Source organism: Hordeum vulgare, chromosome 7H (assembly GCF_904849725.1).
Source record: "Hordeum vulgare subsp. vulgare chromosome 7H, MorexV3_pseudomolecules_assembly, whole genome shotgun sequence".
Taxonomy (NCBI): domain Eukaryota; kingdom Viridiplantae; phylum Streptophyta; class Magnoliopsida; order Poales; family Poaceae; genus Hordeum; species Hordeum vulgare.
Window position 1 is genome coordinate 28,313,282 of NC_058524.1, and position 72,089 is coordinate 28,385,370.

General features: G+C 46.0%; 3 protein-coding genes across 7 annotated transcripts; 2 read left to right on the forward strand and 1 right to left on the reverse strand.

The window, feature by feature from the left end:
* The first annotated feature begins 908 nt into the window (after positions 1 to 908).
* LOC123412182 (early nodulin-93-like) lies at positions 909 to 55,748 on the forward strand. 5 transcript variants are annotated; one of them, XM_045105123.1, is made up of 3 exons: positions 909 to 1,084; positions 39,119 to 39,180; positions 55,466 to 55,748. In XM_045105123.1, exons 1-3 carry the CDS (start codon positions 1,021 to 1,023, stop codon positions 55,685 to 55,687), a joined length of 348 nt encoding a protein of 115 aa, XP_044961058.1. In that variant the 5' UTR covers positions 909 to 1,020; the 3' UTR covers positions 55,688 to 55,748. The 5 variants fall into 5 exon arrangements, with proteins under 5 accessions (XP_044961058.1, XP_044961055.1, XP_044961056.1 ...); XM_045105120.1 differs by lacking the exon at positions 55,466 to 55,748 and adding an exon at positions 39,261 to 39,653; XM_045105121.1 differs by lacking the exons at positions 39,119 to 39,180; positions 55,466 to 55,748 and adding exons at positions 1,167 to 1,228; positions 1,309 to 1,746 and having other exon boundaries at positions 911 to 1,084.
* Positions 53,753 to 55,026, reverse strand: LOC123412181 (very-long-chain 3-oxoacyl-CoA reductase 1-like). The gene is made up of 2 exons (XM_045105118.1): positions 54,630 to 55,026; positions 53,753 to 54,540 (listed from the first exon to the last, which is right to left on the reverse strand). Exons 1-2 carry the CDS (start codon positions 54,985 to 54,987, stop codon positions 53,894 to 53,896), a joined length of 1,005 nt encoding a protein of 334 aa, XP_044961053.1. The 5' UTR covers positions 54,988 to 55,026; the 3' UTR covers positions 53,753 to 53,893.
* A 3,357-nt stretch (positions 55,749 to 59,105) lies between the features above and the next one.
* Positions 59,106 to 59,878, forward strand: LOC123410394 (early nodulin-93-like). The gene is made up of 3 exons (XM_045103331.1): positions 59,106 to 59,282; positions 59,381 to 59,442; positions 59,533 to 59,878. Exons 1-3 carry the CDS (start codon positions 59,210 to 59,212, stop codon positions 59,764 to 59,766), a joined length of 369 nt encoding a protein of 122 aa, XP_044959266.1. The 5' UTR covers positions 59,106 to 59,209; the 3' UTR covers positions 59,767 to 59,878.
* The last annotated feature ends 12,211 nt before the right edge of the window (positions 59,879 to 72,089 follow it).

Consider the following 72,089-nt stretch of genomic DNA (forward strand, 5'->3'; position numbering starts at 1 on the left):
TTTGATGTTTCTCCTTTAAGTGTAGAAAAGAAAGTATTATTTAAATTTTGATCCGCACGTCAAGATTGTTGAACGGGAATGACATAAATATATTGAGAGTGCCTGAATTTCGGTACCTAAATAGGGAAATACACGGTTTTTTGTGCTTAAAATTAATTCCTTATCGTGCAAATACATACATTTCCATATATACACATATACAGGTGGGCGCTCCACATAACACATATTTTTTCAGGTTTGTTGCATAAGACATCATCACTTAGTGTAATCGGGTGCAACTAAGATTAATCCATCATATGATTCTGTTCACATGATTTTTAATCCACCATATGATTCTGTTCACATCATCATTGGAAGCAGCTCACTGCTCACATGCATGGGCCTTGGAGAAGGGCTGGCCCGGCCGGCGAGCACATGCCGCCGGTTTCGCGCGAAAACTGGGAGCGCCGCTCGCCGACCGACGGACGGTTACAAGTGAAACCGGCGGCACCTCCTGCTATGTTTCGTTTTCTTTATCTGATCTTACTACAAAAGGCACCTCCTGCTCTGTTTCGTTTTCTTTATCGTTTTATACAAAAGAACAAATGCCTTTCGGGTAGCAATTATCATGCGATCAGCACTACTGTGCCCAACTTTAGAACGATCGAGATCTCGATTTTCTTGCTAATAACTTTCGGGGGAGGAGTGGAGTGGAGGACGATTCCCTCCAACGAACAAACATCATCCAATCCTGTGGATCACCCGCGCCCACAAGCTCTCGGAAAGCGTGCGGTGCTCTGCCCCGCCCACCAACTCGCATTTCAGCACTCCAAGTCCAAGCGAGTGAGCACTGCAGAGAACCCACGGTTTGCGCCCAAAACCATGCGTGGCCGCCACCTTTTCGCTCCCTATAAATACAGGGCAACCTTGGAATCAATCAAGCAACAGCCGGCCCATCTCGTCTCTCTCGATCACACCTCCCATACCTACTTGGCCAGTGAGCAGTAGCCCCGTTTCCGTCGAGGATCAAGCGCGAAGAAGATGTCGTCGGTCACCCGTGCCCACCTCGACCACAAGCTCGCCCTCGCCAAGCGCTGCTCCAGAGGTCGGTCGGTGATTAACCAAGCGTGTACCGGAGCATCCATCTTGATACAAGCGACCTCATTTTTGTTGTTGTTGTTTGGCAGAGGCGACGCTTGCCGGAGCCAAGGCGGCAGCCGTCGCCACCGTCGCGTCTGCAGTTCCGACGGTACGTACGTACGTGGTGGAGCAGTGCTCCTTTACTACTGTTGTTTAGTCTCTGCTAACTGATCGGCATGTGTGGTGCAGCTGGCCAGCGTGCGGATGCTGCCGTGGGCCAAGGCCAACCTCAACCCCACCGGCCAGGCGCTCATTGTCTGCACCGTCGCCGGGATGGCATACTTTGTCGCCGCCGACAAGACCATCCTCTCGCTGGCGAGGCGGCACTCGTACGAGAGCGCCCCCGACCACCTCAAGGACACCTCCTTCCATGGCGACGCCGCAGCTCGTCCCCGTCCACCGGCATTCTTCAGGCCTTGAGTAGAGAGTTATAGTTAGCTGCTACCGCGCCGTTCGTCGATGTCCCAAGAAACTGCTGCTTACTTAATTATCATCGCCATCGTCATGCTTGCTTACAATCTTGGATATAGTGGTGCCTCATGCTGTAGCCCAGTGTAACTCGCATGTATAGTATGCTATATGCGGGTGTTACAGTTAATTAACGACAATCATTTTCTCCCTGTTTTATTACTGCATGCAATTTGAATCTTCTGAATCGCCGATGAACACTGCATCCCCAAAATGAGGACTGGAAGACGTCTCACTTGTCTGAATTTCAGGTGCAAATGTGCTATAATTAAAGACTGAAAAATACATTGGAAAGATGGTGAAGCAGCTCACATGCATGGAGAAGGGCACATGCCGCCGGGGAGCACATGCTGCGGGTGTGGCCGGAAAACTGGGAGCGCCGCTGAATAAGTAAATTTAGAGCATCTACAGCCAACCTGACGCCTCGTATCGATCTCAAATGCCTGAGCAGACCGTTCGGTCACTACTCGGTCACGAAAATACGATTTAGATGGATCTTTTAAAACCGTCTTATATACCCGGGCTTACCGACATCCTTCATATCCTCACGCAGAAAAAATATAGACTCGTTATCAACATTGAGCACCACTTGTTTCGGATCTTGATTCATGAGATCACCGTGTAGCCTTCCTAGCCACATACCTTGACACTCTGCTTCACTTGAAGTCGATCTCACCACTTTTTGCTTTCGTGATAGCCAGCTTACTATGCATCCATCAACGGAATATGCCACGTCCGAGGTACTCTTACCGTCGTCAACAATTCCTTCCTTGTCATTATCACTGTAACCGAGTAGTTTCACCATCTCCTTCTTGCTCAGCTCAAGACGAGGTTCCATTGAAGCATCAATTGGATTGCAACCATTCATGCCAAAATTTTCAAGTACCTTCCTTGTGTATGCCTCCTGGCATAATGTGATCTCTTCTGGCTTATGATGTACCTCTGGTCTGAGGTAGCAACTCAAAAGACCTAGACCGTCCATTTTGAAAAGCTCCTTCATTTGTAGCTTGAACTTTGCAATCACCTCTTCATCTGCTCCAGTAATCAATAGATCATCATCGTATATAGTTTCCAACTAGTAGACGATCACTTCCTTCACCTCTCTTGTACATTGTATGCTCGAGTGGGGCTTTCTCAAATCCAAGAGAAATCAAAGTCCGATCAAGTTTGATGTTCCACGCCCGAAGTGTGAAAAGCGTAGGTTAAGCGTATGCAATGGCTGCAGGGACGCGTTCATGTTATATGGGGGCCCAACGCCAGAGATACACAAGTTGGTTAGGTCTAGGATTGATCTCCAAGTAATCTAACAACCATGAGATCTTATCTCTAGACCTACCGGTTTACAAAGAGTTGGACACGGTTTATACACCACCGTATCCTAACTATACAATGTTTAACACTCCCCCTCAATCACAACTATCTAAGTTGAGATTGTGTCGAAATGCTTCTAACTGCCTAAGAGTAAGCGGTTTAGTAAAGCCATCAGCAACTTGATCACCTGTAGGTATAAACCTAACATTCAGCAGCTTGTCGGCAACACGTTCTCGAACAAAGTGATAGTCAATCTCAATATGCTTAGTCCTGGCATGAAAAACTGGATTAGCAGCTAAGTATGTAGCACCAAGATTATCACAGGGAGGCTGCCTTTGGATGACGTATCCCAAGTTCATTCAACATGTTCTGAACCCAAATAACTTCGGCAGTGGCATTGGCTAGAGCTTTATATTCTGCTTCGGTGCTCGACCTAGAGACCGTGGGTTGTTTACGAGCACTCCATGATACTAGATTTCCTCCAAGAAATACTGCAAAGCCTCCTGTAGACCTTCTATCATCTGGGCATCCTGCCCAATCTGCATCAGAAAAAGCACTTACAAGCATTGAATCTGACTTACTGATCTTGAGTCCATGACTCCTTGTCCCTTGGAAATACCTCAGTATCCTCTTTACCGCTGTCCAGTGTGTAGTACTAGGAGCATGCAAGAACTGACATACCTTATTTACTGAATAACAGATATCTGGTCTAGTTAACGTCAAATACTACAATGCTCCTACAATACTTCTATATTTGGTGGAGTCTTCTGCTCCAAGTACTTCCCCATCATGGACAGATAATTTTTCAGATGTAGATAAAGGTGTAGAAGAAGGTTTGCACCCTTTCATACCTATTCTCTGGAGTATTTCCTGCACATACTTTCCTTGTGACATCATGATCCCACTGGGTACCTTTTTAACCTCAATGCCAAGGAAGAAGTGTAGATCACCTAGGTCTTTGAGAGAAAAATCTTTTCTCAAGTCCTTAAGAAGAGCTTCAACTGCTTGACTTGATGAGCTAGTAACAACTATATCATCAACATAGATCAGCATAAAAATAGTTACTCCATGCTTATGATAAACGAAGAGTGATGTATCCCCCTTGGATGGAACAAACCCTAGGGATTGCAACTTGAAGGACAAACGAGAATACCAGGCTCTAGGTGCTTGTTTCAGACCATACAATGCTTTATCAAGTTTGCAAACATAGTGAGGTGAGTGAGGATGCTCATACCCTGGAGGTTGCCGCATAAATACTTCCTCTTCTAGAACGCCATGCAAGAACGCATTCTTCACATCTAGCTGTCGCATGCACCAATTACGAGATACAGCTATTGACAGAATTAACCTGATAGTGACAGCCTTGACAACAGGGCTAAACGTATCCTCGTAATCCAAGCCATAGTGTTGCTTAAAACCCTTAGCAACAAGACATGCCTTATACCTGTCTATAGTGCCATCAGATTTTCTTTTTACTTTATAAACCCATTTACAGTCAATGATATTCTGGCCTGTAGCAGGAGGAACAAGACGCCATGTCTGGTTCTTGATGAGAGCAGCAAATTCCTCATCCATAGCAGCTTTCCATCGGGTATCACCAAGAGCTTCAACAAGGCTTTGTGGTTCACCTGTGGAACAGAACGAGCCCCAGCGTACACAGCCATCAGTATATACCTTCGGTTTGAGAATACCTCCCTGGGCACGTGTGTGCGCTCGAGCAGGCGGAGGAGGTGTAGGACGAGCAAGCTGTTGCGGAAGGCGCGGTACTGTAGCCGAGACAGGGGATTCGTCGAAGGAGTCGTGTAGCGAACGTGAAACACCCGAGCCGGCAGTATCGTCGGCTGCATGCGTGTCGGACGACCCGACAGGCATGGCGGAGTGTGCAGCAGACAGGAGGCGATCCCGAGGCGCACATGCAGAGGCTGCTAGCGACGCGGGAGCGGCCGAGCCACGTGGGGGCGTAGGCGACGCGGAAACCGTCGCTGGAGCGCCTGAGCCACGCGGGGGCGGGGGCGACGCAGAAACCGACGCGACACCGCCGAATCATGCGCCGCGTTCGGCCGACCGGGAGGGGGCCCGCCTGGCCCTGCCGAAAAACGACCGACTGCCACGGGTGGTGACCCCCGACCGTGGGAGGATCTACTGGCAGCGTCAGCGCCAGGAGTTGCGGTCCCCGAGGCCGGAATGGAATCAGGCGCAGGCTGGCCCGGATCTGGAACTGATTCCGAGGCGGGATCTTCTGCGGAGGCACCGGGATCTGCTGAGAGCATAAAATCACGCCCTGTTGCGCTGTTTCCTGCAAAATCTTCCTGCACACTAGAATCTGACGGATCATCAGGGTTAGTAGTATGAGACATTGTCATGTGGTCATCAGCAGTATCTACCCCCCTAGCAAGGAATTGTGGTGATGGGAGGAGGTGGGAGGGAAGTAAAACAAGCTCTTTACGAAGTTGTGCACCAGCATTAGGATGGAGTGTAGCAAAAGGGAAAACTTGCTCATCAAATACTACGTCACGAGAGATGTAGACTCGACCAGAAGTAACATCAAGGCACTTATACCCTTTGTGCATTGTGCTGTACCCTAGGAAGACACATTGTTTGGAGAGAAACTCAAGCTTGTGTTTGTTGAAGGGACGTAAGTACAGCACACCCAAAAATGCGTCAAAAGGTGTAGTTGGGTTTTGTATGAAAAATACGCTCAAGAGGGATTGATTATGGATGATCCTACTAGGTGTGCGATTAATAAGGTAGACAGCGGTAAGAAAAGCTTCATCCCAAAACTTGAGGGGCATAAAAGCATGGGCAAGGAGGGATAACCCAACTTCTACAATGTGGCGATGTTTTCTTTCAGTAGAGCCGTTCTGTTGATGAGCATGGGGCTGGAGACATGGTGGGTGATGCCAATATTTTCAAAAAACACATTGAGTTTTTGGTATTCACCACCCCAATCTGTTTGCATAGCAAGAATCTTTCGATCAAAGAGACGCTCAACGTGTTGCTGGAAAACATGAAACTTGGCAAACACATCAGATTTATGCTTGAGTAAATAAATCCAGATAAACTCGCTGAAATCATCAATGAAGCTAACATAGTACTTTTGCTTTCCTACAGAAAGGGGTCCAGGCCCCCACACATCAGAAAAAACAAGCTCTAAAGGAGCTTTGGACTCACTAGTGGAACGAGTATAAGGGAGTTGGTGGCCATTTGACATGAATCACAAACTAACAAGTGATCCTTTTTATTGGACACAGGAAGACAAAAATCTCTAAGAATTTTATGGACAACCGGCAAAGCTGGATGCCCTAGACTCTTATGCCATCTTGAAGTGGAGGGTTTGGTCACACCAAGTGCTTGTCGATGTGGAGGATCATGGCGACCAGAAATTGGAAACAGACATTTTTTTACTCTTGCTTTGAAGGATTGTTCTCCGAGTGTCCCGATCCTTGACAAAAACAATTTCAGGGTAAACTTCAAGAAAGGCATAATTATCATTGATAAGTTTGTGAGCAGAGAGAAGACTTTTGTCAGCTAGAGGTGCATGAGGATATTGTTTAAGTGCAGGGAACCATGGGGAGTAGACAAAACAGAGTGACCAATATGAGCAATGTCCATACCTTGACCACTTGCAGTGTAGATTTGATCTGTCCCGGTGTAGCGATCCCGAACAGCTAGCTTCTCAAGCTCACCGATGACATGATCTGTCGCGCTAGTGTCCAGATACCAGTTGGTATCCACTCCATAGGACCCCGAAGTTTTGGCAGCATTGGCAGATTTGTTTCCACCCCCACCTCCACTGCCAGCCGGGTTACCCACATTGTTGTTGAAGTTGCGATCGAAGCGCTTTTTACAGCGCCACGCACCGTGCCCGCTCTCTTTGCAGATCTGGCAATTCTCCCGATTGTTGTTGTCGCGGTCACCACCACGGTCGCCACGCCCGCCACCATTGCCCGAGTTGTCGAAGAAGCGCACACCCGTGTTGTTGTTGTTGAAGCCACGGGGACCACCATTGCCGTTCCCAGAACGACCGTAGCCACCCCGGCCACCTCCCTTAGCAGCCATATTGGCCGTGTAGGAGGCTGTCTGGGTAGTGATCCGTCCCTCTACAGCAAGCAGGAGGGAGTACAGCTCTCCAAGACCGATCGGTTGATCAGTGATGGTGCGGGTTGAGATAGCAGAAACGAACCCGTTGTACTCGGGTTCATGCATCAGCCCTTGGAGGATGTGCGACACCACGTCGTCCTCATCAAGGTGTTTTCCAGCAGCAGCAAGTTCATCAGCGAGCCCCTTCATCCTGGTGAAGTAGGCGGCGGCGGAGAGATCACCTTTGCGAGTGGAGGCGATCTGTGAGCGGAGTTGGATGATGCGCGCCCTCGACTGCGATGAGAAGCTCTGAAGAAGCTCCTTCCACGCCTCGGCAGTAGTCTCGCAGTTACTGACCTGCATCAGTACGTCGCGAGAGAGGGATGCCAGCAGAAAAGTCAGTACCTGCTGGTCCTGGGTCACCTAAACGGCATGTTCGGGGTTGGAAGTAGCGACGATCTCCTTCTTGCCGGCAACTTCTTTTTCCAGAAGGAGCTCGGCGCTGGGTTCCTTGTTTGATCCATCAAGGAACCCCATCATACCGGCGGCACGGACGTGCGGCAGGACTTGGGCTCTCCATACAAGAAAGTTCTCTCTTGTTAGATTCTCTGTGATGGTGTGGCCGAGAGAGGCGATGGAGGGAGAGGCCATGGTGATCGCAGAGGAGGAGGTGGACATGGCGGCGGCTAGATGTATTGGAAGAGACTAGCTCTGATACCATATGAAACGCGTAGGTTAAGCGTATGCAATGGCTGCAGGGACGCGTTCATGTTATATGGGGGCACAACGCCAGAGATACACAAGTTGGTTAGGTCTAGGATTGATCTCCAAGTAATCTAACAACCATGGGATCTTATCTCTAGACCTACCGGTTTACAAAGAGTTGGACACGGTTTATACACCACTGTATCCTAACTATACAATGTTTAACACGAAGGTCTTGCCGTCGCCCATACAAAACTTTGTGCGCCTTCAATACCTTGTGTTCTTCTCCCTCTTTGATGAAGCTTGGTGCTAGATTCACATACACATCTCCTTCCATCTCACCGTGCAAAAACGTAGATTTTACATCCATATGATGTATCTTTCATGATTCTTGAGCCGCGAGAGCGATGAGTAATCTCATCGATTCCATCCGCGCAATGGGAACGAACACTTCTTTGAAGCCCACACCTTCATCTTGCATGTCCTCTTTGACCACTAGCTTCGCCTTGTGCTTCACACAAGTTTCTTGAGCTTCTTTCTTGATCGTAAATACCAACTTGAGCTGCATGGTTTTTTCATTGTTGGGAAGATCCACAAGCTCCCATGCATTGTTGTCGTGTGGATGTGGATCGATCCCAACTCTTCCCTCATAGCATGACGCCAACACTCCTTTGTATTTGCGTCTTCAAAATCTGTCGGTTTCTCGGTAATTGCTAGACACCTTCGCTGCTCCCTTTCATTTTCAGCGGGTCAACTGTCTGAACAGTTTTCTCTAGATAGAGATGTAGCTCCGGTTGAAGCAACACGGATGTAGATGGCAGTGTCCTTTCTTCCATTTCCACAGGAACTGCATTACCTCGCCGTTCCTATCTCTTCTTGTTGCAGTGTGCGTGCATGGCAAAACTGCACACACCATCTCTCCTACACCTCCACTGAACGAGCCACCTTCCAGTGGCAGCTCGCCATGTCCAGCTAGTTTCCTGGTGCATACTTATCACCATCACATGGGGAGCGCCCAACAGTTGTTGTTGCCTCTTTGCATGTGTCACACGCTGCTTGTGAGCTGGCCTGGCCACCAGGCCGTGTGTCCACTCCTGAGCAACTCGGTTGGCTGGGTAGGCCATCTCCTTTCGGCCCGCCGGCTCCAACGGTTTAACAGCTGCCTCCAGAACTTCCCGATCGAGCGCTCGTAGAACTCGCTTCATCAGAACAAGCACAAGTGGGGACAGGGTGTATAGCCCCGGCCCGTAAGGGGCTTTAGTCCCGGTTCACCAACCGGGACTAAAGTGGCGGGACTAAAGGCCTAACCTTTTCGTCCCGGCCCTCTTACACGCCGGGACTAAACCCCAGGGGCAGGCCCTTTAGTCCCGGTTCGTTACACGGTCCGGGAATAAATATTTTCAGATTTTGCTGGCTTTTGGGTTTTTTTGAATGAAATTATTTTTGGGTTTTATGGTTTTAGGGTTTAGGTGTTCAGGAGATTAACGTGATGCCTTGTTTTGTGTTCGGGAATTACTTTTCATATAATTTAAAATAGAAATAATTATGCATATATATATAAGATTAACTTATCTTACAAGCGATCATATATATACAATTATATGGAGATCTGAATTATCGGGACTAGAGCCCGTCTATTCGATTACATGGACGAACATCTGTAATGGCCCTTAGCTACACTAAATCATCCTTTGTCTTCTATAGCTTCCGTCCTCAGAAATCCCGCAAGCTCCTCTGCAACAGCAATCGCGCGTTGCTCTGGTAGGACCTTCGTCCTCATGACCGTGTGCTATATAAGGAGAGGAGATGAATATGAATATCAATCATGATAACAAAGAATGACGGGTAAAAATAGAGGTGTGAATGTTCATTGCTTACGTCGAATCTGTGCTCCTTGAACTCAGAGGTAAACGTGCGAATGGTCTCGCAAACATAGTATCCGCATAGATGCGTTCCCCGTGGCGGCTGGTCGCACTTTACGGGAATGGAATATATATAATCAAAATAATAATCTAGCATCATAAATGTATTGAAAATTAATAGAAGTATATCATACTACTACTTACCTGAGCCACTCTAAAGGTCAGCTTCTCAGGAAAGTTACCGGGAGTCACGCACTTGAACCGATTCCAAACCCTGCCCGACAAGGATAATGATTTGCTAAGTTTTTCATTAATTGATATATCAGAAAATCATCGAAAGAGACCGATAGAGCGCAAGAATGATTAAAATTACCCTTGGAGCATATCCTGCAGGCTTTGGAACTGTTCCAAGGGTCTCGATAATGGGTCGAAGGCATCAACTCTTCCCTTATCAATTTGAATGTCCAACAGAATCCAATGGAAGCCGCACATGTATATATATATATATATGTGTGTGTCTGAGTAACTTATCAATTACACTTATAAGTGAATGGACACAACAGAGTAAAGACCCTCACCTGAAGTTGTATGGAAACAGTATGTGGTCGCAGAAATTTTGATCTCTTAGGAACCTTAGAAGGTTTTCCTCCGTCTCCTTGGGATAATTAGTTAGCGTCGCTATATGTATTTTATCTGGATCAATAAACCCAATATTTATGATGCTCTTACTTTTACACTCCAGAATCTTCATTCTGCATAATAGAGTACAAGTTATATATAGACAATGAATTGAAATAACTAAACAAGTTATATGTAGACAACGAATTGAAAAACTTACAGACAATAGCAACTCATAAGCGATTTGTCGAGGGCGTCGCCATTGTACATCTGGAAGAGTTCATCAAAGTCGATATGGATTTCTTCGGAGCGGCCGTAGTACTCTTGTGGGACACTCAGCACGATCATCGTTCTCCCATTCTTTGATTCACTTAAGTACCATATATGCAAGTAACGCATATTTGTTGGGAGATCATCTTTGCTGACCAAAGGCTCTCGCATGACAAACTGTGGCTTAGGGGCTACCACAGCCTTGGGTATCCTGTCGTCTTGGGAAGCCAGCAAATTTTCAACCAAGATACCACATTCATCCGCCAACTCCTTTGCTTTTTCAAAAGCTTGCCCCTGCACCGGAGGGGGAACATTCTCGGTTAACACCTTGAGGGGTGGGATCGACTGTTTGGCCTGTTGTCCAAGCTGGGGAACGTCTGATTTTTTCTTGCTTGTAGTTAAACTTGATTTGCTCCCACTTGCACTTGCATGTGACCTGCTCTTTTTCACTTCCTTCTGCAATGTGTGTGTATAGTCATCAGGCTTATAGTGTAAGTCATACTGTGATGGAGTGGTTATGAAGTCTTTTGCCCATGCTATGTCCTTCTCGGTGTATTTCGGGCGGGGCTCGGGTTCCTTCCTTTTCATCTGCGCCTCATGTTGTTCCTTTGCTATCCTGGCGTTTTCCTCGGGGGTATGATCATAAGGTCTGATAGGAATATTAGCATGAGGTACCTTTGGGAGGGGCGACAGTTTGCGCTTTGGGGAGCTCCATCCCTTAGAAATCATCGACGAAGCGTTCTTGCTGGCACGCTTCCGCTTAGTATCATGTGCGGGCGGCGGCGGAGACGGACGACCCAAGTCCGGCGGCGGTGATCGAGATGGACTCGTGTTGTGCTGGCTGACGTCATGTGGAGGGCTTGAAGGTAATGGAGGTGTAGGTGACCTGCGACGACTCGGAGGCGGTGTTGTCCTTGGGGCTGAGCCTGGAAGCTTGATGTAGTTCTTGTCCCATAGGATGACTCCACCCAGTACTTCTCCGAGTGTCCTCTCATCTTCGGGTCCAGCTATGTCGAGCTCCATATCATTAACCCTCGTCATGATTTCATCCACCCCGACTTTAGCAAAGCCAGCTGGAATCTCACGGCCATGCCAGTGTGCATCAGGGCCAGAAGGTAAAGCTTGTCCGACGGCCACCTTCATGGATATGTTCTTGAATTTCTGATGGAGTTCACATGATGTTGACTCCTTGATTCCATCCACGGGGTAGCCGGGACCGCCCTCTATCATTCTTCGTTCATCGTCGGGCGGGGCCTCAGATTCAGCCACGCTGCTTTTCCACTTAGCCGGTAATATCAACTGCAGGATCTTCCTGGCGCGGTACTCCTCTAAGCTCATCAATCTGCTTCTGTTGCTCGTTAATCCTGGCAAGCAACTGGTTGAACTTGTCATTCTCCTCATCCTGGTGTCGCTTCTTTGCTCTCTCTCGGCTTCTGTAAGTGTCTTGGTCTCTGGCAAACCCAAGCCACCACGAGTAAGAAGGACCGAAGCCTCGCGTTCATCCTCCATGTTCGTCATTGCCGAGGACCAGTGTGAGCAAATCTTTCTCTCTATCTGCAGTGAACTTTCTTCTTCCCTCCTTAATTTCTTTCACTATCCTTTTCCAATTCTCCCTGGGTATCCTAAGATTGTGATTGCAGATGAGGTCCCCTGTTGTTTCGTTGTACGACCCATCATGCGCAAGAAACCAATTTCTTGCTCTCAATTCCCACTCATCACGGAGTGGTTCAGGTACGACGCCTTTATCTATCAGATCGTGCTCTTTCTTATCCCACTTTGGGATGGCAGTCTCATAGCCCCCTGGCCCCAGCTTGTGGTGATATATCTTCTTGTCGGCATTTATCTTGTTCTTATCTGATAATGCCTGGGCATCTTCTGACTCCTTGTACTCTTGAAATGCCTTCCAGTGATTCGCCTGCTTGGCTAGATACCCCTCAAATACTGGCACTTTCTGGGTCTTCAGATATTTTTTCCATAGCTTCTTCTTCCAGCTACGGAAGAGTTCGGCCATCTTCTTCAGAGTCCACTGCTTGACTTTGGCCCTCAGTTTGTCTGCGGCGTCTTCATTCTCACATTCTGGCAGGTTGAAATGTGACATGAGATCATTCCAAAGATTACCTTTGTACCTTTCGGCGACATAGTCACTATCGGCTGCCCCTTTGCGCTTGTTCCACTCCCAAACGCTGATCGGGACGTGATCCCTAACGAGAACTCCGCATTGCTTCTTGAATGTGTCAGCAGCATTCTTAGGAAGCTTGGGTTCGCCCGTAGGAAATATCACCTCAAATGTGTAATGCGTCCGTGCATCCAACTTTCTAGTCGGGCCTCGTTTCGTAGTTTTGCTCGACGTGGAGGCCTAAGAGGGAGAAACATTCGTCAAATGAATGTATATGTATACAATATAGAGCTATCTCCAATATTTTTCACATATTACAAGTGATTGTCGAACTTCATATGTATACCTCGCCGGACTTCTCCTCTTCACCGGCTTCTCCATTAGTGGAGCTATCACCTTCTCCGTCATTGGACCTATCTCCTGCCCCATCGGCTTCATCTTCGTGTCGCTCGACCTCCATTCCAACGTCCTGGTTTAGATATAACGACGGAGATTCAGCTGGTTCAACGTCGGGGCCGTCTTCGATTATATCTTCGAGAAGTTCTTCCTCTTCGAGGTTCCTGATATGTGGATCCATAGTTCTGCAAAAAACGGATTCTCTTAACCTTTGTACCAAAAACCAAAGTAGGAGTACTTTTCCAATTTGAGACTCCTAGATTTCTGCATAGTATTCAAAGTAGGAGTAATTTTCCAATTTGAGCATTCAATAAGCAAAACCAAATCGTAAAATAAAGTAGTATTCAAATTAGCATGCATTTAATTATAAGCTAATACATCATCACTTTTGTCCGTACATCGTCGAATATTATCATTAATACTCCTCGAATACTATCGTATATATAGCATCACTAATAAATCTACAACCGTAGCGCCCGACGGGTATCGGCGCGGGCGGTGGACATCCAAAGAGAAGGAACCATCACAGGATCATAGCTCCGGTGAGATCCCCGAAGAACCTGCCAGGTATGCTCGAACCTGCCCTCCAACGCAACCATGTAGCGACGGACGTGCTCATCCTCCTCGCTGACACGGTGACGTACCACCTCCGCGGTGTCCGGAAGCCTCGGCACCCTCACTGGCCCACGCGACCGCCACCAAACAAGGATCGGGTCAACGACGGGCTGGCTCCTCACCAACCTACGCCCCCCGGAAGGTAGCACCTTCCAATACCAGCCGGGCGGAGCCCAGTCCCGGACAGGGCCCCTCTGATCAAGCAGGTGTCATCCGCCGAGTCGACGACGAGGATGCGGGATAGGCATCGTGCAATGAACTAAAAAAATAAACTAGTTCTATTAATTTTTTTGCTAAAAATAAACTATTAACACTTAAGCATATACAATAGCAAAATTAAACTATTAACACTTATTTTCATTTTTCTTCTCCTCCTCTTCTTTCTTCTCTTCTCCTCCTCTTCTTTTCTTCTCTTCTCCTCCTCTTCTTTTCTTCTTTTCTTATACACTATACACTATATACACTATAGCAAAATTCCTCCTCTCCTTATACACTATACACTATATACACTATACACTTAAGCATATACACTATACAATATACAATTTTTCTTCTTTTCTTCTCCTCCTCTTCTTATTTTCATTTTTCCTAATCTTATTTACTTATTTTTGTTCATATTTCTTCTTCTTGTAACCCTAACCTAATTCTAAATATTACTAACCCTAATAACCCAGCACAAACCTAATAACAATAGGAATTAATGACAAAAAAATCTTTTCTTTTTCTTCTTTTCTTCTCCTTTTTCTTCCTTTCTTCTCCTTTTTCTTCTTCTCTTCTCCTTTTTCTTCTTTTCTTCTATACTGGCCGGAGTGTTGGGGAGGAGGGGGCGGGGGGCTTACTGGCCGGAGTGTTGGCGAGGAGGACGGCGAGGAGCACGGCGCGACGGCGAAGAGGACGGCGCGACGGCGAGGAGGACGGCAGGCGGCGGCGAGCAGGACGGCGGGCAGCCTGACGGCGTCGGTTAGTTCGTCGATGTGCCGCGCCGGGCAGGAGAACGAGAGGAAGAAGAAGAGAAATGGACGAATTGGGTTGGAAATTTTCGAAGTCCCGCTTATATAGGTGGATCTATAGTCCCGGTGCGTGGCTCGAGCCGGGACTAAAGACCCCCTTTAGTCCCGGGTGGAGCCACGTCCTGGGACTAAAGGCCTCTTTTCGGGCAGACCAAGAGGCGGGAAGCAGGGTGTCTTTAGTCCCGGTGCGTGGCTCCAGCCGGGACTAAAGGGTGTCTTTAGTCCCGGGGCGTGGCTCCACCCGGGACTAAAGCCCCTCCTCGGCTGCACGATAAGTTTAGTCCCACCTCGCCCAGCGAGGGGGACTAACACTTGTTTATAAGCCCCGTCGCAGCTTGTCCATCGAGCTCCTCTCTAAAGCAGGCTTACGGGCCTAAACTTATTGAAAATTGAAACTATATTCGAAATTGTGGATAAAATTCAATCTGAATTCAAAGTGAATTCAGGTCGAATTTTGTCCATTATTTTCTCATATAGTTTCAATTTTTTTCTATTTTCAAAATTAATTATTTTGACTATCCAAACTATTATCTATTTTGTTATTTTCAATTAAAAACAATGTTTATTAAAAATTCTTTTTGCATATTTGAGAATTTGACAAAACTATGATAATGAAAAGTGTTTCAAATTGAATAAATAATGCAAACTGTTTTTTATTTTCATAATTAATAATTTTGACTATCCAAACTATTATCTATTTTGTTATTTTCAATTAAAAACTATGTTTATTAAAAATTCTTTTTGCATATTTGAGAATTTGATAAAACTATGATAATGAAAAGTGTTTCAAATTGAATAAAGAATGCAAAACTATTTTTTGTTTCATAATTAATAATTTTGACTATCCAAACTATTATCTATTTTGTTATTTTCAATTAAAAACAATGTTTATTAAAATTCTTTTTGCATATTTAAGAATTTGACAAAACTATGATAATGAAAAGTGTTTCAAATTGAATAAATAATGCAAAACTATTTTTTTTATTTTCATAATTAATACTTTTTAATATCCAAACTATTATCTATTTTGTTATTTTGACTTCATTTGGTATATTTCGGGCATTTACTAATTTTTTTTGAGCTAGTTGACCCTGAAATTGAAAAGCTCTACAAATGAACTTTGAAAATGTTGAAAGTTGGCATGATATCATCATTTCACCCACATAGCATGTGTTAAAAAGTTGAGAGGGCTACGACAAAAACTGAATGCAGTTCGTGTACAAAACTGACAATCTCTCTCGAAGTAGCACGGTTTCGAACGAGAACTCATCTCTTACAAAGGGATTTCATTTATTTTAAACTTATTTGAATTCCATACTTTTTGTGTGTTCAAAATGCACCATTCAAAGGCACATCACAAAATTTCAACAATTTATGACTTCATTTGGTATATTTCGTGCATTTACTTTTTTTTTGAGCTAGTTGACCCTGAAGTTGAAAAGCACTACAAATGAACTCTGAAAATGTTGAAAGTAGGCATGCTATCATCATTTTACCCACATAGAATGTGTTAAAAAGTTGAGAGGGCTACGACAAAAACTGGATGCAGTTCGTGTACAAAACTGACAATCTGTCTCGAAGTAGCAGGGTTACGAACGAGAACTCATCTCTTACAAAGGGATTTCATTTTTTTTAAACTTATTTGAACTCCATACTTTTTGTGTGTTCAAAATGCACCATTCAAACGCACATCACAAATTTTCAACAATTTATGACTTCATTTGGTATATTTCGTGCATTTACTTATTTTTTTTGAGCTAGTTGACCCTGAAATTGAAAAGCACTACAAATGAACTCTGAAAATGTTGAAAGTTGGCATGCTATCATCATTTCACCCACATAGCATGTGTTAAAAAGTTGAGAGGGCTACGACAAAAACTGGATGCAGTTCGTGTACAAAACTGACAATCTCTCTCGAAGTCGCAGGGTTTCGAATGAGAACTCATCTCTTACAAAGGGATTTCATTTTTTTTAAACTTATTTGAACTCCATACTTTTTGTGTGTTCAAAATCCACCATTAAAAGGCACATCACAAAATTTCAACAATTTCTGACTTCATTAGGTATATTTCGTGCATTTACTTATTTTTTTTGAGCTAGTTGACCCTGAAATTGAAAAGCACTACAAATGAACTCTGAAAATGTTGAAAGTTGGCATGCTATCATCATTTCACCCACATAGCATGTGTTAAAAAGTTGAGAGGGCTACGACAAAAAGTGGATGCAGTTCGTGTACAAAACTGACAATCTCTCTCGAAGTAGCAGGGTTTCGAACGAGAACTCATCTCTTACAAAGGGATTTCATTTTTTTAAACTTATTTGAACTCCATACTTTTTGTGTGTTCAAAATGCACCATTAAAAGGCACATCACAAAATTTCAACAATTTCTGACTTCATTAGGTATATTTCGTGCATTTACTTATTTTTTTTGAGCTAGTTGACCCTGAAATTGAAAAGCACTACATGAACTCTGAAAATGTTGAAAGTTGGCATGCTATCATCATTTCACCCACATAGCATGTGTTAAAAAGTTGAGAGGGCTACGACAAAAAGTGGATGCAGTTCGTGTACAAAACTGACAATCTCTCTCGAAGTAGCAGGGTTTCGAACGAGAACTCATCTCTTACAAAGGGATTTCATTTTTTTAAACTTATTTGAACTCCATACTTTTTGTGTGTTCAAAATGCACCATTCAAAGGCACATCACAAAATTTCAACAATTTCTGACTTCATTTGGTATATTTCGTGCATTTACTTATTTTGTTTTGAGCTAGTTGACCCTGAAATTGAAAAGCAGTGAACTTATTTGAACTGAAGACTTTTTGTATATATATGTGGTCAAAATTCATGATACCATGAAGTTAGAAAGGGCTAAACCATTCAAAAGTAGCAAATGAAGTCAGAAAGGGCTAAACCATTCAAATTTGGAAACTATAATGGCACAAACAGAAACTAGACATATATAAATTGGTCCAAGAAGTACATGATACTAGCCCAAACAGTACATAATAATAGCTACCATAGATATATATACAAGTGTTAGACGTTCAGAACACTACTCGTCTGAATCATCTAAATCAGAATGTCCACGTTCCTCGAGGTGACGCTGGCCATAGTTGACGACTCGAATCTTGCGGTACAACTCGTATGAAACGTATGCATCTTTTGCTGCATACTGAATGTTGATATCATCAAGTGGGCCCCTCTCCCAAAGTTTGTGCTGATACTTTGGGAAACTGGTCTTCATATCACCATATGACTCGTCGATCAAGGCAACTGCCATATGAGCCATCGAAGTCCTATCATGTCGAAGCCTGAATATCGTTTGGAGATCAACGAGGCAACCAACTGGTATCTCAATACCGAAGCTGTGCCTCATCTTCAGCCTGTCGTTCCTTATGTCAACGGAAGCAAAAGTGACGCCGCTGCGAAGGAACTCCATGAGTCCAGGACAATGCTTGTCACTCCTGCAACAGAAACAAATTAGAATGGAACAAATGTTACATACTGCTGCAATAAGGAAACATGTTTCACTACAACTAAAGAGAAACTTATCTTTAGGATTCAAATAGAACATATGCAATGGAACCTAGAGAGATCACTACAACTATTTGAAGAGAAACAACTATGATTCCAATGGAACATATTAAACACTAGTTCATTCTAATACGATTTTTCAGATTATGGAACACTATTCCAATCAGATTGTGTTCCCCTTCAACTAATCAAAATTGTTTCACTACAACTATTTGAAGGGAACCAACTATGATTCCAATGGAACATATTAAACACTAGTTGATTCTAATACGATTTTTCAGATTATGGAAGACTATTCCAATCAGATTGTGCTCCCCTTCAAGTAATCAAAATTGTTTCACTACAACTATTTGAAGGGAACCAACTATGATTCCAATGGAACATATTAAACACTAGTTGATTCTAATACGATTTTTCAGATTATGGAACACTATTCCAATTAGATTGTGCTCCCCTTCAACTAATCAAAATTGTTTCACTACAACTATTTGAAGGGAACCAACTATGATTCCAATGGAACATATTAAACACTAGTTGATTTTAATACGATTTTTCAGATTATGGAACACTATTCCAATTAGATTGTGCTCCCCTTCAACTAATCAAAATTGTTTCACTACAACTATTTGAAGGGAACCAACTATGATAGAAACAAATAAACTTATACAATGTCATTATCTTGGATCAAAGAAAGCCTCAAAACTTACCTCCCCCATTGGAAGATCAAGACATGGCTTGCGAAGCATATATGGATGACGGCAACACCGCGTTGATCGGCCGTGTACTCCAGATCAAGCCCAAAGAACTTCTCATGATCCGGTGCGTGGTTAAACCATCGTTCCTTCAACTGTTGAAGGAAAAACGGAACCTCCGTGCTCAGGTTCGTGTACACGACACGGAGCTTGGTCGTGCCATGCGCGACCACCTCATGAAAGGTAGTTGGCATGGTCGAAGAAGAGAAGGGAAGAAGAGAGGAGAAGAACTAAGAGGGCGACGCGAGAGAGAAGAAGAACAGAGAAATGGCGACTGTACGCTTTGGTTCGTGCTTTTCATCGCCCGAAACGACGCGGATGCAAACCGTTTGGGCCTTTAATCCCGGTTTGAGCCACCAACCGGGACTAAAAAGGTATACCAAACGGTTGCCACCACTACGGCATGCCACTTGTTAGGCTTTTGGTCCCGGGTTCAACCACCAACCGGGACTAAAGAGGTATACCAATGGTCGCCCCACTACGGCAGGCCACGTGTTAGTCCTTTAGTCCCGGGTTAAGCCACCAACCGGGACTAAAGGGGGATACGAACGGTTGCCACCACCACTGCCCGCCGCGTAGCCCTTTAGTCCCGGTTTGTGACACGAACCGGGACTACAGGCTCCTTACGGGCCGGGACTAAAGCCTCGAGGGAGGCATTGAGAATTGGGGCGACGTGGCCGGGACTAGCAGGCCGGGACTAAATGGTCCAGGCCAAAGACCCGTTTTCTACTAGTGAAGCTCCGTCACCACCTAGCTTGCATGTTCTGCTCAGCGACACATCGCATGTACGCTTTGCCTCTTCGTGGACTTTTGACATCACGTCTTCGTCTATTACTAGACAACGTAACATGGCTTGTGCACACGTGCTTACTTTTGCATCAGCATACTTTGATTCGTGGTTTTCAGGCATCACATATGCCCAAGTAACGTCCGTGTCCATAGCATCGACACAAATTTCAGAATTATGTCTCACGTCAGTAGCTTCGACACGAGTTTTGAAATCACCCCTCATGTCTGTAACAAGGCCGCTTCTCCACGGCCGAGCACATGCAATGAGCGATTCCTTCGCTCCAGCAAAGTTGGCACTTACACCCATAGCATTGATGTAAGTTTCGGAATCACCTCCCGCATCCGTAGCATCGATACGGGTTTCCGAACCATGATCTTGAGAGCAAACTCTTCCTTCAGGCAGTGCGGCAATTTATTTAGCCGACACTTGAAGAACTGGATCCTCCTCGTCCACGAGTTCACACATCAACATCATGTCACCTTCATCTCCTTGATGGACCATGAGCGCCTTCTCCTTTGGGGGATTCTTGCACTCCGACTTGAAGTGCCCCATGATGCCACAATTGTGACACTTGATCTTGCGCTTGTCGAACTTCTTCTTCTCCCTCGGAGCGCCATCGCTGGCGTCCTTTTGATTTTTTTCGTTTGGCACACGATCTTGGCGAGCGTAACTGCTAGAGCCCTCACCTTCTCTCCTTGAGTCTAGCGCCTGCAACTGAGCCCGCGCGAGCATGATAAGCTCATCGTTCCTCCCGTCCCCGAGACTGTACCTCATACGCTCGTCGTGAGCCTTATAACGTCCGACATAGCGGCTATTGTGGCGCTATTTGCCGGACATAGCGGCTGGAAGAGCAGGGGGCAACGCAATGCCCCTTTTTTGCGCTACAGTGAATGCACCGCAAAAGGCCGCAATTAGCCAGTCATTGCCGCTATTTACTGGAAAAAATTGCGCCGCTATTACTTGTTTGGCCCACAAGGGAGTACGTGAATTATGGGCTTTTACATAATCACCACGCAGAGGCCCAAAAGGAGGTACAAAACAGCCTAGCGCTAACCCTGACAAAGCCAAACTTCTCCGCTGCTCTTCCTCGATCTATATCTCTCGCGACGGCGGCGGCGAGATTGCAACTCGGATGCGAAGTAGAACTGAAGAACCATGTCTCAGCCGGAGCCAGAGAATCATGGAGGCAAGTTTCCTAGTCTGGCTTTCATTAGTTCATCATCTATTATCTTAGTACTATGTGAGTATCTCTTCTACTCGCTGTTCTGCTCATCTCTGTTCTGCTAAGTGTCGTTGGCCATCATAATATTTGGTTGATGTGAGGAGTACGTGTGATGAAAGTGATTTTCCCTTGTAGATACTCTACCTAACATCTACTTTCTGAAATTTAACAAGTTTATGTTCCACCTCCCAGATCTGAAATCTAACAAGTAGGCAGTTATTATTTGCAGTAGATTATACATGTAGGTAGATTATCAATCAAATAAACCATGGAAAATCTCCTATGCTTCAACAACAATTTACAATTTTAGATGTTTCTGAAGCAAAGTAATTAATTGTGGCATATATCATTTAATTCCTCCTTAATTAAGATAGATTAATTATCAATCAAAATAGGTCATTTGTAGCGGTGCAGGTTAACTAAATTATTTTCTACTTTTTTCTATAGGTGATTCAAGTGCCGCTTTTCCTTCGGTACCCCAAACACAAGCAAGGCAAGCAGTAACGTCCGATGACCCTGCATATGCATACTGTTTTGCCCCAGATGTGAACAAGAAGTATCATTTGCATTGCAATTTTTGTGACAAGCTATTGAAAGGTGGAATTACTAGAATGAAGTGCCATCTTGCTTGCATTCGTGGCTTCAATGCTGTTAAATGTAAGAAGGTTCCAACTGATGTAAAAGAAGAGATTATTGCTTTTCTTACGAAGAAGAGTGGTGAAAAGCAAAAGAAGAAGGATGAAGTGCAAAGGGTTCGATCTGGAATTCATATAGAAAACTCAGATGATGAAAGGGGTAGTGGGGATGATTCTGACTACGAGAGGAATGATGTTGTGTTGCTGAATTCAACAAGAGGCAGTGGGATGAGTGGTTCTAGAGCTGTGGTAGGTTGTGGCAGTGCCACGATTGATAAGTTTTACAAGAAAACATCTATATAAGAGTGTGTTCGCAATAATCAAATTGGACTCAATGTTAGCCAGAAGGTCCAATCAAAGTTGTCAACTATGAAAAGAGAAGAGAAAAGGGACAGAGTTTGTGAGTATATTTGCCAGTTTTTCTATGAAGCTAGCATTCCTCACAACACTGTCACCCTCCCTAGCTTTGCTCATATGCTTGAGGCCATCGGACAGTTTGGCAAGGACTTGAGAGGGCCTAGTCCATATGAGATAAGTGGACCATTTTTCCAGAAGAGGAAACAGAAGGTGTTGGATGGATTCAAGAATCATAAGAAATCATGGGAGCTCACAGGTTGCACGGTTATGACTGATGCATGGACAGATAAGAAGGGCAGGGGAGTAATGAATTTAGTTGTGCACAGTGCTCATGGTGTTTGCTTCATTGATTCAGTGGACTGCTCCGGTGACAGAAAAGATGGCAAATACATATTTGACTTGGTGGACAAATGCATAGAAGATATAGGTGAAGAAAATGTTGTGCAAGTGGTGACTGATAATGCTATTGTGAATGTATCAGCAGCTAGTATGCTAACAGCAAAGAGACCATCCATATTTTGGAATGGATGTGCTGCTCACTGCCTAGATCTCATGTTGGAGGATCTTGGGAAGCTTGGACTAGTTGAAAAAACTATTTCAAGTGCAAGAGAAGTGACTAGCTTCTTGTATGCTCATACAAGGGTATTGGATTTGATGAGGAAATTTCTTGGGAAGGACTTGGTTCGCTCTGGTGTTACTCGGTTTGCCACTGCTTAGTTAAATCTAAAAAGTTTGCTAGACAACAAGAAGAAATTGACAAGGCTCTTCAGATCACATGAGATGAATGAGCTAGGTTCATACTTGAAAAAGGCAAAGGGGAAAAAAGCACTCAAAGTGGTGTGATCTGAAGTTTTTTGGAAACATGTGGACATGGCTGTTAATTTCTTTGAGCCAATGGCTAATGTGCTTCGCAGAATGGACAGTGATGTTCCTGCAATGGGATTCTTCCATGGATTAATGCTTGAGGCAAAGAAACATATAGCTGTGAGGTTGGATAATGATGAGAGCAAGTACAAAGTTGCTTGGGACATCATTGATAAAAGGTGGGACAGCAAGCTCAAGACTCCTCTCCACTTGACTGGCTATTATTTGAATCCTCACTATTATTATCCAAACAAGTCAGAGATTGAGCATGATGGAACATTTAGAGCTGCTGTTATTACATGCATTTGCAAGATGATTGAGGACGAAGAAACCCAAGACACTGTAATTGAAGAACTCAACATGTATCAAGATCAGCAAGGATCTTTCGGCCATAAGATTGCTATAAGGCAAAGGAGAAACAAGAATTTTAATCCAGGTTATTTAGTGAAGCTAATATGATTGATGAATAAAATGCTTCTATTTGCATTTCTTTAACTACTAACTTGTATAATGTGCAGCAAAATGGTGGCTGAACCATGGCACCACCACACCAAATTTGAGAACTTTGGCATCTAGGATTCTTAATTTGACATGCAGCTCATCAGCTTGTGAGAGGAACTGGTCTGTTTTCGAACAGGTAACAAATAATATTTTTTGGAGTTTATACAATTGGTTTTTCTGTTTTCTACATTTGTTAAGTATTTAATTTTTTTGAACTCTTAGGTTCATACAAAGAAGCGCATTAGGCTGCTGCATGACAGGATGAGGGATCTTGTGTTTGTGAAATTCAACTCTAAACTAAGGAACAAGAGAGAAAGCGAAAAGAGAGATCCCATAGAGAAAGAAGTGGATGATGTTCTTGCTGATAATGACAATGAGTTCATCACTGGGAAAGAACCAACTGCAGAAGCTGATCAAGAACAAGAGAAAGCTCATGAAGATGCATCGGAAGAGGCACCAAACAGGGCATCATCATCACAGGGACAAGCTAAAAGGAAGAGGATTTCTCGGCCTAGGAAGAAAATCAAGACTGTGAGCCTGCGGTCCTTGATGGCTATGCGTGTTGAAACAATGCCGCAAGCTGCTTCTTCTTCTTCTGAATCGGAGTCTGATAAGTCTCCTTCTGATTCTGAAGATGAATATAAGAGAATGCACCATTTACTTTATGGATTATATATCTGCAGAACTTACTAGTTCATCTTTGTGAGATAGTCAATGCTCTGTTATATAGTGTGTCATTCTGTTTACCGAACTATATATTTGCTTTGTCGCTTGAGATGATTGCTGAATGTTGGCTTAATGGATGACCTTAATGCTTTAGTTATTCTATTCCTGTTTGTGTCAACTAGTTAATCGATGCTGAATTTCTGTAGTTTGGCATGTATCTTGCACTTATATTTGGAATTCTTGCATGTATCCAGCAAAACCGCTATCTGTTCCTGCTCATTGCCGCTGCTACAGGATGCCGCTTTTTTCAATAGCCGGCAATTTTAAACTTTGCCTTCCATCTCACCGTGCAAAAACGTAGATTTTACATCCATATGATGTATCTTTCATGATTCTTGAGCCGCGAGAGCGATGAGTAATCTCACCGATTCCATCCGCGCAATGGGAACGAACACTTCTTTGAAGCCCACACCTTCATCTTGCATGTCCTCTTTGACCACTAGCTTCGCCTTGTGCTTCACACAACTTTCTTCAGCTTCTTTCTTGATCGTAAATACCAACTTGAGCTGCATGGTTTTTTCATTGTTGGAAAGATCCACAAGCTCCCATGCATTGTTGTCGTGTGGATCGATCCCAACTCTTCTTTCATAGCATGACGCCAACACTCCTTTGTATTTTGCATCTTTAAAATCTGTCGGTTTCTCGGTAATTGCTAGACACCTTCGCTGCTCCCTTTCATTTTCAGCGGGTCAACTGTCTGAACAGTTTTCTCTAGATAGAGACGTAGCTCCGGTTGAAGCAACACGGATGTAGATGGCAGTGTCCTTTCTTCCATTTCCACAGGAACTGCATTACCTCGCCGTTCCTATCTCTTCTTGTTGCAGTGTGCGTGCATGGCAAAACTGCACACACCATCTCTCCTACACCTCCACTGAACGAGCCACCTTCCAGTGGCAGCTCGCCATGTCCAGCTAGTTTCCTGGTGCATACTTATCACCATCACATGGGGAGCGCCCAACAGTTGTTGTTGCCTCTTTGCATGTGTCACACGCTGCTTGTGAGCTGGCCTGGCCACCAGGCCGTGTGTCCACTTCTGAGCAACTCGGTTGGCTGGGTAGGCCATCTCCTTTCGGCCCGCCCGCTCCAACGGTGTAACAGCTGCCTCCAGAACTTCCCGATCGAGCGCTCGTAGAACTCGCTTCATCAGAACAAGCTCCGTCACCACCTAGCTTGCATGTTCTGCTCAGCGACACATCGCATGTACGCTTTGCCTCTTCGTGGACTTTTGACATCACGTCTTCGTCTATTACTAGACAACGTAACATGGCTTGTGCACACGTGCTTACTTTTGCATCAGCATACTTTGATTCGTGGTTTTCAGGCGTCACGTATGCCCAAGTAACGTCCGTGACCATCGCATCGACACAAAGTTCAGAATTATGTCTCACGTCAGTAGCTTCGACACAAGTTTTGAAATCACCCCTCATGTCTGTAACAAGGCCGCTTCTCCACGGCCGAACACATGCAATGAGCGATTCCTTCGCTCCAACAAAGTTGGCACTTACACCCATAGCATTGATGTAAGTTTCGGAATCACCTCCCGCATCCGTAGCATCGATATGGGTTTCCGAACCATGATCTTGAGAGCAAACTCTTCCTTCACGCAGTGCGGCAATTTATTTAGCCGACACTTGAAGAACTGGATCCTCCTCGTCCACGAGTTCACACATCAACATCATGTCACCTTCATCTCCTTGATGGACCATGAGCGCCTTCTCCTTTGGGGGATTCTTGCACTCCGACTTGAAGTGCCCAATGATGCCTTAATTGTGACACTTATCTTGCGCTTGTCGAACTTCTTCTTCTCCTTCGGAGCGCCATCGCTAGCGTCCTTTTGATTTTTTTTCGTTTGGCACACGATCTTGGCGAGCGTAACTGCTAGAGCCCTCACCTTCTCTCCTTGAGTCTAGCGCCTGCCACTGAGCCCGCGCGAGCATGATAAGCTCATCGTTCCTCCCGTCCCCGAGAGTGTACCTCAAACGCTCGTCGTGAGCCTTATAGCGTCCGACAAGATCATCAATACAGAGGGTCGCAAGATCGATGCACTGCTCGATTGCCGTGACAATTTGCAGGTACCGGGGATGAGCCGCGCGCAAGAACCGACGGACAACCGAGGCCTCCGTGAGGTTTTCTCCAAATGCGCGGATCCGATTGACGAGAGTTGCAACCCGTGAAGCGAACGCGTCCACGGACTCATTGTCGCCCATGACCAAAGTCTCATAGTTCCGTAAGAGAGTTTGGAGATTGGCTTGCTTGACGGGGTCGTGTCCCTCAAACATGAGCTTCAAGGTATCCAAAGCCTCATTCGTCGTTTCTTTGACGATCACGTGTTGAAGGACATCCATCGGCATCACCGAATAAATCATCGACGCCGCCTACCGATCCTTCCGATGCTCAGCTCCCTCCTTCTTGAAAGCGTCGCCTCCTGGATCGATTGCGTCCCACAACACGTTGGCGCGGAGACGACACTCCATGAGAGCCTTCCAGAATCCGAAGTTCTCGCGATCAAATCGTGGGTACGACAAACTCGCCGGAGCAGCAAATACTTTAGCCGCACCGATGTACTCCGCCAGCTGCTTGGCCTTGTCATCCTCCGACATGATCTTCCGTTACTAGAATATCAACCTTGCTCTAGATATTAATTGTTGGCCCAGACCTAACGCCGAGTACTTTCCGGCGACGGTAACGACGGACGAAGACGAAGCCGAACAAAGCTCCTTGACGAACTCGACGAAGTTCCTTTGCGTCGAGCTGTAACCGCTAGCCGGATTATCGGTTTCTGGAGGAGACGCGCACGTACGCGTAACCTAAGCAGGCAGGCTAGCAGGTGGATGGTTTCTCATGCACACGTTCGTAGCAATTTGGTTGCTGCCTTGATCGATCGGAACTAGCATCGCCGAGACACACACGCGAGAACACGAGGATATGATGGCTACGGGAGCGTGTCGCTCCCGACTTTCTTCTTTGTATTGATCTGATTTCAATCTGATGTTACAAATTCCTATATGGTGACATAGATATATATATTAGCTAGCTACAGCCAATACAATTCCTATATGGTGACCGTGTCCTAGTCCGACCCGGCTAGGGAATCACAAGACGTAATTAACTCCAACACCCGAGCACGTCTGTCTGATAGGCCTGGCCCACCATCGATCCCATCAATGTCCCAAAAAATAACCACTCTCGACGCCTCGTTCCGAACCCTAGCTCTTTCTCTCTTCCTCCATCTCGTGTTCTCCCGCTTCGAGCCCGCTCCATCGAGTAGAATGTCGAGTACCGACAGCCGCTCCGATGACTCCGACGTCAACCCCGACGAGCTGGCCCTTCGCATCGCCTTGGAGTGGTCCAAGGTGCAGACCGGCGGCAACTTAGGATCTGGAGCTATGCCGCCACTCCCGAGACGGTGGAGCGCGGATGCCGGAGCTGGACCCTACCGTCCCGCGCGCAACTTCGACTGCAAGGCTGCATAGTCCGCATAGGCCTCACGTCGTGTCCTCCCCTCGCCAGGTGCTGCTCCAGGCGGGCAGCGCTGGGTCCTAGTGTCCACGCCGCCGGGCAGCGCCCGCATGCGTACTCCAAAATCGGAGGCACGTGCCGCCCGCCATGAGAGGCGGCGGGCACTAGGATGAGGGGAAGCACAACAGTCTGCGCGGCGGCACCGCAGGATGCCAGCAGAGCCCGATGAGAACGAATGTCTCCTCGCAAGGGTGTACCTCCGGTCCCTCACGACGGCGGAGACGGACGCTCGGTGCTACCGACGGAAGAATGTGAAGTTGTTCCGGCTTGCTATTGAGAAATTGGTGTGCGAGGCGAAGGAGACAGCGAAGGAGAAGGCCCGACTGGCACGATTGAAGTGCGAGAAAGACATGGCGGTCTTGCGGATAAAGGGGCTCATCGTCCTCTTCGAAAATGACTCGGACGACAGCGACAACGGCATCTTCTCCTCTGACGACCAAGATCCTCCGCCAACCGCGGACGGCTACAGTTGCCTCGGCGATCCAAAGGGCAAAAGTACGGCGAGGAAGTGGTGATATGCCCCCTCCCCCCTACGCATTCTTAATATAGTTTTTTAGTGATGATAAACTATGTCCTGCGAACTCGATGATCTTTTGAGTGATGATGGATTTCCGTTTGCCGCAAATCTTGTGTTCGTTTCCTTCCGATTTTATTTTCCGATCACGTAGATTATTTCGACATGCATATGTAGTATGAATATAGGACGCCGGAATGAGACATGTGGATGTGTTTTTGGAAAAGGAGGTTCAAACCCCCGGCCTCTCCATCAATCGATGCATATGTCCATCTTTATTAATTATTCAACATAGGTCTAACAAGAACATACAGAAAACCATCTGAAGCCATCACTCACACCTACGAAACTCGATAATGTGGAGTGCTCTCATTCCTCATATCTAAAACCGGTGCCGTCACTGATACACCCACATAACGTATCGGAACCCACAGCCGGTGCAGCAGACATAAAGCGTACACCACATGCACACGTTTTAGATGCCGCCATCATCATCAGGCCGCTGACCCGTCTTCAAGAGAGAGATCTGTATCATCCTTGCCAGTCCGTCCATCCGTCGACGCAACCACGGCTCGTCAGTCCAGACGTGTAGATTTCGGAAGATCTGTCGTGTGTAGCACCTGTTGACCAGGCATGGCACAGCGTAGCACCTATTGGTCAGGCATGACTTGACATCTCCACCGAAAGCTCCGTGCAAGATGATCGACGCCACCACGGCGCCAAACAGCGCCACCTCCCTGCGCTCATTCGTCCAGACACGAAGATTGTCGAAGAGCTGTCATGCATAGCACCTACCAACCAGGCATGACTCAGCGTAGCACCTGTCGGCCACGCATGACTTGACAGTTCCACCAAATCTTCGGGCCAGACGAAGCCGCTCCATATCCTACCTCTGTCATCCAGCGCTGCTCCACAAACGATGCTCCCAAGAGAGATAAGGCACCGCAGTACCGCCATCGTCCGATCTGGAAAGTCGGATCTTAGGGTTTCCCCCGAAGTAGTGTTGGAATTATGCCCTAGAGGCAATGATAAATAAGTTATTATTATAATTCTTGTATCAAGATAATCGTTTATTATCCATGCTATAATTGTATTGAATGAAGACTTAGATACATGTGTGGATACATAGACAAAACACTGTCCCTAGCAAGCCTCTAGTTGGCTAGCCAGTTGATCAAGGATAGTCAGGGTCTTCTGACTATGTACAAGGTGTTGTTGCTTGATAACTGGATCACGTCATTGGAAGAATCATGTGATGGACTAGACCCAAACTAATAGACGTAGCATGTTGATCGTGTCATTTTGTTGCTACTGTATTCTGCGTGTCAAGTATTTATTCCTATGACCATGAGATCATATAACTCACTGACAGTGGAGGAATGCTTTTTGTGTATCAAACATCGCAACGTAACTGGATGACTATAAAGATGCTCTACAGGTATCTCCGAAGGTGTTCGTTGAGTTAGTATGGATCGAGACTAGGATTTGTCACTCCGTGTGACGTAGAGGTGTCTCGGGGCCCACTCGGTAATACAACATCACACACAAGCCTTGCAAGCAATGTGACTTAGTGTAAGTTACGGGATCTTGTATTACAGAACGAGTAAAGAGACTTGTCGGTAAACGAGATTGAAATAGGTATGCGGATACTGACGATCGAATCTCGGGCAAGTAACATACCGAAGGACAAAGGGAATGACATACGGGATTATATGAATCCTTGGCACGGCACCTTCCAATCCTAGTTGGACTAGGATTGGAGGAGGAATCCTCCTCCCCCCCTTCGGCTGACCCCCTTGGGGATCCTTGAGCCTCAAGGCAAGGCCCCTCCCCTCCCACCTATATATACGGAGGTATTAGGGCTGATTTGAGACAACTTTGCCACGGCAGCCCGACCACATACCTCCACGGTTTTTCCTCTAGATCGCGTTTCTGCGGAGCTCGGGCGGAGCCCTGCTGAGATTAGATCACCACCAACCTCCGAAGCGCCGTCACGCTGCCGGAGAACTCATCTACCTCTCCATCTCTCTTGCTGGATCAAGAAGGCCGAGATCATCGTCGAGTTGTACGTGTGCTGAACGAGGAGGTGCCGTCCGTTCGGCACTAGATCGGAGCGGATCGTGGGACGGATCGCGGGACGGTTCGTGAGACGGTTCGCGGGGCGGATCGAGGGACGTGGGGACGTTCCACTACATCAACCACGTTTATTAACGCTTCTGCTGTGCGATCTACAAGGGTACGTAGATCTGAAATCCCCCTCGTAGATGGACATCACCATGATAGGTCTTCGTGCGCGTAGGAAAATTTTTGTTTCCCATGCGACGTTCCCCAACAGTGGCATCATGAGCTAGGTTCATGCGTAGATGTCATCTCGAGTAGAACACAAATGTTTTTGTGGGCGGTGATGTGCGATTTGCCGCCCTCCTTAGTCTTTTCTTGATTCCGCGGTATTGTTGGATCGAAGCGGCTCCGACGGACATTACTCGTACGCTTACGAGAGACTAGTTTCATCGCTACGAGCAACTCCGTTGCTCAAAGATGACTGGCGAGTGTCGGTTTCCCCAACTTTAGTTGAATCGGATTTGACCGAGGAGGTCCTTGGATGAGGTTAAATAGCGAGTCATATATCTCCGTTGTGGTGTTTGCGTAAGTAAGATGCGATCCTACTAGATACCCATGGTCACCACGTAAAACATGCAACAACAAATAGAGGACGTCTAACTTGTTTTTGCAGGGTATGCTTGTGATGTGATATGACCGAGGATGTGATGTGCTAGCTCGTGTTAATTGCACACGGAATAGGCTCTATATCCTCAACCATGATCAATCTCAACCGGAGTGTTGGCTCGCCAAGAGTGATGATGATTCATGGTTATGGCGTGCTAGATTTGGACACATTAACTTCTACGCCTTGAAGAAGATGTCAAAGATGGAGATGGTATCCGGGATGCCAGTTATCGACCATGTTGATCGAGTATGTGACGGGTGCTTGGTTGGAAAACAGCATCGCAGGCCGTTCCCTGCTCAGTCTATCTATCGTGCAAGTGATGCACTCGAGCTGCTCCACGGTGATCTATGTGGCCCTATCACCCCGGCAACTCATGCGGGGAAGAAGTATTTCTTCCTCGTCATAGACGACTACTCGAGATATATGTGGGTCACTCTCCTACGATCTAAAGATGAGGCATTTGAAGCGTTCAAAAACTGAAGGCTCAAACGGAGATGGAACACAAGCTGAAGGTTCGCGCTTTACGGACAGATCACGGCGGAGTGTTTACATCAAACAAATTCAACGATTACTGCGAGAAGATTGGTATAAAAAGGTTCCTCGCGGCACCTTACACGCCGCAGCAGAACGGGGTCGTTGAAAGGCGCAATCAAACCGTCGTTGACATGGCAAGGAGTTTACTCAAGAGCAAGAACCTACCGGGCACTTTTTGGGGAGAAGCTGTCTCGACGGCAGTCTATCTTCTCAACCGGGCTCCAACGAAGGCGGTGATCGGCAAGACTCCGTATGAAGCAATTTACGGACGTAAGCCGAATGTGTCTCATCTACGGACATTCAGGTGCGTGGCACATGTGAAGACGGCGGAGCCGCACCTCTCAAAGCTTGTCGATCGTAGCACTAAGATGGTATTCATCGGATACGAGAGGACTTCCGGCACCAAGGCATACCGCTTCTATGATCCACAAACCAAGCGTCTACTGATTTCACGCGACGTCGTGTTTGAAGAAAACCAAGCGTGGAATTGAAGCGCCGCAGCAGAGGATGCTCTTCACGGTTGAATTTCCAACTAATGATGATGCAGGGGAGGATGTCCAGGTGGTTGGTAAGACGTCTAACCAAGGTGACCACAATGGTAGTGATCATCATGGTGCCGACACCGACGGCGACGTGCATAGGTCGCAAGGAGATATCGACAACGAAGCGCACGATACGGGTGGAGATCTCGACGACAACATCAACAACGAGGCGCATAGTGACGACGACAATCAAGATGATGGTCATGATCACGACGACTACGCCGACGATGCGGATGTCGATGACACGCTTGGGACTTAGCCATCTTCCTCAAGTGCATCAACATCGACACAATTTGTGTCATCTCCTTCGCAAGCTACAACGGACTCCTCAGGGCCTCGTCGCTACAAGACACTCAAGAAAGTCTACAAGTACACAAAGCCAGTTACGCTCGAGTACTCCGGACTATGTCTGTTCGGAGTTGAGGAGTCGGCGAACTTCGTAGAGGCTAGCAAAAGACCTAGTTGGACGCACGCCATGGATGAGAAGATGAAGGCGATTGAGAGCAATGACACGTGGACTTTGGTAACCCGATCTCCAAACCAAAAGGCGATAGGTTTGAAGTGGGTTTACAAGCTAAAGAAGGAAACGGAGGGTGCCATTGTCAAGTACAAGGCAAGACTCGTTGCAAAGGGCTACGTACAACGTCAAGGAGTTGATTATGACGAGGTGTTTGCACCAGTTGCTCGACTCGAGACAGTGAGAGTGCTCCTAGCTTTGGCAGCACAAGAGGATTGGAAGGTTCATCATATGGATGTTAAATCCGCTTTCCTCAACGGTGATCTCATCGAAGAAGTGTACGTGGAACAACCCCTCGGCTACGAGAAGAAAGGCGAAGAAGGGAAAGTTTACAAGCTCAATAAAGCACTTTACGGGTTGAAGCAAGCACCAAGAGCTTGGAACTCAAAGTTAGACCGAAGTTTGGTCTCGCTCGGGTTCAAGAGATGTCCCCTCGAGCACGCAGTCTATACAAAGAACTCCAAAGGCTCAAACCTGCTAGTTGGAGTTTATGTCGACGATCTGATTATCATCGGAGATAGCGTACAAGAAATTGAACGTTTCAAGGCGCAAATGAAGAACAAGTTTAGCATGAGCGATCAGAGATTACTCAGCCATTACTTGGGCATCAAAGTGAAGCAAAGCTCCGGAGAGATTTCCCTATGTCAATCGGCTTATGCGGTCAAGTTATTGGAAAAGTGTGGCATGTCAGATTGCTACGAGACACAAGTTCCAATGGACCAACGTCACAAGTTGAGATAGCGTAGCTCAAATCCGCCGGTGGACACGACATTGTATCGAAGCGTTGTGGGCAGCCTAAGATATTTGGTGCATACCCGACCTGACTTGGCTTATTCGGTCGGGATCGTGAGTCGTTTCATGGAGAATCCGACAACCAAGCACATGAGCGCGGTCAATCAAATCTTGCGCTATGTGAAAGGCACCATTAATCTTGGTTGCATGTACATAAAGGGAAAGGAAGGATTGATCCTTCGTGGATATTCAGATAGTGACATGGCAGGTGATGTTGATGACCGAAAGAGCACAACGGGCATGGTTTTCTACCTTGGCCCAAATCCGATTAGCTGGAATTCTCAGAAGCAAAAGGTGGTGGCACTGTCTTCATGCGAGGCAGAATACATAGCGACAAGCACAGCGGCTTGTCAAGCAGTTTGGCTGAGAAGACTCCTAGCTATTCTTGCAAAGCGGGAGGTGCAGAAGGTGTCATTGAAGATCGACAACCAAGCTGCAATTTCGTTGTGCAAAAATCATGTTCATCACGAAAGGAGCAAGCACATAGATACCCGGTTCCACCATATCCGGGAGTGCATTGAAGAAGGGTTGATCGAGGTTCATCATGTGAACACGAAAGACCAACTTGCCGATATTTTCACCAAGTCCCTCGGTTGACGGAAGTTCATCGAGATGAGCTAGAAAGTTGGAGTGCAAGAAGTGAAGTCAAGCAACAAGATTAAGGAGTAGAATGTAGAACTTAATCATGTTGCTCATGTAGGATTAGGAAAGAAAGTCAAACCGAGTCCTAGTAGTATTAGGATTCCTATTCCTAGTCTATTTCGATAGTCCCTTGTGGATGTGTATAAAATACACCCTAGGGGTGTTCCTTGTAACACCAGAAAAAACGAAAAGCAATACAAAGCAAAGGCTCGAGACGGGCCTTTAGCCATCAAATCCGTCGATCAGTTTTATTTGTGTCGCTAGTTACGCAAGTTCCGTCAAGTAGCCGGCCGAAGCAAGAATCGCGTAGGCACGCCTCTACGGCTGCATATGCACGTTCAAAACCCAACAGTCTGAATTTCAGGTGCAAATGTGCTATAATTAAAGACTGAAAAATACATTGGAAAGATGGTGAAGCAGCTCACATGCATGGAGAAGGGCACATACCGCCGGGGAGCACATGCTGCCGGTGTGGCCGGAAAACTAGGAGCGCCGCTTAATAAGTAAATTCAGATCATCTACAGCCAACCTGACGCCTCGTATCCATCTCAAATGCCTGAGCACACCGCTCGGTCACTACTCAGTCATGAAAATATGATTCAGATGGACCTTTTAAAACTGTCTTATACATCCGGGCTTACCGACATCCTTCTTATCCAACCTAAATATAGGGTGGATATGGGTGACCTGGTCATGCCCGAGCACGTATGTCTGATAGGCCTGGCCCACCACCGATCCCATCAATGTCCCAAAAAATAACCACTCTGCACGCCTCGCTCCGAGCCCTAGCTCTCTCTCTCTTCCTCCATCTCGTGTTCTCCCGCTTCGAGCCCGATCCATCGAGTAGAATGTCGAGTACCGGCAGCCGCTCCGATGACTCCGACGTCAACCCCGACGAGCTGGCCCTTCGCATCGCCATGGAGTGGTCCAAGGTGGAGACCGGCGGCAACTTAGGATCTGGAGCTACGCCGCCGCTCCCGAGACGGTGGAGCGCGGATGCCGGAGCTGGACCCTACCGACCCGCGCGCAACTTCGACTGCAGGGCTGCATAGGCCTCACGCCGTGTCCTCCCCCCACCGGGTGCTGCTCCAGGCGGGCAACATTGGGTCCTAGTGTCCACGCTGTCGGGCAGCGCCCGCATGCGTACTCCGAAATCGAAGGCACGCGCCGCCCGCCATGAGAGGCGGCAGGCACTAGGACGAGGGGAAGCAGAGTAGTCTACACGCCGGCACCACAGGATGCCAGCAGAGCCCGATGAGAACGAATGCCTCCTCGCATGGGTGTACCTCCGGTCCCTCACGACGGCGGAGACGGACGCTCGGTGCTTCCAACGAAAGAATGTGAAGGTGTTCCGGCTTGCTATTGAGCAATTGGTGTGCGAGGCGAAGGAGACAGCGAAGGAGAAGGCCCGACTGGCACGATTGAAGCGCGAGAAGGACATGGCGGTCTGGCGGATAAAGGGGCTCATCATCCTCTTTGACAATGACTCAGACGACAGCGACAATGGCATCTCCTCCTCTGACAACCAAGATCCTCCGCCAACCGCGGACGGCTACAGTTGCGTCGGTGATCCAAAGGGCAAAAGTCCGACGAGGAAGTGGTGATCTGCCCCCTCCCCCCTACGCATTGTTAATATCGTTTTTTTGGTGATGATAAACTGTGTTCTGCCAACTCCATGATCTTTTGAGTGATGATAGATTTCCGTTTGCCGCAAATCTTGTGTTCGTTTCCTTCTGATTTTATTTTCCGATCACGTAGATTATTTCGACATGCATATGTAGTATGGATATAGGATGCCGGAATGAGAGATGTGGATGTTTTTTTTTTGGAAATGGAGGTTCAAACCCCCGACCTCTGCATCAATCGATGCATACAGCCATCTTTATTAATTATTCAACATAGGTCTAACAAGAACATACATCAAACGATCTGAAGCCATCACTCACACCTACGAAACTCGATAATGTGGAGTGCTCTCATTCCCCATATCTAAAACCGGTGCCGTCATTGATCCATCCACGTAACGTATCGGAACCCACAGCCGGTGCAGCAGACATAAAGCGTACACCACATGCACATGTTTTATACGCCGCCATCATCATCAGGCCGCTGACCCGCCTTCAAGAGAGAGATCTGTATCATCCTTGCCAGTCCGTCCATCCGTCGACGCCACCACAGCTCGTCAGTCCAGACGCGAAGATTCCGGAAGATCTGTCGTGCGTAGCACCTGCCGACCAGGCATGACACAGCGTAGTACCTGTCGGCCAGGCATGACTTGACATCTCCACCGAAAGCTCTGTGCAAGATGATCGACGCCACCACGGAACCAAACAGTGCCACCGCCTTGCGCTCATTCGTCCAGACACGAAGTTTGTGGAAGAACTGTCGTGCATAGCACCTACCAACCAGGCATGACTCAGTGTAGCACCTGTCAGCCACGCATGACTTGACAGTTCCACCAAATCTTCGGGCCAGACGAAGCCGCTCCATATCCTGCCTCTGTCATCCAGCGCTGCTCCACAAACGATGCTCCCAAGAGAGATACGGCACCGCAGTACCGCCATCGTCCGATCTGGAAAGTCAGATCTTAGGGTTTCCCCCGAAGTAGTGCCCACCATCAGCAACCGTCCAGGACGCACATAGTTTCCACCACCACTCAGCCCTCAGGGCGACGCCTTCAGGAAGGTCACGACGTCAAGGACGCCGCCGCCGCCCACTGGAGTTAGGATTTTCACCCGATAGGTAGTGACATAGGAAGTGAAGGAGCAGACGTAGACCGACGTCTCCAGGAAGAACAACGGCGCCCTTGAGCGTCATCGTCGGCGCGGCCGGCCAGGGCCGACCAATGGGTTTCCCCTTATGTGAATCTCCTCCACCAGCTTCATCTGCGGCCACGCCGGCAACGTCAGGAAACCGCAGGAGAGAAGCACACCGCAGGTATCTGGATCAATGAAAATCCAATGTGAACAGTGACGAGTACCACCACCCTGCGCTGGCCGACGGCGTCCGGGCACCGGATCCAGAATGATCTGAGCCGAACTCGACGGCGCAAGCGACCACCATGTCTTGCCCCTCCCGCAGCCGCCACTCCGCGTCGCAAGAACGAACCCCAGCCCTCGACGCGCTACGCATGCCGCCGCTAGGATCCACATGCCGCGCCGCCGCACCACGCGCTAGTCTGGTGCCTCCTCACGAACGGTCGTCCCACGCCAGCCATGTCGTGTGAAGGGGAGATGATCCCCGCCACCACCCCTGTCGGCGGCGAGGATGAAGGAGGAGCGAGGGAGGACCGGCAGCGGCGGCTAGGGTTACCCCCTGGTCGCCCACGGGGGCGACGACAGGGGGTTACGGGGGCGACGGGGATATGTTCGCGAAGTTGTTGCTCGCGGACATGAGACACGTGGATGTGGAGAGGGAAATTTAAGGCATGATCGGTCACTGTCTACGGACACGCCGAACGCGTCCATGGACATTTGAGGAATCAAATTTGCAAGATCCGACTATAGATGCTCTTACACCAGCCAGTAGTTACCGATTGGCAATCCACCGTCCATCAATTTCACTAATATCTGTGACACGATATAAAGTTGTAAATCCATTATCTGTCCTATACTCAATAAATACAGACAAGACTGGCATGCACTCACACATTTGTATCAAAATACATGCATGTCATGCAGCTTTGTACAAGAGAGAAAGTTGGGATGGAGACCGATTCATGCACGATTCTCTCTCCCCACATAAATGACATTGACGTTCCGAACAAGATCATGTTGAATGATTGGGCATTTTGAATGATTGTCCTATTTTAAACCAATGCCCATTTTTGAAACCTTTTATATATTTCAAATCATGTTGACAAGACGTTCCGAACAAGATCAATACTGGTTCTATTTGAATTACTTTTTATTTTTTATATTTCAATTGTCTTTTGAATCACTTTCATAAAACTAAAGATACTTTTGTTATTTCATACAAGTGTTAATGAATGTTGTGTTAATTTAAAAAATGTATTTCATCATTTACAAAAAACTAATTTCAGTCATTTTAAACATTCGTTTCACTTATTTTAAAAGACACATTTCACTGATTCGAGAAAATAATATTTCACTCATCTCCAAAATATGGATCTAGGGCCATCAAAAATGAAGGATTTAACTCATCCCAAAATTTATTTCACACATTTCAAAAAATTGATTTTACTCAGTTCATGAAACAGCTGATTTTACTCATTCGATACAACTGATTTCAGTCGTTTCAATTGAAAGAAATACATGTTTCAATAATTTTCATAATCAAATTTCACTCATTTCGAAATAAAAATATTCTTGTTTCAAGAAGCTAGTATATGTCAAATAAAAATAAACTTAAAAATATTTCATAAAAGTAACCTCACTCAGTTGATTTCAATCGTTTCAAATTAATCATTTAAAGTATTTCAAAAAACCGTTTTCACTCAATTCAAAAAACTATGACTTCACAAAACAAATTCGCCCGCTCCATAAAACAGATTTCGCTCGTTTCAAAAATTAGATTTCACTTATTTACAAAACGATTTCACTCATTCAAACAATGATTTTACTCATAAATTATAAAACATGTGAATGATGAATGTTATGTCGGTACATTCCTGAACCGGAGAATATAAAAAATGGACTGCTATCAATACCGGGTTACACATAAATTATAAAACATGTGAATGATGAATGTTATGTCGGTACATTCCTGAACCGGTAAAAAAGTGTTTTGCGGGAGCGCCGCTCGACGATTACGAGTGAAACCGACGGCATGTGATGTGATCAGCAACTGTCGTGCCCAACTTTATATCGATCGAGATCTCCTTTTTCTTGCTAACTTTGGTGGGTAAAATATAAAGACGAGGGAACAAACAAACGTCGTTGAATCCTGTGGATTCCTACCATAGTTTTGGAGAACCGGCCTACCCTGCCGCTCTCGGAAAGCGTGCGGTGCTCTGCCCCGCCAACAAACTCGTGTCTGTCCAAGTGCAAAACGAGTGAGCAAAGCAGATCAGCAGAGCACCCACGGTTTGCGCCCAAAACCATGCGTGGCCGCCACCTTTTCGTTCCCCTATAAATTCAGGACAACCTTGGAATCAATCAAGCAACAGCCAGCCCATCTCGTCTCTCTCGATCACACCTCCCATACCTACTTAGCCAGTGAGCAGTAGCCGTTTCCGTCGAAGATGTCGTCGGTCACCAGCGCCCACCTCGACCACAAGCTCGCCCTCGCCAAACGCTGCTCCAGAGGTCGGTCGGTGATTAATCAGCATCCACTCCTTCAGAGTTCAGTTGAGCATGTACCGGAGCATCCATCTTGATACTAGCGACGTAATTTTTGTTGTTGTTGTTTGGCAGAGGCGACGCTTGCCGGAGCCAAGGCGGCGGCCGTCGCCACCGTCGCGTCTGCAGTCCCGACGGTACGTACGTACGTGGTGGAGCAGTGCTCCTTTACTACTGTTGTTTAGTCTCTGCTAACTGATCGGCATGTGTGGTGCAGCTGGCCAGCGTGCGGATGCTGCCGTGGGCCAAGGCCAACCTCAACCCCACCGGCCAGGCCCTCATCGTCTGCACCGTCGCCGGGATGGCCTACTTCATCGCCGCCGACAAGACCATCCTGTCGTTGGCCAGGAGGCACTCGTACGAGAGCGCACCCGACCACCTCAAGGACACCTCCTTCCATGGCGCCGCCGCCGTAGCCGCCCATCCCCGTCCGTCGGCATTCTTCAGGCCATGAGCTAGTGTCCTGATAAAGTGATAATGTATGCATCGATCGTTGTCAGAGTCGCAAGGAACTGCTGCTGCAGGCATGAATATCGACTCTCCATATATAATCAACGTTGTACACTGCTGCAGGCATTTTGAATATTATATCCCCCGCATCGCCGATGAACACCGCATCCTCCAAAATGGGGATAATTGACGATAATCCCTTTGTTGGCCGATCCTTGCTCACAGGCCCCAAAATGAAGAGGGGCCAAAACCTAGAAAGAGGATGCCTCACTCTGTAACTTTTACTTGCAAATGTGCTATAAAATCATCGCCACGCCGCGATGTAACAGACGGTATCGTCGTTGGACGCACATCCTTTACACCTGTCTACCGAATGAAACTGAGGGCTCGATCCCGGTTTCACATAAGCAGTTTACAACAGACTATCAAAAGAGCCCGCACGTTGAAACAGGAAAAAAAAGAATACCATTCATTCTAATTCTATAAATTAAATCAATGACGTTATGATAATTTATACCAGGAAAGATGTAATTAAAATAGTCATTAAAAGTTTCAACATTTTGCATGCATTCTAGCCATTTTTTTCATCCTTCTCTCTTTCTACTTCTTCCTAATTTTTATAAAGAAATTTTAAAAAAGAAATTAAAGGACAGAGAGAGAAAGCAGTAGTGCAGAGCCCATCGGGCCTGCCAAGGCTCAGGCGGACCCACTCCTAAATCTCCTAACCTGTCGATTTCCAGCTCCCCCTCCTCCCTTTCACCTCGCGCCGCCAGGGGAGAGAGCCACCTCCTGCTCTGTTTCATTCTGTTTATCTTTTTATACAAAAGAACAAATGGCTTTCGGGTGGCAATTATCTATGGAAAACGTTTCTTTTCAGTCGGACGATAAAAGGTATGCATAAGCCGCCTCCCCTGCCAACCACATGTACAGGACAGGGGTCGCTGCTGCGTTTGCGCGGGCGCTCCTGCTTCTGCTCCTGCTCCTACTCGTGCGATGAAGCAAAATGGCTGCTCTCGACGTGTTGGGCTCCCACATGTGTCTCTCTTTTTATGTACGCTGCATGGCATCAATTTGTTTTTCTTTTGCGGTGGAAATGCACATGTAAATGCATTTCTCTTGTGTACTACCTGGTAGGCTTGGTATCAGAAATTTTTTTAAACGGTTAGAGCATCTTCAACACGTGCGCAACTGACGACGCGTAAAAAATATTTTACATCGCAGGAATAGTATTTTTTTACGCGTCGCAGAACGCTGACTCCAGCGGCCGCAAAAAAAATACGCGCGCCGCTCCAGCAGAAGCATTAAAAATAAAGCTGGTGAGCATAGATAGTCTTGATAGATAGAAATCACTCCTCCGTCTATACATAGTCAGATAGTCTAGATAATTCATAGATAGAGTTACTCCTCATCGATAGTTCATAGTAAATAATAAAAAAATGATAAAACACGATATACTACTCCTTGTCGTCTTCCTCCGATGCGCCGGTGTCCGATTCCTCCGTCATGATGAAGGCGTCAGCCCTACGTTCGTCCTCGGAGGACCAAGTCGACTATTCCTTGAGCTCAATCTGGAAGAGTGAGGCTTGCTTCCGCATACGCCTGTCTTTAAGATAGGCGGCTTACTCCGTCCTCCTTTGCGCGAAGAATTTACGCTTGTCGAGGGCGTCCTGCGGGAACTGTCGGTGCCACTCCGCCATGGTATGCTCGTCCATCTCAGCGATGCCGAGGCGGTGCTCCCACCTCCGGTTCCGACGACGGTCCTCTTCGGTGACAACCATCGTTGGTGAAGTGGCACCGTTGTGGGTGATACTGATGCTCCACCACAAATCGGGGCACATTGCAAGGCCGACACCATCGTTGTTGTAACTTGGGGCGCGATGTTGCATTGCGTGCACCAAGTGGTGGCAAAGTCTAGCTGCCACAGGTCGAGGCCCAAAGTTGCAGGGCCGACACCGTCGTTGCTGCAACTTAGACACGTGTTGCATGGCAGACGTCGAGTTTTGCAAGGCGGACACCATCGTTCTTGCAATTCAGAAACGATGTTGTCTGGCAAGCGCCAAGTTGTTGCAAAGGCTAGCCGCCATAAGTTGGAGTACAACGATGCAAGGCTAACACCATCATTACTGCAACTCAGATGCAATGATGCATGGCAATCACCGAGTTTTTGCAAGGCCGCACCTTCGTTGTTGCAAGTCCATCACAATGTCGTGTGGTTGACGCCGAGTTGTTGGAAAGGTTAGGCGCCACAAGTCGGAGTGCGACATTACTAGGCATGCACCGTTGCTGCTTTAAGTAGGCATGATGTTCCATGACAGGAGCCGAGTTGTCGCAAAAGCTTATCCTCCATAAGTAGGAATTATGCCCTAGAGGCAATAATAAATGTATGGTTATTATTATAATTCCTGTATCAAGATAATAGTTTATTATCCATGCTATAATTGTATTGAATGAAGACTCATTTACATGTGTGGATACATAGACAAAACACCGTCCCTAGCATGCCTCTAGTCGGCTAGCCAGTTGATCGATGATAGTCAGTGTCTTCTGATTATGAACAAGGTGTTGTTGCTTGATAACTGGATCGCGTCATTGGGAGAATCACGTGATGGACTAGACCCAAACTAATAGACGTAGCATGTTGATCGTGTCATTTTGTTGCTACTGTTTTCTGCGTGTCAAGTATTTATTCCTATGACCATGAGATCATATAACTCACTGACACTGGAGGAATGCTTTGTGTGTATCAAACGTCGCAACGTAACTGGGTGACTATAAAGATGCTCTACAGGTATCTCCGAAGGTGTTAGTTGAGTTAGTATGGATCAAGACTGGGATTTGTCACTCCGTGTGACGGAGAGGTATCTCGGGGCCCACTCGGTAATACAACATCACACACAAGCCTTGCAAGCAATGTGACTTAGTGTAAGTTGCGGGATCTTGTATTACGGAATGAGTAAAGAGACTTGCCGGTAAACGAGATTGAAATAGGTATGCGGATACTGACGATCGAATCTCAGGCAAGTAACATACCGAAGGACAAAGGGAATGACATACGGGATTATACGAATCTTTGGCACTGAGGTTCAAACGATAAGATCTTCGTAGAATATGTAGGATCCAATATGGGCATCCAGGTCCCGCTATTGGATATTGACCGAGGAGTCACTCGGGTCATGTCTACATAGTTCTCGAACCCGCAGGGTCTGCACACTTAAGGTTCGACGATGTTTTATGCGTATTTGAGTTATATGGTTGGTTACCGAATGTTGTTCGGAGTCCCGGATGGGATCACGGACGTCACGAGGGTTTCCGGAATGGTCCGGAGACGAAGATTGATATATAGGATGACCTCATTTGGTTACCGGAAAGTTTCCGGGCATTACCGGAAAAGTTTCGGACTCATCGGTAGTGTACCGGGAGTGCCGGGAGGGGTGACAGGGACCATCAAGAGGGGTGTCACGCCCCAAGGGGTCTCATGGGCTATGGGAAGAGATAAACCAGCCCCTAGTGGGCTGGAATAAGTTCCCACTAAGGCCCATAAGGTTTGAGAAGGGAAAAACAAAAGGTGGAAAGAGTTTCCAAGTGGGAAGGTGGAATCCTACTCCAAGTAGGATTGGAATAGGACTCCTCCACCTCAAATTTCGCCCAAACCTTGAGGGTTTGAGGGTGCCTCCTCCCCTCCCTCCCTCCTATATATACTGAGGTATTAGGGCTGATTTGAGACAACTTTTGCCACGGCAGCCCGACCACATACCTCCACAGTTTTACCTCTAGATCGCGTTTCTGCGGAGCTCGGGCGGAGCCCTGCTGAGACAAGATCATCACCAACCTCCGGAGCGCCGTCACGCTGCCGGAGAACTCTTCTACCTCTCCGTCTCTCTTGCTGGATCAAGAAGGCCGAGATCATCGTCGAGCTGTACGTGTGCTGAACGCGGAGGTGCCGTCCGTTCGGCACTAGATCGTGGGACTGATCGCGGGGCAGATCGAGGGACGTGAGGACGTTCCACTACATCAACCGCGTTCACTAACGCTTCTGCTGTACGGTCTACAAGGGTACGTAGATCACACATCCCCTCTCGTAGATGGACATCACCATGATAGGTCTTCGTGCGCGTAGGAAAATTTTCGTTTCCCATGCGACGTTCCCCAACAGTGGCATCATGAGCTAGGTTCATGCGTAGATGTCTTCTCGAGTAGAACACAAAAGTTTTTTGTGGGCGGTGATGTGCGTTTTGCTGCCCTCCTTAGTCTTTTCTTGATTCCGCGGTATTGTTGGATTGAAGCGGCTTGGACCGACATTACTCGTACGCTTACGAGAGACTGGTTTCATCGTTACGAGTAACCCCGTTGCTCAAAGATGACTAGCAAGTGTCGGTTTCTCCAACTTTAGTTGAATCGGATTTGACCGAGGAGGTCCTTGGATGAGGTTAAATAGCAACTCATATATCTCCGTTGTGGTGTTTGCGTAAGTAAGATGCGATCCTACTAGATACCCATGGTCACCACGTAAAACATGCAACAACAAAATTAGAGCACGTCTAACTTGTTTTTGCATGGTATGCTTGTGATGTGATATGGCCAATGATGTGATGTGATATATTGGATGTATGAGATGATCATGTTGTAATAGAAATATCGACTTACACGTCGATGGTACGGCAACCGGCAGGAGCCATAGGGTTGTCTTTATACTAACGTGTGTGCTTGCAGATGCGTTTACTTTTTTGCTAGGATGTAGCTTTAGTAGTAATAGCATGAGTAGCACGACAACCCCGATGGCAACACGTTGATGGAGATCATGGTGTGGCGCCGGTGACAAGAAGATCGTGCCGGTGCTTTGGCGATGGAGATCAAGAAGCACGTGATGATGGCCATATCATGTCACTTATGAATTGCATGTGATGTTAATCCTTTTATGCACCTTATTTTGCTTAGAACGACGGTAGCATTATGAGGTGATCTCTCACTAAAAATTTCAAGACGAAATTGTGTTCTCCCCGACTGTGCACCATTGCTACAGTTCGTCGTTTCGAGACACCACGTGATGATCGGGTGTGATAGACTCAACGTTCACATACAACGGGTGCAAAACAGTTGCGCACGCGGAACACTCGGGTTAAGCTTGACGAGCCTAGCATGTGCAGACATGGCCTCGGAACACATGAGACCGAAAGGTCGAGCATGAATCGTATAGTTGATATGATTAGCATAGAGATGCTTACCACTGAAACTATTCTCGACTCACGTGATGATCGGACTTGAGATAGTGGATTTGGATCATGTACCACTCAAATGACTAGAGAGATGTACTTTTTGAGTGGGAGTTCTTAAGTAATATGATTAATTGAACTAATTTTCATGAACATAGTCTAATGGTCTTTGCGAATTACGATGTACCTTGCGCTATAGCTCTACTGTTTTTATATGTTCCTAGAGAAAATTTAGTTGAAAATTGATAGTAGCAAACTTTGCAGACTGAGTCTGTAAAACCGAGGATTGTCCTCGTTGCTACGCAGAAGGCTTATGTCCTTAATGCACCACTCGGTGTGCTGCACCTCGAGCGTTGTCTGTGGATGCTATGAACATCCGACATACACGTTTCTGATGACTACACAATAGTTCAGTGCAAAATACTTATTGGCTTAGAAGCAAGGCACCGAAAACGTTGTAAAACGTCACGGAACATAAGTGATGTTCTAAAGAGATGAAATTGTGATTTCATGCTTGTGCCCTTATTAAGAGGTACGAGACCTCCAACAAGATTCTTTGTCCACAAAGTAAAGGAGAAAAGCTCAATCGTTGAGCGTGTGCTCAGATTGTCTAAGTACGACAATCACTTGAATCAAGTGGGAGTTAATCTTCCAGATGAGATAGTGATGGTTCTCCAAAGTCACTGCCACCAAGCTGTGAGAGCTTCGTGATGAACTATAACATATCAAGGATAGATACAATGATCCTTGAGCGATTCGCGATGTTTGACACTCCGAAAGTAGAAATCAAGAAGGAGCGTCAATAGTTGATGGTTTGTAAAACCACTAAGTTTCAAGAAAGGCAAGGGCTAGAAGGGATACTTCGTGAAACGGCAAAACAGTTGCTGCACTAATGAAGAGACCCAAGATTAAACCCAAACCCGATACTAAGTGCTTCTGTAATGAGGGGAACAGTCACTGAGGCGGAGCAACTCTAGATACTTGGTAGATAAGAAGGCTGGCGAAAGTCGAAAGAAGTGTATTTGATATACATGATGTTGATGTGTACTTTACTAGTACTCCAAGTAGCACGAGGGTATTGGATACCGGTTCGGTTGCTAAGTGATTAGTAACGCGAAATGAAAGTTGCGGCATAAATGGAGACTAGCTAAAGGCGAGGTGACGATACGTGTTGGAAGTGTTTCCAAGGTTGATATGATCAAACGTCGCACGCTCCCTCTACCATCGGGATTGGTGTCAAACCTAAATAATTGTTATTGGTGCTTGCGTTAAGCATGAACATGATTGGATCGTGTTTATTGCAATACGATTATTCATTTAAAGAGAATAATGGTTACTCTATTTTCTTGAATAATCACCTTCAATGAATCTCGATCGTAGTGTTACACATGTTCATGATATTGGTGCCAAAAGACACGAGGTAATGATGATAGTACCACTTACTTGTGGCACTGCCGCTTGAGTCATGTTGGTGTAAATTGCATGAAGAGGCTCCATGTTGATGGATCTTTGTACTCACTTGTTTTTCGAATCACTAGTGACATGCAAATCATACCACATGAGCAAGGCCTTGTTTTCATTGAGATGAAACAAGATAGTAACTTGTTGGAAGTGATACATTCTGATGTATGCAGTCCAATGGGTGCTGAGGCACGCAGTGGATATCATTATGTTCTTACTTCACTGACGATTTGAGTAGATACAGGAGTATTTACTTAATGAATCACAAGTCTGAAATATTGAAAAGTTCAATTCTGTTTCGGAGTGAAGTTCGTCGTAACAAGAGGATAAACTGTCTACGATATGATCATAGAAATGAATATCTGAGTTACGATTTTTGGTACGCAGTTAAGACAATGTGGAAATTGTTTCGCAGTTCATGCCACCTGGAACATCATAGTGTGATGATGTGTCTGAACGTCATAGCCACGCACTATTTGGAATGGTGCATACTATGATGTCTCTTATCGAATTACCACTATCGTTTATGGGTTATGCATTAGAGACAACCGCACTCACTTTAAACAGGGCACCGCGTATTTCCGTTGAGATGACACAGTATAGACTGAGGTTTAGAGAAATCTAAATTGTCGTTTCTTGAAAGTTTGGGGCTTCGACACTTATGTGAAAAAGTTTCAGTCTGATAAGCTCGAACCCAAAGCGGATAAATGCATCTTCATAGGATATCCAAAACAGTTGGGTACATCTCCTATCTCAGATCCGAAAGCAAAGTGTTTGTTTCTAGAAACGGATCCTTTCTAGAGGAAAGGTTTCTCTCGAAAGAATTGAGTGGGAGGGTAGTAGAACTTGATGAGGTTATTGAACCATCACTTCAACCAGTGTGTAGCAGGGCGCAGGAAGTTGTTCCTGTGGCGCCTACACCAATTGAAGTGGAAGCTGATGATGGTGATCATCAAGCATCGGATCAAGTTACTATAAGCCTCGTAGGTTGACAAGGTCGCATACTACTACAGAGTGGTACGGTAACCCTGTCTTGGAGGTCATGTTGTTGAGCAACAGTGAACCTACGAGTTATGGAGAAAGCGATGGTGGGCCCAGATTCCGACAAATGGCTGGAAGCCATGAAATCCGAGAGAGGATCCATGTATGAAAACAAAGTGTAGACTTTGAAAGAACTACTTGATGGTCATAAGACTATTGAGTAAAGATGGATCTTTAAAAGAAGACAGACGATGATGGTGATAAGTCACTATTAAGAAAAGCTCGACTTGTCGCAAAGATGTTTTCGACAAGATCAAACAGTTGACTATGATGAGACTTTCTCACTTGTAGCGATGCTAAAGGTCTGTTAGAATTATGTTAGTTGTTGATGCATTATTTATGAAATATTGCACGTAGGATGTCAAAACATTGTTTTCTTGACGGTTTCCTTGAGCAAACATTGTATGTGATACAACCAGAAGGTTTTGTCGATCCTAAAGATACTAGCAAGTATGCAAGCTCCAGTGATCCTTCAATGGACTGGTGCAAGCATCTCGGAGTTGGAATATACACTTTGATGAGATGATCAAAGATTTTGGGTTTGTAAAAGGTTTATGAGAAACTTGTATTTCCAAAGAAGTGAGTGGGAGCACTATAGAATTTCTGATAAGTATATGTGGTTGACATATTGTGGATCAGAAGTAATGTAGAATTTCTGTAAAACATACAAGGTTGTTTGAAAGGAGTTTTCAAAGGAATACCTGGATTGAGCTACTTGAACGTTGAGCATCAAAGATCTATGGAGATAGACCGAAAGCGCTTAATGGAAGTTTCAACAAGATGCATGCCTTGACAAGTTTTTGAAGGAGTTCAAAATAGATCAGCAAAGAAGGAGTTCTTGGTTGCGTTGTGAGGTGTGAATTTGAGTAAGACTCAAAACCCGACCCCGACAGAATAAAGAGAATAGACGAAGGTCGTCTTCTATGCCTTAGCCGTAGAATCTAAAGTATGCCATGTTGTGTACCGCACCTGATGTGTGCCTTGACTCAAAGTATGTTGAGAGGTACAGAGAGTGATCCATGATTGAATCACTAGCAGCGGTCAAAATTTATCCTTAGTAACTAATGGACTAAGGAATTTTTCTCGATTATGGAGGTGGTTAAAGAGTTCGTCGTAAAGGGTTACGTCGATGCAAGCTTTGACACTAATCCGAATAACTATGAGTAGTGAAACGGATTCGTATAGTAGAGTAGATATTTGGAGCATTTCCGAATAGCACGTAGTAGCAGCATCTATAAGATGACATAAATATTTGTAAAGAACGCACGGATCTGAAAGTTTCAGAACCGTTGACTAAAACCTCTCTCACGAGCAAGACGTGATCAGACCCCATAACTATATGGGTGTTGGATTCGTTGGAATCACATGGTGATGTGAACTAGATTATTGACTCTAGTGCAAGTGGGAGACTGTTGGAAATATGCCCTGGAGGCAATAATAAATTAGTTATTATTATATTTCTTTGTTCATGATAATCGTTTATTATCCATGCTATAATTGTATTGATTGGAAACACAATACTTGTGTGGATACATAGACAAAACACTGTCCCTAGTAAGCCTCTAGTTGACTAGCTCGTTGATCAAACATGGCCAAGGTTTCCTGGCCATAGGCAAGTGTTGTTACTTGATAACGGGATCACATCATTAGGAGAATCATGTGATGGACTAGACCCAAACTAATAGACGTAGCATGTTGATCGTGTCATTTTGTTGCTACTATTTTCTGCGTGTCAAGTATTTGTTCCTATGACCATGAGATCATATAACTCACTGACACCGGAGGAATGCTTTGTGTGTATCAAACGTCGCAACGTAACTGGGTGACTATAAAGATGCTCTACAGGTATCTCCAAAGGTGTTAGTTGAGTTAGTATGGATCGAGACTGGGATTTGTCACTCCGTGTGACGGAGAGGTATCTCGGGGCCCACTCGGTAATACAACATCACACACAAGCCTTGCAAGCAATGTGACTTAGTGTAAGTTGCGGGATCTTGTATTACGGAACGAGTAAAGAGACTTGCCGGTAAACGAGATTGAAATAGGTATGCGGATACTGACGATCGAATCTCGGGCAAGTAACATACCGAAGGACAAAGGGAATGACATACGGGATTATATGAATCCTTGGCACTGAGGTTCAAACGATAAGATCTTCGTAGAATATGTAGGATCCAATATGGGCATCCAGGTCCCGCTATTGGATATTGACCGAGGAGTTACTCGGGTCATGTCTACATAGTTCTCGAACCCGCAGGGTCTGCACACTTAAGGTTCGACGATGTTTTATGCGTATTTGAGTTATATGGTTGGTTACCGAATGTTGTTCGGAGTCCCGGATGGGATCACGGACGTCACGAGGGTTTCCGGAATGGTCCGGAGACGAAGATTGATATATAGGATGACCTCATTTGGTTACCGGAAAGTTTCCGGGCATTACCGGAAAAGTTTCGGACTCATCGGTAGTGTACCGGGAGTGCCGGGAGGGGTGACGGGGACCATCAAGAGGGGTGTCACGCCCCAAGGGGTCTCATGGGCTATGGGAAGAGATAAACCAGCCCCTAGTGGGCTGGAATAAGTTCCCACTAAGGCCCATAAGGTTTGAGAAGGGAAAAACACAAGGTGGAAAGAGTTTCCAAGTGGGAAGGTGGAATCCTACTCCAAGTAGGATTGGAGTAGGACTCCTCCACCTCAAATTTCGCCCAAACCTTGAGGGTTTGAGGGTGCCTCCTCCCCTCCCTCCCTCCTATATATACTGAGGTATTAGGGCTGATTTGAGACAACTTTTGCCACGGCAGCCCGACCACATACCTCCACGGTTTTACCTCTAGATCGCGTTTCTGCGGAGCTCGGGCGGAGCCCTGCTGAGACAAGATCATCACCAACCTCCGGAGCGCCGTCACGCTGCCGGAGAACTCTTCTACCTCTCCGTCTCTCTTGCTGGATCAAGAAGGCCGAGATCATCGTCGAGCTGTACGTGTGCTGAACGCGGAGGTGCCGTCCGTTCGGCACTAGATCGTGGGACTGATCGCGGGACGGTTCGCGGGGCGGATCGAGGGACGTGAGGACGTTCCACTACATCAACCGCGTTCACTAACGCTTCTGCTGTACGGTCTACAAGGGTACGTAGATCACACATCCCCTCTGGTAGATGGACATCACCATGATAGATCTTCATACGCGTAGGAAAATTTTCGTTTCCCATGCGACGTTCCCCAACAACTGCCGCTTAGGTCATATTGGTGTAAAACGCATGAAGAAACTCCATGCTGATGGATTTTTGGAGTCACTTGACTTTGATTCACTTGACACGTGCGAACCATGCCTCATGGGCAAGATGACTAAGACTCCGTTCTCCGAAACAATGGAGCGTGCAAGTGACTTGTTGGAAATCATACATACCGATGTGTGTGGTCCAATGAGCGTAGAGGCACGCGGCGGATATCGTTATTTCCTCACCTTCACTGACGATTTAAGTAGATATGGTTATGTCTACTTGATGAAGCACAAGTCTGAAACATTTGAAAAGTTCAAGCAATTTCAGAGTGAAGTGGAAAATCATCGTAACAAGAAGATCAAATTCCTACGGTCTGATTGTGGGGGTGAATATCTGAGTTTCGAGTTTGGTGCTCACTTAAGACAATGTGGAATTGTTTCGCAGTTAACACCGCCTGGAACACCACAGCGTAATGGTGTGTCCGAACGTCATAATCGTACTCTGTTAGAGATGGTGCGATCTATGATGTCTCTTACTGATTTGCCGTTATCATTTTGGGGTTATGCATTAGAAACAGCTGCATTCACTTTAAATAGGGCACCATCAAAATCCGTTGAGACGACGCCATACGAACTGTGGTATGGCAAAAGGCCAAAGTTGTCATTTCTTAAAGTTTGGGGATGTGATGCTTATGTCAAAAAGCTTCAGCCTGAAAAGCTGGAACCCAAAGCGGAAAAGTGCGTCTTCATAGGTTACCCAAAAGAGACAGTTGGGTACACCTTCTATCTCAAATCCGAAGGCAAAGTGTTTGTTGCTAAGAACGGAACTTTTCTCGAGAAGGAGTTTCTCTCGAGAGAATTGAGTGGGAGGAAGATAGAACTTGACGAGGTTGTCGAACCTCTCATCCCTCTGGATGGTGGCGCAGGGCAGGGGAAACCTCTGTCGTTGCGACGCCGGTTGAGGAGGAAGTTAATGATGATGATCATGAAACTCCAGTTCAAGTTTCTGTTGAACCCCGCAGGTCGACGAGATCACGCGCTGCTCCAGAGTGGTACGGTAATCCCGTCTTATCAATCATGTTGTTAGACAACAATGAACCTGCAAATTATGAAGAAGCAATGGTGGGCCCAGATTCCGACAAATGGCTGGAAGCCATGAAATCCGAGATAGGATCCATGTATGAGAACAAAGTGTGGACTTTGGAGATACTACCTGAGGGCCGCAAGGCTATTCAGAACAAATGGATCTTTAAGAAGAAGACGGACGCTGACGGTAATGTGACCGTTTATAAAGCTCGACTTGTGGCAAAGGGTTTTTCACAAGTTCCAGGGATTGACTACGATGAGACTTTCTCTCCCGTGGCAATGGTTAAGTCCGTCAGAATCATGTTAGCAATAGCTGCATTTTTCGATTATGAAATCTGGCAGATGGATGTCAAAACGGCGTTCCTTAACGGTTTCCTTAAGGAAGAGTTGTATATGATGCAACCCGAAGGTTTTGTTGATCCTAAAAATGCTGACAAGGTGTGCAAACTCCAGCGATCCATTTATGGACTGGTGCAAGCATCTCGGAGTTGGAACAAACGCTTTGATGAGGTGATCAAAGCATTTGGGTTTATACAAGTGGTTGGAGAATCTTGTATCTACAAGAAAGTGAGTGGGAGCTCTGTGGCGTTTCTAATATTATATGTGGATGACATATTACTGATTGGAAACAACATAGAGCTTTTGGAGAGCATAAAAGGTTACTTGAATAAAAGTTTCTCTATGAAGGACCTAGGAGAAGCTGCTTACATTCTAGGCATTAAGATCTATAGGGATAAATTATGATGGCGAGGGCTTGGGCGCGGTAATGGCAGTAGGGAGCGCAAGTAAGGGGGGACGGATGGCGAGGGCTTGGGCGCGGTAATGGCAGTAGGGAGGCGGGGGAGGACGAAAGGTTTGGTAGATTTCGTGTAAATTATGATGGGGTCGGGCTATCGTGAGTTCCCATATTCGTCCCATATTTTGGTTGTATATGAGGGGTGAGGGTCAGCCTTAGCGTTTGATTCCCAGTCTAAGAAGTTCGGGTCGCTTTTCTGTGACCAGTCAATAACCGGGCGTTTGAGACGGGGTTAAGAGGTTCGGCTGTAAGATCATCTATAATCGGACCCCTCAAACCCTCGGCAGTCCTCTCGATCGCTGTCCGATCACAAAATTGCGATCCAGACGGGCCTCTCAAACCGACCTAAAACGCACGGGCTGACTCTCACCCCCCATTTTTAGCCTAAATATGAGGCGGATATGGGGGAGCCCGGGCGCGCCCAGGCACGCCTGCCATGTCGTCCTGACGGCTTGGCCCCACGCAGACTCACCGGGAAACATGACGGCCTGCGGGCACCTCGTCCGTCGGTGCAGTGTAAATGCCGCGTGGCGCCGCTTCGGATCCCAGCCCAAGGTCGGGGCCGACTATTTAAGCCGGTCGGTGCACCTAACCCTGTCTCATCCGCCTCCTCCTTCTCTGTGCCGCCGCCCGAGCCCGTCTGCCTTCTCTCGCAGTTCCCTCTCCGCCAGGATGGTCCGGTGACTCATCACCACCTATGCGCAGCTCACTCCGGAAGGGTGCCTTCAAATCGAGGCGGAGATCCAGGCTCGCCGCACCTCCCGCGTCGTTGCGGGTCTCCATTCGAACTCGCCGGATACAGAGAAGGAGGAGGAGGAGCATCAGTCGAAGGCCATGGAGGAGGAAGACCCGAAGGAGGAGGCTCCCGGCTATAACATGGCGGAGGCGGAGGCGGAGTTTGCCGTCGCCCAATCGAAGATGGCGGAGCAGGTGGCCAACCTGGATTCCATCCGGGATGAGGCCGAGATGGAGGCCAACCGTCGGCTCATCCGGTAGAGGCATGCGGAGGCTGACGGCCTCTTCGATGAGCTGGACACGGAGATTGAGGCAAAGGAGGCCGCAACGTAGCAGCCAGAGGTGCCGGAGGGAACGGAGCTGTGGCAGGCGGCCATTTGTCCGTTAGAGGGCACGGAGATCGTCGGTATCTACGACGAGGAGTGGATAGGTTCTATGTAGTACGTAGGTTTCATATCTTTCATGCTTTTATATTGATTTGAGGATCCTAATATGAGATGTTCGGATGTAGAATACATTATTTGAGACGTGATCGGTCAATGTCCACGATCGCACCCTGTCCGCGGGTGTTTGAGGGTCCGGATTTGCAAGGTCCGATTGTAAATGCTCTAACCAACTCAATACCTTATTTTGACTTAAGTTTGTTTTTCGTAAACTTGATAAAATTCTGAAAAGTTGAACTTAAGTCAAACTATAACGGAGGGAGTGCTTTATTTTATTTTCTTGCCGGTCTTTTTTAGCTGTCCCACAAAACGGAACTTAATTATTTTCTTTGTTGTGCATATTGCCTGCCATAGATACATCACACATAGTAAATACCAAGTCAAGAAACTTTGATGTTGGGTCAAGCGGCCACTAATGACCGTCGTCGCCTGATGGTGACCTGAGCCGCTGGAAGACGTCCCGTTGCCGGAGGTTCTCGCGGAGGCGGTGCGCGGCGAGTACGCGATCCGGGACGTAGTGGCAGAGGCACCACTGCAGCCGGTGGCCGAGGTTGGGCATGCAGACCGGGCGGCGGAACCCGATCCAGCGCGCCGCCGCGCCGGCGTACGCGTCCGACGTCGGCACGATCAGCCGCGACAGGAGGCCTGCCCCCCGCGTCACCATGTTGGTCACCATCTTCGTGTCCACGTACAACGGGGCCTGGCACTGCACGTCGATTCCTTTGCCGCTGTACTCGACGTAGAGGCTCCTGGAGAAGTGAGACACGTAGCGCTTGGTAGCGGCGTAGACGGAGTAGAGCGGGTAGGAGGGCAGCGCCTCCGCCGCGCCGGAGCCGATGTTGACGACGGCGCCCCTCCCGCGCCCCACCATGCCGGGCAGAACGGCCGCCGTCACCTCCGTCACGGCGCACAGGTTCACCCGGATCATCTTCACCCACGCATCCGCGTCGGCCTCGTGGAGGTACGTTGCGTGTGGCGTCGCCACGCCGGCGTTGTTCACCAGCACGCCCACCTCCAGCCCCTCCACCGCCTGCCGGAGCCGCCCCATCTCCTCCTCCCCTGCGGAAACACGATCGATCAGTATAGCTAGCACGTGCACGCAGTGGGCAGTTCTGTTCTTTGTGCGTGCTGCGTGGCTGGTGCCTCACCTTGAGGAGTGGAGACGAGGGAGAAGTCGAACAGCACGGTCTTGGTCTGCACGCCGTGGGCGTCGGAGGCGGTTCCGGCGATGTCCTGGAGCTTGGCAGGGTCGCGGCCGACGAGGACGAGGTTTAGGCCGCGCCGCGCCAGCTCCAGGGCCATGGAGCGGCCTATGCCGGACGTCGGGCCGGTGACCACGGCCCACGCCCCGTAGCGGCGGCGAAGGTCCTTGGGCTGGCGCAGACTGAGCGCGAGGCCGAAGGTGTGGAGGAGGCGGCACGCGACGGCGGCGACGTAGAGGGCGCCGAGGATGGCCATCGAGACGAACCATGCCGGCTGCTGCCGGAGCAGAGTGTCTGCGCCCATCCGCCCGAGCTCTTCCTTCCCCACCGGAGTAGTGCGTGTCGGTCCAGGATTTTTTAGATTCGAGAGGCTCTGCATTTGTCACCACGTCCCGCGAATTTTAAACAAAAAGCTGTATCGCCATCAACGACCTACCAACAAACTACGAGTAGTACTCGATTTGATGCTAAAAAAAGAACTAGTACTCTAATTGACCGCGCGTAAAGCCTAACCGATGTGTATGGGTAGGGTCTGCGATCTACTCCTTCCGTTCCTAAATATAAGTATTTTTAAAAAATTCACTAAAAAACTACATATGGATGTGTAGACATATTTTAGAGTGTAGATTCAATCATTTTGCTTCGTATGTAGTCTTTTAATAAAATCATTTTGTCGTATCTTCATGCATGTTAATCAGTCTCTGTTTCAAGTAGTCAATCAAGGAGATTAGTTTGATCGAGATGTAAGTATATATATGTAACTGTTGATTCATGCCGTTCAGCTGGCGAGCGTCCGGATGCTGCCGTGGGCCAAGGCGAACCTGAACCCCACCGGCCAGGCGCTCATCGTCTGCACCGTCGCCGGGATGGCATACTTCGTCGCCGCCGACAAGACCATCCTGTCGTTGGCGAGGAGGCACTCGTACGAGAGCGCGCCCGACCACCTCAAGGACACCTCCTTCCATGGCGCCGCCGCGGTTCGTCCGGCATTCTTAAGGCCATGAGCTAATGCATGCATCGATCGTCGTGAGTGTCCCAGAAACTGCTCCTGCAGGCATGCATATCTACTATCATCATGTTCATCCGGGTATGTTCTTTAGGCCATGAATATCTACTATCATCATGTTTTATATTCATGACAAATCCGGGAGTAGATATCCGGGTATGTTCTTTATGCACATCGATCATACGATACAAATTGTTTGAATTCAACAGTTCAAGACAAATCAAAACAAATGATAATTCAACAATCCGGACATGCCAACATGGTCCGACGGTGCAATTCGCGTCGACGGAATGATGGACGGGATGCGGGGTTCCTGCCGCGGCGAAGGGAGGGGGAGGGGGGGAGCTGCTATTTCATATTCGCAGCTCCCTACGATGCCGCCGCCGCATCTTCAGGGTGATATTCTCCGGCATGCACGACGAAGTCGAGGATCGGACATCGACGAACGAGGCGGTCACAGCCTCCGACAAGGCGGTTGGGGATGAACTGGACGTTATCTACGACGATGGATAGAAGCCGGTGTTGAGGATGGCAAGCAAGGGGGCGGGATGGCGAGGGCTTGGGCACGGTAATGGCAGTAGGGAGGCGGGGGAGGACGAAGGGTTTGGTACATTTTGTGTAAATTATGATGGGGTCGGGCTATCGCGTCCGACATGGCGGGCACGTACGTGAGTCCCCATATCCGCCCCATATTTGGGTTGTATATGAGGGGTGAGGATCAGCCTCGGCGTTTGAGTCTCAGTTTAAGAAGTCCGGGTCGCTTTTCTGTGACTAGTCACTAACCGGGCGTTTGAGAGGGGGTTAAGAGGTCCGGCTGTAAGAGCATCTACAATCGGACCCCTCAAACCCCCGGGCAGTCCGCTCGATCACTGCCCGATCACAAAATTGTGATCCGGACGGGCCTCTCAAACCGACCTAAAACGTCCGGGCTGACTCTGACCTCCCATTTTCAACCCAAATATGAGGCGGATATGGGGGAGCCCGGGCACGCCGAGGCACGCCTGCCATGTCGTGCTCACGGCTTGGCCCCAGGCGGACTCGCCGGGAAACATGACAGCCTGAGGGGCGCCTTGTCCGTCGGTGCAGTGTGAACGCCGCATGGCGCCGCTCCGGGTCCCTGCCCGAGGTCGGGGCCGACTATGATGCAGGCGGAGCAGACATTCCAAATGCAGGCGGAGATGATTGCCGAGGCGGAAAATGACAAGTTGGACGAGCAGGGATGCATGGATGAATTTGTTCACCTAATGATCAAAAAGGCATCCCTTGTCGCTCGGACATTAATTTTATTTTACCATGTCCAGCTTGTCGAACTATGATTTCATTTGATTTTGTTTTAAAATACGGTTTTGCTAAAACTCATTCAGCTGAGATTTTTTTTGGTCTCATTCACTTTTTTAACCCTAGGATTCAATCACATCCGGATTTGAGTTTTGTAGAAGTGACGAGTCGCCTCGCGATGAGGCTGCCCATCTATTCGCCTCGCCGCACCTTTTTCCCGTGATGGGCTTTTGTCCGCTGGACTTGTGTGGGCTTATGACAGTTATGTTAGTTCTTTTTTCTCTTTATACTAGGCCATAGGGAACAAGCGACTTTTTTTTCCTGCATTTTGGTTTTCTTTGTTGTTTCATTTTTTATCCATTATTCCTATTTTACCTTTATTTTTTCAATATTTATCATTTTCTACTTTGTTTTCATTGTTTGGTTGGAAGAGAACATTTAAAGATTTTTTAAACTAATTTCTACTAAGATGAAATTTGGTTAACTTTTTAAATGTACTAGAAAATAATTTTTTTATACTTGTATTTTGTGTTCCCAGATTTTCTTTCTCATTAGGCAGTGCGATCACAAAGATATTACAATTGACATCGAACGAGGATTATCGGGCTAGTTGTATGTCTAACATTAGACATGCAACTTCAAACATTTATAACTCAGCCGCAATTGCATTGAGTGCAAGACACTGCAATTGGGGTCGGGACGGGGTTTGTCGGACCAGTTGTATGTCCATTACTAGACATGCAACTTCAAGCATTGGAACCCGACTGCAATTGCACTAGGTGCAAAGAGACTACAACTGGGGTCGGAACGGGGGTTGTCGGACCAGTTGTATGTCCATTACTAGACATGCAACTTCAAGCATTGGAACCCGACTGCAATTGCACTAGGTGCAAAGAGACTACAACTGGGGTCGGAACGGGGGTTGTCGGACCAGTTGCATGTCCACTACTAGACATGCAACTTCAAGCATTGAAACCCCGGCTGCAATTGTACTGGGTGCAAAGAGACTGCAACTGGGTTCGGGACAGGGGTTATCAGACCAGTTGCATGTGCACCAGTAGACGTGCAACTTCAAGTATTGAAACCCCACTGCAATTGCACTGGATGCAAAGAGACTGCAACTGGGTTAGGGGTGGGGGTTGTCAAACCAGTTGCATGTGCAACGTTGAAACCCGGCTGCAATTGCATTGGATGCAAAGAGATTGCAAGTGGGTTCGGGATGAGGGTTGTCGGACTAGTTGCATGTGCATCAGTAGACATGCAAATGCAAAAAAGAAAAAGACACAAGCAGCCGTGAACATGATGCATCGTATATCCTAGTTGACATGCGCAGAAGATTTGCGTGTAAGCATTTTCTTCCTTTTCCTCAAATATTCCAGCCATGCAAATGTAGAAAAAACAACAAGACACAGAGAATTATATAGCTACGTAGTAAAAACAAGCCCAGCCGAGCCAACATAACATATTAACACAAAAAAATAGCACAAGAAAGAAATAGTAATATAACATAAAAAAATGAATGAGATCAAATTATATATCATCTAGATGAGTTCTAGCCAAACCCTTTAAAATATTGAAATTAAATAAACTATATCAGATGATTGATATATATGATTGATTATTGTGTATGAGGATACAAATATGTGACGCAATATGTAGAGGGCCGGCGAACGTTGTCCACGGCGCATCGGCGGATGTATCGGGGACTGAATTTACCAGTCCGGCTGTAGATGCTCTCACAAAGAGAAGGGCTGGTCAGGCTGGGGCGCACATGCCGCCGGTTTCCCCCGCAAACTGGAAGGTGCCGCTCGCCGAAACGAGTCACGACCACGAGTGAAACTGGCGGCACTTGCAGCCGCACATGCTCTGTTTCGTTTCTCATCCCACAGTTTTATATGTATTGTGATGAGATCGGCACTGTGATGTCTAACTTTAGATCTTTAGTGTGTAAAGAAAGACGAGGGCGCAGTGGAGGATACTACCAACAAACATCATCAATCCTATGGATCCCTACCATAGTTTTGGATACAGTTCCGCACTCCAAGTCCAAACGAGTGAGCAGAGAGAGCACCCACGGTTTCCGCCCAAAACCGTGCGTGGCGGCCACCTTTTTGCTCGCTATAAATACATGGCTAGCTCCTCGTCCTGGAGGCATCAAGCAACAACAAGCCAGGCAGCGCATCTCATCTCACTCTATCGCACTCCTTGTACTGAGCCGTTTCTGTACAAGATCACGGCCAAGATGTCGTCGACGGCCACCGTCACCGGCGCCAACCCCGAGAACAAGCTCGCCCTCGCCAAACGCTGCTCCAGAGGTAATAAATAACCAGGATCCACAGCTGAATCACGCTTTCCAAGTTGTTTACTGCTAGTCTGACAGTAGCAATGCGTTTATTTTGTCAATCTTCCTCAGAGGCGACGCTCGCCGGAGCAAAGGCGGCGGCCCTCGCCACGGTCGCGTCTGCGGCGGCAACGGTGAGCTAGCTCCTTTGTCTAACATGACTTGTTGATTTTCGTTCACGTTGGACTCTGGTTTCCATAACTGAACTACTATTAATCACGCAGCTGGCGAGCGTGAGGATGCTGCCGTGGGCCAAGGCGAACCTGAACCCCACCGGCCAGGCGCTCATCATCTGCACCGTCGCCGGGATGGCCTACTTCGTCGCCGCCGACAAGACCATCCTCTCGCTGGCGAGGAGGCACTCGTACGAGAGCGCCCCCGACCACCTCAAGGACACCTCCTTCCATGGCGCCGCCCCTCGTCCACGTCCACCGCCACCGGCGTTCTTCAGCCCATGAGCTAGTGTTCCTGCTAATGTATGCATCGTCGTCAGTGTCCCAAGAAACTGCTGCGGAATGAATAATTGAATATCTGTCGTCGAAATTGAAACTACTACTTCTACTTATGTTATCATCGTTGTTAACCGCTGACATGTACTTTCTCTGTACCTCTTTTGGTTCGGTTGCCGCTCTTTTGGTTTGGTGGGTTTAGCTGTGTTGTATCCTCTGTTCGGGTATATACAACGTCAAGTATATACATTGTTAATTAGTTTGGAACAACGTCAAGCGCATTCGTACAGTCGAGGCCAGATGGATCGAACTCATGACGTTGTGGAGCAGAGAGGAGCCTGCCGCAGGGCGGCACTGTATGTGCCGCTGGCATATGCAAGTCGAGTGGGGAAGAACGGGCACAACGATGTCAGAATCGGCGTCGATCGGCCGGCGACATACAAATGGGTTCGGCGGAGCGAGAGAGGGGAGGGGGGTTAAGCCCGGGTGATGGCTTGTATGCCTATCATCTATCAGCCAACCACGTGCGAAATATAGGAACACTGCTAACCTACGTGCCGGCTTGGCTGCTATGAGCATCTACAGACGGAACATGCAAATCTGCCCCCCTCAAACGCGTGCGGACGTGCACAATCAATGATCGACCGTGTTTGTTTTAAGACTCTACTTTTTATCTGTGCAATCGCACTTTTCATATTTTTTCTTATATGTCCGATCGGTTACATGTGATTGATGGAGAAGAAGAAAAAGAAATAAAAAATAAATAAACAAAGAGAAAAAGTGGTCCTAGGTGGCGGACTCGCCAGGCGTGTCCAGACGCGTCTGCGAGCTCTCATATCGTCCTCATATTTGAGATGGATATGAGGGTGCCGATCAGTCCAAACGTTTGAGATGGATTTGAGGGGTCCGATTGTAGGTGCTCTAAGGGCATCTCTAGCCGGACGCCTTAAACGACCCCTCATATCCATGTACACGGCCGGTCAATGAACGTACATGACCCCTCATATCATCCTTATACGTCTGGACTATCCGCAAATCCTCATATCCATATCAAATATAGGGAGCATATGAGGGCTCGCGGACGCGCCCGGCTCACCGGTCAGTCCGCCACATAGGGCGCGACTCATCCAAACCATCTTTTCTCTTTCTTTATTCGTTTTCTTTCTCTCTCTTCCACTCGATCAATCACGTGCAAGTGACCGGACATATGAGGAAGAAAATAAGAAAAATCTGACTGCGCAGACGGACAAATATCAGACATGCCCGGTCACTGACCGGGTGCGTCCATAAACATTTAGGGGGTCATATTTGCTATGTACAACTGTAGATGCTCTAACGTCGCGTCTATATGGCAGCGTACTTCTGGAAGGAGAACGCTGCTAAATGTTTGGGGTTTGAATTTTTTTAATGTAAACACAATCTAAAAATTTGGAACTTTGTGTGGTATCATTATATTAAACTTTGTATTTTTAACCAAAAATTAGAAAGATTCCTTCCAAACCTAAGAGGTATCTCGACAGGTAATCCAAAGAATTTTGAAAAAAGCGTGCCCGATTTAAGATAAAGATGGTAGTATTGTCATTTGTTTCACTTCATTGTCTCGATTTGTTTTTTTTATTCACTTGAAGAGTGTCTATGCCTTTAGTATGCACCATTTTGTAGTTACATATCCACTTATGAATTTACTGAGGTTGTTTTTATTTTAAAGAGACTTAATATAAAAAATTACTTAGCATCGTTTAAGTATCAAAACACACTACTAGTGCGGACCATTAGGGCATGTGCTGTCACGGGAAACATTGTTGGTAGTATTTATGTATTTTAGTATTTTAAACAGAACTACGGTGTTTTGTGTTTCAAATTTTATTAAGTAAACTTTCACGAGACATTTCAAACACTACAATTTTTTTATTCATTTTAAGAAAATGTAAACACCTATGAAGAAAATGAGACATGCGATGTTTTCGTTATACATGAACACTTGAAGGTGTGTTTATAATTTAGGAGTGTTATAAAAAGTTTTCATATAAATTCCTTTGAAGTGCACATTTGCTTTCATGAAAGGAATTAGATAATTCGACACAACATGTCCTTTTTTATTTCAATGAGCAATATAAGCGACGTTTACAGGAGGACCACACACGACTGCCGCAAGCAAATTTAGCGGCGCCCCACACAAAGTACACGCTGAAAATGTGTTGGTCCCGAGCCATGTTTATTCGAAAATGTGTGGGTCCCGAGCCATGTTTATTCATGAGATTCACATTTTCAATTAATGGTGCTCGAGTGAAAAACTAGCCGCGTTCCTGGATCATAAACGCTGCCAACTGTTTTGGACTGGTGGGCATGTACTGTTCACCTTTGTAGGAGCGTTTAAATAAGAGCTCTTTTACCGTACCGGCCCTCCGATAGATATGGCCGTGTATTCTCGAAATCCAAAGGTGGTAACCCATCTATACTGCTGAACCTGGCCAATACCATCCGCCAGCAGTATAGGTGGCACTCGCCGCTCCGTGTGAGCAGTATAATTATGTAAGGATAATTTAGGGAGAAAGAAAATTTGTAGCCCAGCTCCCGACTTGCTCGGCTGCATGCACGCGCCCCTCGGCTAGGATTTCGGCGGTCGCCTCGTCGCCTCAACGCTGTTACCATGCTCGTTCGACCATGATGGTCGACTGCCGCGAGGCCTCCTCTTCCCCCATTCCTCTGTATAGGCGGCGGATGTCGGCCTCATGTCCCGCCCTTCCTCTGTGCCAGCGGCCGCATCGCCGCCTCCACCCCTGTCCATCGTCCTTGTGGACCGACGATGCTATGCCGCCGCCCATGATCGTCAACCGCCGCGATCGACGAGGCCTCCTATTCCTCCCTTCCTTTGTGCTGGCCGTCGTCGCCGCATCTCATCTTCATCGGTGATTCTGCGTCTCATTCCTTGGTCATGCTTGTGGACAGAGCGCTTAGAGCTATGGCACAGTTGATTGATCTGCCTCGCAACCATCGGCGCTGGCTAGGGAAATTATACATAGCATTCAAAAGCTACTAAACGACGGGCTCCGACGATCAACCAAAATACAACATCACCATCGACTCGGAGTTGAGTGATTAACCACCATGGCACCAAAGACACAGAAGGTGAGAGAAGTTGCGATCTGTATTCTTTTTTTTGTTTTACAGGAAGTGGCATGTATTGTACTGATTAGGACTGAACATGTGAGGGGTGATACGTGTCCAGGCGGGAGGTGCTGCCGGCAAGTACGCAACGGCTAGGTTAATGGGCGTCCGACGGTCTATGTCAAGAGCGCCGGTGAACGCTGCCAACTCGAAGTAGCAGCAACACACTGGGAAATAGGGACGCAATGGCCCGTTCGGCGACGGTGGAGCCGACTAGTCCGCACTACTTTGAGTTGGCAGCGGCGAGCAAGGGGACGACGAGACCGGCCGATTGCGGATTGTTAGAGTTATTTTAGAAAACAAAAAAAAATGACTAGAACTACCCTCACGAAATCATGGGTGGCTGATTGTATACTGCTATCTTTCATCTTTAACAGTACAAGGTACCATAAAAAAGCTCTTGAATAATAGACACACTGCGACTAGACTTTCGTTAGCTAAGTAAACGTTGCCAACTGTTCTCGACGAACGCTGGTAGTGTTTTCGCCAAAGAGTTGTGAGGAAATTTCTTATATAACACTATTTTAAATGCTGGTTTCCTATTTAATACTGAAGAAATATTTCTTCTTTATGTGGTACCGAGTGTAAATATTATGTCTTATCTAACATTTTCGTCCATTCTGTTAGTCCACGCCGTTAAAGTGAACTTACATTGACGAAACTGTCCCTATTCATAGAAAAAAAAAAGAGAAAGGAGAGAAATCCCCGGCCCCGAGCGACGCCTCTCTCTCTCCCGCGACAGGACCCAACCCACCCTTTCTCTTGTTCACCCTAACCCTAGCGAGATGGACGGCGGCGGTGCCGCATATGGATCCGTGCCAGAGGGGCCAGCCAGGCCACGACGCCGGATGGATCCGGCAAGGGCGCGACCCCGGATGGCCCCGGACAGGGCGCGACCCCGGATGGCCCCGGACAGGGCGCGACGCCGAAGGGGCCGACCGAGGATGCAACGCCGGAGGGGCTGGGGCAGGGCGCGATGATGGAGGGGCCGGGGCAGGGCAACGAATTTAGGTTTGTCGTTAACTTGCATGACAACACATGTTCTTGTAGACAATGGCAAGTTTCTGGTCTTCCTTGCAGATATGCTCTAGCATTCATCACATCGCTTGCCAATGCACATATAAAAAACTTTGTGGAGTTGTATTACTCCGTTGACAAGTTTATAGCAGCTTATGGCCAACTAATCCCTGCTATGTGTGACAAGACCCAGTGGCCTGAATCTAACCATGGATTCTTCATGCATCCACCCTTGCTAAAAGCCCTAGCTGGTCGGCCCAAAATAGAGAGGCATAAGGGTTGTGGGTGAGAAAAAGAGGAAAAGTGACCTGCACTTATGCCCTATTTGTAAGGAATACGGGCACCATTGGAACAAGTGCATGAAGGGGAACACAGATCACATTGCTGCTTTGATGGATGTGAGGTAATCAGCTATGCATTTTACTTTCTTACTGCATATTAACTACTTTCTTGCATTACTATTTTGTATTCAACTATGCATGTGAACTACTTTCTTAATGCTCGTGTAGAGAACCACCAAAGAATAGGGGGGAGATTACCAAATCAACCAAGTCATCCATTGTGCCAAGAGGTGATGAAGCACCCGCAACCATGTATTTTTCACCAAGGTTAATAATACTGCACCTATTCATTTTGCAAACGGAAAATGAGTTTGATTAGTGCCATATGAGATCTGAGTTTGTTTTGTGTGTCCCAAAGCTTAGAAATTACAACCAAAAAGAAGGGAAAACATAGCCAAACCTTGAAGACTATAAATAAGAAAAATGGAAAAGGGTGTAAAAGGTGACTTTTCCTAATTCTGAATTTTAATATCACATATAATGCATAGTTCATGTCGTTATTTGATCTGAAATTACTGCTGCAATACACGTACAAGTGTAGATCGACGAAGGGGAAGAAGATGGAGCTTGCTAAAAAGGATGAAAGTTGTGCTATGGTGCCATTTGACAGCCCTGTAATGGACACTAGAAGCAAAAAAGACTAGCCCAACCAGCTATGCAATGAGCACAAGAAGCAAAAGAAGGCTTAGCTTGTGAATAAAATTTCATTTCTTTTGGTTAAAGTCACTTCTGTTGCTGCTCGTGTCATATTGTGTGGACTCATGTATGTGAAGTTTTGGTCACTTGGACTATGTACGCGAACCTAGATATGATGACAATCCTTTTGTGTTGCTCATATGATGTGAACTTGGATGTTGGACCCTGATACGTCCATTTTGCATCATGCTTTCATGTTGATATTTATCGCTTTATGAAATGTTATTATACTTTGTGGTATCATACTTATGCCTTTTCTCTCTTATTTTGCAAGGTTTATTTGAAGAGGGAGAAGACCGACAGCTGGAATTCTGGACTGAAAAAGGAGCAAGTCTGAGTCCTCTATTCTGCGCAACTCCAAATGCCCTGAAAATCAACGTGGAATTTTTTGGGATTATATAAAAAATATTGGGCGAAAGAAGTGCCAGAGGGAAGCTGCCAGGGGCCCACAAGCCTGGTGGCCGCGGCCTGCCCCCCTGGCCGCGGCCATAGGGCTTGTGGGCACCCTGGTGGCCCACTGGCCCCCCTCTTCTGCTATATGAAGGGTTTCGTCCGGAAAAAAATCAGGGCGGAGCTTTTTTGTGGATTCTCTGCCGCCACGAGGCGGAACTTGAGCAGAACCAATCTAGAGCTTCGGCAGGACGATCCCGCCGAGGAAACTCCCCTCCCGGAGGGGGAAATCATCGCCATTGTCATCACCAACACTCCTCTCATCGGAGGGGACTCGTCACCATCAACATCTTCATCAGCACCATCTCATCTCCAAACCCTAGTTCATCTCTTGTAACCAATCTCCGTCTCGCGACTCCGATTGGTACTTGTAAGGTTGCTAGTAGTGTTGATTACTCTTTGTAGTTGATTCTAGTTGGATTACTTGGTGGAAGAGTTTATGTTCAGATCCTTGATGCTACTCATTACACCTTTGATCATGATTATGATTATGCTTTATGAGTAGTTACTTTTGTTCCTGAGGACATGGGATAAGTCTTGCTATTAATAGTCATGTGAATTTGGTATTCGTTCGGTATTTTGATATGTTGTATGTTGTATTTTCCTCTAGTGGTGTTATGTGAACGTCGACTACATAAAACTTCACCATATTTGGGCCTAGAGGAAGGCATTGGGGAGTAGTAAGTAGATGATGGGTTGCTAGAGTGACAGAAGCTTAAACCCCAGTCTATGCGTTGCTTCGTAAGGGGCTGATTTGGATCCACTAGTTTAATGCTATGGTTAGACGTTGTCTTAATTCTTCTTTCGTAGTTGTGGATGCTTGCGAGAGGGGTTAATCATAAGTGGGATGTTTGTCCAAGTAAGGGCAGTACCCAAGCGCCGGTCCACCCACATATCAAACTATCAAAGTAACGAACGTGAATCATATGAACATGATGAAACTAGCATGACAGAAATTCTCATGTGTCCTCGGGAGCGCTTTACTTCCTATAAGACTTTGTTCAGGCTTGTCGCTTGTCCCTTGCTACAAAAGGGATTGGGCCACTTTGCTGCACCATTGCTATTACTTGTTACTTGTTACTTTTCACTTGCTACGTTTCACCTCACTACACCATCACTTGTTACCGCTACTTTCAGTGCTTGCAGTTATTACCTTGCTGAAAACTGTTTATCAGAGCCTTCTGCTCCTCGTTGGGTTCGACACTTTTACTTGTCGAAAGGACTACGATTGATCCCCTATACTTGTGGGTCATCAGACCCGTATATGTGAACCTGGATATGTTGTACGTGATATATGCGTATTTGGATGTGAGTCTGGTGTTTATGTGCAAATCTGAATATTATTTGTTGAAATATTTGTATATGTGAATTGTGTGATCCTGATATGCATCAATTTATAGGGGAGATCTACCCAAATTTTGAACTACTTTGTATGTGATGAATTTTGGTCACAACTTCATCAGGGATAAAATCATCTTCTCACGTACCATTTAACACCGTCAATGGTCAAAATGGACGGAAATGTTAGAAAGGGAACAAATTTTAGTGCTGGTGTTACATAAGGAAGAAATAATTTTAAAGTATTAAATAGGACAAACAAATTTAAGCCAATGTTAAATAAGGAATTCTCTCAAGAGTAGTCGTGTTTGACTTCTGCCACACGCTGCTAGTACTAAAATTCCGTAAGAGTTCTTGAACTAGTGACCGGGACAAACAAGGAGCCCCCAATAGAAAAGTACCTTAATTTGTAGGACAGGTGCATTGGAGCCATATATTTCTAATAGTGCAAAATTGCTATTTTAATGTTTCATAAAAATCTGACAATAAATCAGCATGTTTATATGGATGTATATTACACATGTGTAAATTTTGGTGCTGAAATTAGTAACCATGTGAGTTGCACAAAAATGGAAAAAATCATGATTTTGGATAGATGAATAGTGTGTGTATTATTCACTATTTGCAAATCACCATTTTGTCATTTTTCTCTATCTCACATGTTCACTTATTTGATCAATCCACATGATCAAGTAGACTATTTTCAGAATTTTTGACATTCTAAATATGATACTTGAAGTATTTAAAATAAGGTCCTCCAATACACCTGGGCTCCAAAACTCCACTCGGACCTCCAATTGCATGTTAGGGGTAGAATTGTGGCCGGTGACAAAAATACCTCCTCTCAAGTTACCCGTCGAGGGTAGACTTGTTATTCGGAAAAACATGTTTACAACCTAGTTGTGTATCGAGGATAGACTTTCAACTCGGACGAAAAGGGGCGCCCCTCTAGCTGCATGTCATGGGTGGAATTGTAACTGGAGAAAAAAAGGGTCGGGCCCCCATTTCGTTTCGAGAGTGGGAGAACTAGGACAAAAATGAGGTCCATGCCCCATTGTGTATCAAGGATGGATTTTTAACTCGGACAAAATTAGGTAGGCCTCCCTAGGTGCATGCCAAGACTGGATTTGCAACTAGGAAAAATGTCAGGCTCTCTAGTTGTGTGTTGTTGGTGGATTTGCAAGTGGGACAAAAATTGGGCCAAGCCAGCCGTGTAACGAGTGCAAGCCATAGACTTTCACTTCCATAAAGGTTTCCTCTTCGAGATCGAACTTGAAGAAAGTAGAAATAGGCAACACAAGCGACATAACATGTCTCTTCTACTTTTACAACACAAGGAAGATGAATGGGAAGAGGGCAAGAAAAAAAGGCTTGATAAACAACATACGTGCACTTTTCTTGACTCTTTCAATTCTACGTCATGGTTAAGAAGCAGCGCGACAAAATGGGGTGTCAGCGTATCATGATGATGGAACGGCAAAATCGAGCCAAACATGCCAACAAAATGATGTGTGACAAACAAACAGACAACTACCAACGAGGCGGGGTATCAAGCGCTTGCACGAAAACTACATAAACTAAATCATAGATGGCGAACTTAGATAAGACATCGTTAAAGATCACCTAGATGTGATTTAGCAATTCAAAAATATAAGTCTAAAAAACATATGAAGCGAGTGACAAACTAATTAACAATGGTAAGAGGCAAATGCAGAGGAATGGGAAATGATACAAATTCTGAAGTGACCACTATTGTGTCTCTTTTTCCAATACTCTCTCCCTCTCATGCTCTCAACATACCTCTTCGGATTTCATATTCGGCACTTTCGACGTGTGTTGCAGGCTATTCTGTTAACCGGCACTTATGTGAGGCCATCTTATGGTTAACTGGCACTTTTGCTAGAAAATGGGCCAACCCGGAAGGTAGTGATGTTCTTTTTGTTTAGTTTTTTGGACCGGGTCTTCTCTGTCTTTTTTTTATTTTACCTTTTCATTTTTTATTTCTAAATTTTTTGCACTTTAAAAAAAATTCAAAAACTTATCAGCGCTATTAAAGCTTTTCAAGTTTTGTGATTTCTTTTCCGCTTCCGCAAACAAAAATTATATGGTGAACTTTTTGAAAACCATGAACAATTTTCATATTGGTGAACCATTTTTCTTTTTATGAACATTTTTCAAATCCAGGAAGTTTCCCTAAATTTAAGAACATTTTTTAAATTCTTGAACTTTTTCAAATTTGTGACCATATTACGAAAAATCCATGAGCTTTATACAAATTTGTGGAATTTCGCATACGAGTGAACTTTTACAAATAAAGATTTTTTGTATATCCGTGAGTTTTCCATTCATGAACTCTTATTTTAAATTGACGATTTTATTTTTCAAAATTAATAACTTTTTATAAAGTCGCAAATACTTTTCAAATTCGTGAAATTTCACCTAATCCACTAAATATTTATTCAAATTCGCAAATTCTTTATTCAACCCATATTTTTTCCAAATTTGTAAAAAATAGAAATCCACAATAGTTTTACAAATTCATACATTTTTTTGACTCTACGCAATCCGCAAACTGTTTTAAAGTGTGTAAAATTTTTAAAACACGTGGACAATTTAAATTCATCAACTGTTTTGAAATATATGATTATTTTTCAAACCAATGAACTTTTTTGCATTACTGAAGTTTATTTGAATTGGCGAACATTTTCAAAAATTCCTGAAATTTTATCCCATTCGCAAGGTTTGTCATATTTTGTGAACTTTCAAAATTTTATGAAAATCTCTTAAAATGTTTTCTGATGCAGTACACTAGCTACTTTTCATAAGGAAAATCTAACATTTTAGCAATTTGAGGGAGAATACGTGCTAGCGATGCATTCGGGCGCTGAAGGCCCCGTAGGAGGTGCGCCCACGCGAGAGCCCACTGGGCTGAGATCCAAAATTCGCTCGCTCCCTTGAGAAAAAAGGATCGCTAGCTGCGTCATTCACGAATCTCTTTTCGTACAGGATAGCTCGCTCCTTGAAAAGAGCTGAAAACACGTTCATGAATTAGATAAACATTCGTGAATTTGAAAAGGTTCATGAATTTTCAAAAAAGTAGTGCACAAATTTGGAAAAGGAGTTCATTAATTTTGAAAAAGGTAATCTATTTTCAGGTCTCGAATTTGGAAAAACATATTATAAATTTTGAAGAAACATTCATAAAATCTGAAAAGAGTTCATCAATTTGGAAAGTTTTCCCATTGAATTACAAAAATAATCATCAATTTTGAAAAAGGATCAGAAATTTGAAAAGATTGATCAATTTTGACAAAGTTCATCGATTTTGCAAGAAAAATTCATGACTTTGTAAAAAATATGCATTTAAGAAAACAAAAAGAAAGAAAGAACAAGAACAAGTTAAAGAATAAACAGAATACACCGCCTCCAAACTGATCAGTGAACCAGGAAAACCGGTTTTGGAAGCTTCTGGAAGAATCCCAAAACCAGGCTTTCACAAGCGGGCGAGATGGTCTAACGGTTGCTGTGCTTCGAGTTTAACTGAAAAAAAGAAGAGAAATGGGCTACCTCAGAGTGAGCTGCAACCGGTGCCTAAGGCGGTATATAGAATCTTGCAGAGGTCTCCTCGCACTTCTTAATCTGAAAAAAGCTGAAAAAACCAAAACGGCAGTCTACACAAAAAATACGAAACACAGCCACATACGTGGTCATGGCCCACTAGGGCCCACGCATCCCAAGCCCATACACACATATACATGCAAAGAAAAGGACAATGAATCCCCGCTCAAACAAGGCATTTCCTAAGCAACGCTTAAGAGTGTACTAGTACATATGCCCGTGTGTTGCGACGGGTGAAAAACAACAAAAAGCTACACCTTTTGACATTATGTGTCGTTTTTTTTATCCAACTCTGAAAAGCATCACAAATAAGACTATTCTCATCCCTAGAAACTTTGTAAAACTAAAGTTGTTTACCAAAAAGTAAAACTACAAGTATCTAGATAAAAAAAATGGAAGGAAAACTTTGTCATTCATGAAAAATATGTCATGTTTTCTTGATTTTAGCAACTTAATGTTACTTGGCGACTCCTATGAAATAAAGACATAGAGAAAACTTCATTCAAGTATGAATAATTTTTTGGAAAATTAGGCGGCCTATAGGCTTTTACACTCTCCATATAGCTTTTGCACTAACATGTTTTATATTACGTCAATTTGAACTTGCTTGCTCTATTCAATTGCCTGGATTCTCCATTTAATTTGAGAGAAAAATGAAATTCTTGTTCGTATAATCGATAGACAAAAAGAATGCCGACTATCGGATTTGTATCGACAACCCTCGCATTACAAATGTGGAAGGACCAAGAATAGATTGCTAGGCTACTTTGTTTAGCATTTGAATCACCTACTCTTTTTTCTTTATTCAATCTATCTTCAGGCAGAGTCATCATATCTTATATTATACTCCGTTTGTTTGCAACGTGAGAAAGAAATACCAACGCTCTTATTTTATAAAAAAATGGTCTATAATCTGAGAATTTGTAGTTACGACACAAATAAAGATGGTCTTATCCTACAAAAATGCAGTTCAAAATTTCACAGGTCTTCTATTTTAACACGGCTTGCATGTAGATTTAATACATACAAAGAATCAGTCAAGTGACCTTCAGTTTCATCTCTAATCCTGATTTTGTTGACGTGTTCATCCCCAAACCGGATGAGTACCAGTATGAAAGAAAGACGAATAATGACTTATTTATTAAGATTGCACCCTAGATAGTATTTTTATTAAACATTTAACAGATAAAATAATATCATATTTAAATTCTACATATTTTTCTAATCAAATTCCATATATAATATGTTAAATTTGGAGTTACAGTTTATTAAAAGATATGAGTATTTTAAAAAACATTTAATATATACTACAAGTTTAATGTCATAAACAGTAAGGACTTTTTTGTAAAATCACCTCGGTGGGTTTTCCGACGAAAGCGATAGCCTCTTTATTATTAGGTAAAGATTATCACGCGGCGTCGAGTCTGCATACATATTTTATGCATTTTCATTTATTGGGGATTAACTTGCAACAGCAGAAAAATTGACAGGTTCCATTATTAGGGGAGGGATAAACACTAAATTAGCCGTCAAATGTTTTGAATTATAGGTCAAAGAAAAAAGCCTTATATTTGATACAGAGGGGGTTTACATATTATTAGGGGAGCCGTGCCTAAATTAGCAACCCATACATGACTGTGTGCATGATCACCAAAATCAAGGGCCGCTATGGATTTCAGAGCTCTTCTTGCATTAGTTTGGCAA

What these genes read in the sequence shown, in the direction of transcription:
- LOC123412182 (XM_045105120.1), top strand. Translation starts at nt 1,021, where the DNA reads ATGTCGTCGGTCACCCGTGCCCACCTCGACCACAAGCTCGCCCTCGCC. An exon ending in CGCCAAGCGCTGCTCCAGAG is followed by an intron (nt 1,085 to 39,118) that starts GTCGGTCGGTGA and finishes GTTGTTTGGCAG; the next exon opens with AGGCGACGCTTGCCGGAGCC. An exon ending in TCGCGTCTGCAGTCCCGACG is followed by an intron (nt 39,181 to 39,260) that starts GTACGTACGTAC and finishes TGTGTGGTGCAG; the next exon opens with CTGGCCAGCGTGCGGATGCT.
- LOC123412181 (XM_045105118.1), bottom strand. Translation starts at nt 54,987, where the DNA reads ATGGGCGCAGACACTCTGCTCCGGCAGCAGCCGGCATGGTTCGTCTCG. An exon ending in CCTCGTCTCCACTCCTCAAG is followed by an intron (nt 54,541 to 54,629) that starts GTGAGGCACCAG and finishes GTGTTTCCGCAG; the next exon opens with GGGAGGAGGAGATGGGGCGG.
- LOC123410394 (XM_045103331.1), top strand. Translation starts at nt 59,210, where the DNA reads ATGTCGTCGACGGCCACCGTCACCGGCGCCAACCCCGAGAACAAGCTC. An exon ending in CGCCAAACGCTGCTCCAGAG is followed by an intron (nt 59,283 to 59,380) that starts GTAATAAATAAC and finishes AATCTTCCTCAG; the next exon opens with AGGCGACGCTCGCCGGAGCA. An exon ending in TCGCGTCTGCGGCGGCAACG is followed by an intron (nt 59,443 to 59,532) that starts GTGAGCTAGCTC and finishes TTAATCACGCAG; the next exon opens with CTGGCGAGCGTGAGGATGCT.